This window comes from Lissotriton helveticus (genome assembly GCF_964261635.1).
Source record: "Lissotriton helveticus chromosome 1_1 unlocalized genomic scaffold, aLisHel1.1 SUPER_1_unloc_18, whole genome shotgun sequence".
In the NCBI taxonomy this organism is placed as follows: domain Eukaryota; kingdom Metazoa; phylum Chordata; class Amphibia; order Caudata; family Salamandridae; genus Lissotriton; species Lissotriton helveticus.
In genome coordinates this window covers 2,297,749-2,369,294 of record NW_027611657.1, presented here as the reverse complement: position 1 = coordinate 2,369,294, position 71,546 = coordinate 2,297,749, and the positions used below count along the sequence as shown (strand labels likewise).

Sequence of the window (71,546 nt, the reverse complement as noted above, 5' to 3'; positions counted from 1 at the left end):
GTACGCGAGAGATCTTGAATGCCCCAGTGTGTTAGCCAGTCTCTAAGGGCTTGCGCCGCTGAGGTCACTGCCACTGCACGCAGGGCCGAGTAGGAGCGGTCTAACTGTGTGTCCAGCACCATATTGTAATTGCTGCCTAGCAGCCAGGGTAGGCCCACATACTGCTGAAGGGTGTGGTTTAAAGACGCCAGGAAGGCAGGTTGCTCTGTATTGGGGGCGTAAATAGAACCCAACAATATCTCCTGCCCATTAAGCCTCCCCCTCGCGAAAGTGTACCGCCCCTCCGGGTCTACCTGAGTGTCAGTGCATGCGAAGGGAACACCTGCCCTCACCCATATCAGTGTGCCTCGCGCGTGCGCTGAGTAAGTCGTGCCATGAAGTTGTCCCCTCCAGCGCCTGAGGAGTCTCTCTAATTCCACTCGGGACATGTGCGTTTCTTGGAGGAGCGCGATCCCTGTTTAGTGGCGCTGCATATACGCGAAAACAGAGTACCGACGCGACGGGGTGTGCATGCCTCGGATGTTCCAGGTCATGATGTTAGTGCATGCCATGGGTGGTGCTGTGGTGTGGCCGCCCGGGGGATCAGGGGGCGTAGCTTGTGAGGCCTAGGGGTGGGCCCTCGGACGGGAATCACTAATTGCTGCATCTGAAATATGTGAACTAAAACTAACTGTGTAACTTTATGGGCATACTTCCAACGGGGAATGCGTCCAGACTGGGCAACCAAGCTACTGCTTAGTGTATCGTGATCGCAATGTTTGTGCGTTTGGGGAATGCGCAGTCAGTGGTGTTATCAGGGTACTCCCTCGACAAGGCCCTCAGCTCTGTTGAGGTGTGTTTGGCTTGCCGCTGACAGTAGAGCGTACCGGCTGGAGCGAGCCACCTACAAATGTCACCCCGCGTGTTAGTGCATGAACTCGTGCCCTAGTGGAAAGCGTGACTGTGCATCTGCGTTATTTTGGCAAGTCCTATTACTATGCCTGCGCGGTTGCGTGACTCCGTGCCTACCAGTGTGTTACATCAGTCATACAAAGGATACAATGGATCTTTGCACAAAACACAAGTCATGTAGTGGTCCATCGTAGGTTCGCCAACTGTCACACGATATAGTCCGCTGTCTGGGGTGTTACTACCAGCGGTATAATGTCGTCTGACATTACAGTGAATGGCAAGGAAGATCCGCTAGCCCCGGCTCCTTGCTGCTGTCTATGTTCCGGGCCTCCATGCCCTGCCACCACTCCCAGCGATGCGACCGCCTCCAGTGCCTCTTGCCGCTCCTGCCGTATCTTCTCCAGGCTGGGTGCCGTCTGCCCCAGGCCTGTCCCTCGTCTGGCCCCTCTCTTCCTCCTCCTCTTCCTGGAGCACTGATCTTGCCATCCGCCGCCCTCCGGACCCACCGGTCGCGTCCCCGTCCACTGCCCGGTCTCCACCAGCCAATCCCAGACTTCCGATGGGGTTTCGAAGAAGCGTGTGCCCTCTTTTGTGACCACGCTCAGCCGTGAGGGGAAGAGCAGCGAGTAGGGTAGTTCTAGGACCCTGAGCTGTTTCTTCACTGCTATGTAGGAGCCCCGCCTCTTTTGTGTTGCTGCTGTGTGGTCCGGGAAAAGCATTACACAACTGTTGCCCACCTGCAGGTCCTGATCTTCTGGGTTTCCCGGGGCACCGTGTCCCGGTCTCTGTAGTTGAGGAGCTTGAAGAGAAACGGGCGGGGTCTAGCTCCCGGCTTCTGGGCTTGCGCCGGCACCCTGTGCGCCCTTTCCACCATGAACTGCGGGGATAGCACTCCAGTCGGCAGGATTGTCCTCAGCCACGTCTCAGTTTACCGTTCAGGTGCTGTCCCTTCTTCTCCTTCTGGCAGGCCTACTACTCGGACGTTGTTGCGCCAAGAGCGTCCTTCTGCGTCCTCAGCATGGTCTTCTAGCTTGTGGACTTTATCAATCAGGTCTTGCAGGGCCGCAGCGTGACTGCGCACCACATGTTGTAGTTCCTGAACCGCCTGACGCTGTTCTGTGACGGTCTCCGCCAGTTTGCGGTGGTCTGCATGCAGCAATGTGAAGTCAGACGTTACTTTATCAATCCGTCCCTCTAATGACGACTTGGTTTGCTCTAAGGTCAATCCGATACGCTCCACCGCCGCCAGAACCATGTCCATTTTGGCCGCTAGAGCAGCTGTGGGGTCCATGGCTATCGGCCTCTGTTCCTGCAGCGTGTCGGGTCCGCTCGCCTCCTGCTTCCTCAACTGCGCTTTGTCCCTGAGCCTGCCCATAGCAATTTGCTGCGCAACGGGTTCGTTCCCCTGGGAATAGGGCCCTCACTCCTACCAGCCAATCTATCAGTAGGAGTCATCTCCCGTGCGTCCAAGGGCAGTCCACCCTGCAACCTTGCTCCCGGACTCCTGTATGTGCACACTCCTGTCAGGGTCCGTGTGTGCTGACAGCAAACCTTCCCCCAAGCGTTTCCCGAATAGCTCAGCCTCTGACTGCTGCTTCAAGTGGGGTTTTCATTCTTGCTCAATTAGGCAGGACAAGCAGGTGCTGACAGCAATCCACTTTCAGGTATTTCACGGCCAGACTAGTGCAGGCATGCGGTCTACATCCCAACAGGTAGGGCCATGTGCTGGCAACTGTGTGCGAGCCGCAGAAGGCCTCCGCTTGTGGGCAGCTGTGGTGGGGCAATCAGGGGCTGTGCACTGTCCGGCTCCAAGCTCTCGGCATTTGTCCCTGTATTCTGACCGATTGCGGCCGCAATCAGCAACGTCCCGCCAGAAGGGCCCTGAGTCAGCAGTTCAGGCGGGCCCCTCCGCTTTTGCAGTAATTGCGCAGTGTCTGTGGCTGGCGGCGCTTGGAGTCAGAGGGCCTAGCGCTGAGTTTTAGGGGGGTCTGGGGCTTCTCGCTGCACGAACGCTCAAAATGGCGCCTGAATGAAAATGTCACCTCGGTAGCTCAGTCTATTGCCAGCCTCACCCTCGTGCCGCCTGTCTCTGCCTTCCTCCACTCTGCCGTGCCCCTCTCTCGTTCCCGCAGCTCTAGGTGCCTCGCAGCTTCTGCAGGCCACTTCCTCTCGCCAGGGCTGGACCTCCTCTCGGTCTCCCTGCCTCCGGGGCTCCGCAGCTCACCCCAGGGGCTTCGGTGACCTCCGGCTGCCGTTCGCTTTGGACTGTCCCCGCTCCTCACAACCAGCAGAGGAGCGGGTTTCTCTCTTCCCGGCGTCTGTCTCCGGGACCCGCCAACGGCAGAGTCCTCACTCCCGCTTCTCGATTTGGCCTGCCGCAAAGTTTCCAAATGGCGGCTCACCTTCTGGTCCCTCGTACGGGCGCCTCAGGACTCCTCGTCCCAACCTGCCGGCGCCTTTACGGGCTATCCGGCCGCCCACTCTGGAGCCTCCACTGCACCTCCCTGGCACTCTCCGTACCCCGCAGTCACGATCAGGCTTCCTCCGCTACTTCTGCGTTGTCGGAGTCAGGGCCCCCCTCCTCTCTGAGACCCGGCCAGGCTTCACGCCTTTACCGCTTCCGCCAGGGACTCCCTCACAGCGGCTTATTCTCGGTGCCGCGGCCTTGCCTCACGACTCTGGATACACCGGCGAGGTCCCCAGGCGATCCCGCAACCACTCCGCCTGTGTTGGTAAGTTCACTTCACACTATCCGGGGAAATGCAGGATAAGTTAGAGCCTCACTGGCGGAGCTCTAGTGAGTTGCGTCCGCCATGTTGCCTGGCTGGCCACGCCCCTCTAGTGCCTGGCCTCTTTTATTGCATTGTTTGCATCAATCCCAGTGCCTGGCCTGTGTTATTGCATTATTTGTATCAATCCTAGTGCCTGGCCTGTGTTATTGTATTGTATGCATCAATCCTAGTGCCTGGCCTGTGTTATTGCATTGTTTGCATCAATCCAAGTGCCTGGCCTTTGTTATTGTATTGTTTGCATAAGATTCTCCTAGTGCCTTGCCTGTGTTATTGCATTGTTTGCGTCACATTTTCCTAGTGCCTGGCCTCTGTTATTGCATTGTTTGCATCAATCCTAGTGCCTGGCATGTGTTATTGCATTTTTTTGCATCAACCCTAGTGCCTGGTCTGTGTTTTTTCATTGTTTGCGTCACGTTTTCCTAGTGCCTGGCCTGTGTTATTGCATTGTTTGCATCACGTTTGCCTAGTGCCCGGCTATGTTATTGCATTGTTTCAACCCTAGTGCCTGGCCTGTGATATTGCATTGTTTGCATCAGATTCTCCTAGTGCCTGGCCTGTGTTATTGCATTGTTTGTGTCATATTTTCCTAGTGCCTGGCCTGTGTTATTGCATTGTTTGCATCAATCCTAGTGTCTGGCCTGTGTTATTGCATTGTTTCCACCAATCCTAGTGTCTGGCCTGTGTTATTGCATTGTTTGCGTCACGTTTTCCTAGTGCCTGGCCTGTGTTATTGCATTGTTTGCATCAACCCAAGTACCTGACCTGTGTTATTGCATTGTTTGCATCAATCCTACTGCCTGGCCTGTGTTATTTCAGTATATGCATCCACCCTAGTGCCTGACCTGTGTTATTGCATTGTTTGCATAAGATTCGACTAGTGCCTGGCCTGTGTTTTTGCTTTTTTTGCATCAGATTCTTCTAGTGGCTGGCCCGTGTTATTGCATTGTTTACATCAATCCTAGTGCTTGGCCTGTGTTATTGCATTGTTTGCATAAGATTCACCTAGTGCTTGGCCTGTGTTATTGCATTGTTTGCATCAACCCTAGTGCCTGACCTGTGTTATTGCATTGTTTGCATATGATTCTCCTTGTGCCCGACCTGTGTTATTGCATTGTTTGCATCACATTCTCCTAGTGCCAGGCCTGTGTTATTGCATTGTTTGCATCAGATTCTCCTAGTGCCTGCTGTGTCATTGAATTGTTTGCATTAGAGTCCTTAGTGCCTGGCCTGTGTTATTGCATTGTTTGCATCAGATTCTCCTCGTGCCTGGCCTTTGTTATTGTATTGTTTGCATAAGATTCTCATAGTGCCTGGCCTGTGTTGTTGCATTGTTTGCATCAACCCAAGTACCTGACCTGTGTTATTGCATTGTATGCATCAACCCTGGTGCCTGGCCTGTGTTATTGCATTGTTTGCATAAGATTCTCCTAGTGCCTGACCTGTGTTATTGCATTGTTTGCATCAGATTCTCCTAGTGCCTGGCCTGTGTTATTGCATTGTTTGCATCAACCCAAGTACCTGACCTGTGTTATTGCATTGTTTGCATCAATCCTACTGCCTGGACTGTGTTATTTCATTGTATGCTTCAACCCTAGTGCCTGACCTGTGTTATTGCATTGTTTGCATAAGATTCTCCTTGTGCCCGACCTGTGTTATCGCTTCATTTCCATTAGATTCTCCTAGTGCCTGGCCTGTATTATTGCATTGTTTGCATCAGATTCTCCTACTGCCTGGCCTGTGTTATTGCATTGTTTGCATCAGATTCTCCTAGTGCCTGGCCTGTGTTATTCCAATGTTTGCATCAGATTCTCCTAGTGCCTGCCTTGTCATTGAATTGTTTGTATCAGATTCCTTAGTGCCTTGCCTGTGTTATTGCATTGTTTGCATACGATTCACCTAGTGCCTGCCCTGTGTTTTTGCTTTTTTTGCATCAGATTCTTCTAGTGCCTGGCCCGTGTTATTGCATTGTTTACATCAATCCTAGTGCTTGGCCTGTGTTATTGCATTGTTTGCATAAGATTCACCTAGTGCCTGGCCTGTGTTATTGCATTGTTTGCATCAAGCCTAGTGCCTGACCTGTGTTACTGCATTGTTTGCATAAGATTCTCCTTGTGCCCGACCTGTGTTATTGCATTATTTGCATCAGATTCTCCTAGTGCCTGCTGTGTCATTGAATTGTTTGCATCAGATTCCTTAGTTCCTGGCCTGTGTTATTGCATTGTTTGCAACAGATTCTCCTAGTGCCTGGCCTTTATTATTGCATTGTTTGCATCAGATTCTCCTAGTGCCTGCTGTGTCATTGAATTGTTTGCATCTGATTCCTTAGTGCCTGTCCTGTGTTATTGCATTGTTTGCATCAGATTCTCCTTGTGCCTGGCCTGTGTTATTGCATAGTTTGCAACAGATTCTCCTAGTGCCTGGCCTTTGTTATTGCATTGTTTGTGTTAGAAAGGCGGTCCCTGGGGAGGCAGAAGATGTCTGACTGACCACCCGAGACCTACCTCTCCGTATGGAGTTGGCCGAGCGCCGTCGAGAGGCCTCCTGGGTGAGGCTCCTCTCCTAGAATCGTAACAGCAGAGCAATCACACCACTACAAAGGGACACCACACAAGAGGATGACTTCTTAGAATCTTTATCAGTAATAACGATTGGTTCTCTCGGCAATATGTACAAACGGATCGAGGGATCCTTAAAATCTCGGTAACTGAGGGTAAGGGGTAGCGGGACAGTCTTAGGACCAGCCAGGTCGGGCCGCTGCAGAGCCAGCAGGCTTCGAAGATGGTTTCAGCGAGATTGGGCCGCGGCAGCGCCATCAGGCTCCGAAGATGGTTTCAGCGAGGTTGGGCCGCGGCAGCGCCAGCAGGCTCCGAAGATGGTTTCAGCGAGGTTGGGCCGCGGCAGCGCCAGCAGGCTTCAAAGATGGTTTCAGCGAGGTTGGGCCGCGGCAGCGCCAGCAGGCTTCGAAGATGGTTTCAGCGAGGTTGGGCCGCGGCAGCGCCAGCAGGCTCCGAAGATGGTTTCAGCGAGGTTGGGCCGCGGCAGCGCCAGCAGGCTCCGAAGATGTTTTCAGCGAGGTTGGGCCGCGGCAGCGCCAGCTGGCTCCAAAGATGGTTTCAGGGTTCAAGGTAGTGAGTTCTTCTCGGGGTCAGCCGCGACAGCGTCAGCAGGGCTCTCGACTCCAGGATACAACTGCCGACCCATTCCAGAGCTCCCCCAGATATCGGTCTGGAGTCCTTTGATGTCCGGGCACTCGCGCCTTGGGGTCAGAGGGGCCGGGACGAGAGTGTCCAGACACCCAGCAGGGGGGTGGAGCCAGCGCCCAGGGAGGCCAGAGGACGATCCAAACCAGGCGTCTGGGGACGGCTGGAGGGCCATCGAAACTCCCCTTCTCCTTGATCCGTCAAGTGGCCGTTTTACCACCTGGTCGGATCTTGGTGCCTCGATGTCGGGGCTTCGCTGGGGTTGCAGCCGAGGACGGGCCGAGGCCACGTGGTCAGGACGCGGAGGGTCCAAGATGGAGTCGGGGCCTGAGATGGTGGCCCAGGTAGGGCCTGGACCAGTAGAGTTGGACGAACAGGGGTCGCCGTGTTTCTGAGGGGGAGAGCCGAGGGTCGTCAGGAGTGGCGGCTCTTGTTGAGGGTTGGAGAGGTAGCTTCGTCGGGGAGGACAGGGGTCATTGCTGTCCCGGGCCCGCCATGCGGGGAGGAGCGGGACCACGCCACGAGGCCGGGTCTAACACACGTCCCCCCCAGCTGAAGGCGGGGAGAGTCACCCATCTTCTTGGGGGTTCTCCTCGTCGAGGCAGAAGAAGCGGGACAGGCCGTCGGCGTTGGCGTGGTCGTTGCCGGGGCGATGTTCCACAGTGAAGTCCATCCCTTGGAGGGAGATGGACCATCGCAGCAACTTGGGGTTCTCTCCTCGCATCTGCATTAGCCACCGCAAGGGCCGGTGGTCAGTTTGCACCCGGAAGTGGGTGCCGAAGAGATAGGGACGGAGTTTCTTGAGGGCCCACACCACGGCGAAGGCCTCCCGCTCAATGGTGCTCCAGCGTTGCTCTCGGGCCAGCAGACGTCGACTAATGAAGGCCACAGGTTGATCAACTCCTTTGGCGTTGAGTTGGGAAAGGACCGCCCCGTTACCATGCTCCTAGGCATCTGTTTGTACTATGAATTCCCGGCTGTAGTCGGGGGCTTGGAGCACGGGGCGGTACACATTGCTGTCTTCAGAGGCTCAAAGGCGGCCTGACACTCGGGTGTCCAATGTACCTTTTGTGGCTGTCTTTTGGAGGTGAGTTCGGTCAGGGGGCCCACAATGCTCCCATAGTTCTTCACGAAGTGCCGGTAATACCCAGTGAGCCCCAGGAATGCTCGGACGGCTGTCTGGGTGACCGGGGGCTCCCAGGCCATGATGGTGTCGATCTTGGGTTGGAGGGGAGCCACCTGGCCGCTCACCACATGGTGTCCCAGATAGGTCACGGAACCTTGGCCTATCTGGCACTTGCTGGCTTTTATTGTCAGTCCGGCCCGTCGGAGGGCCGACAGGGACCTCCCAGAGGTGCTTGAGGTGCTCGGCCCAGTGGAGGCTGTACACCGCAATATCGTCCAGGTAGGCGGCACTGAACTGTTCTAGGCCTGCCAGCACCTTATTCACCAGCCTCTGGAAGGTTGCGGGGGCGTTCTTCATCCCGAAGGGCATCACCCTGAAGTGGTAGTGGCAATCGGGGGTTGAGAAGGCGGAGCGCTCCTGGGCGCCCGGTGTGAGTCCGATTTGCCAGTAGCCGGGGGTTAGGTTGAAGGTGCTCAGGTAGCGGGCCGCCCCCAGGCGGTCGATCAGTTCATCGGCCCGGGGAATGGGATGAGCATCGGTCCGGGTGACGGCGTTTAAACCCCGGGAGTCAACACAAAACCTCAGTTCAGGAGTGGCACCAGGGGCGGCTGCCTTGGGGACCAGGACGACAGGACTGGCCCACGGACTGTCAGAGGGTTCGACTACCCCCAGGGCCAGCATCTTGGAGACCTCTGATTGGATGCAGGTCCGAACTCGGTCGGGAACTCGGTAGGCCCGGTGTCGCACAGGCGAGCTGTCCCCGGTGTCGACATCGTGGACGCACCACTGGGTGACTCCTGGGGTGAGGGAAAACAGTCTGTGAACTGACCCAGCAGTTTTTGGCAGTCCTGGTGCTGTGCGGGGGTCAGGGCGGAGGAGAGGGTGACCCCCTCGACGGAGCCGTCCTTCTCGGAGGTGCTCAGGAGGTCCGGTAGGGGCTCGGAGTCGTCTTCGGCCCCGCCATCAGTAGCCATCAGCAGGCTAAGCTCCGTGCGGACAAAGTGAGGCTTGAGCCGGTTGGAGTGGAGGACCCGGAGGGGGTTCCTGGGGGATTCCATGTCCACCAGGTAAGTGACAGGGCTCTTGCGCTCCACCACCTTGAAGGGCCCCGTCCACTTGTCCTGGAGGGCACATGGTTCGACCGGGGACATGACCCAGACCTGTTGGCCCGGCTCGAACTCAATGGAAGAGGCGTTCTGGTCATAGCAGCGTTTCATCTCCTCCTGGCTGGCCTCGAGGTTGGCTTTGGCACGTTCCCGGAACTTCCGAGTCTGATTTCGTAGGGTCAGGATGTACCGGTAGACGTCGGGGGGAGCATCTTGGACTGCAATCTCCCAGCCCTCCTTGACCAGGCTGAGGGGACCCCGGACGGGGTGTCCGTACAATAGTTCGAAGGGGCTGAACCCCAGGGACTTCTGAGGGACTTCCCGATAGGCAAAGAGGAGTCAGGGCAGCAGCACGTCCCACTGGCGTCGCAAGGGCTCCTCCAGGCTCATGATCATCCCTTTGAGAGTTCTATTGAAGCGTTCCACCAATCCATTCCCTTGGGGGTGGTAGGGGGTCGTAAACTTATACGTGACCCCGCACTGTTGCCACAGGCACTTCATGTATCGGGAAATAAAGTTCGTACCCCGGTCACTGACGACCTCTCAAGGGAAGCCCACCCTGGAGAAGATCCCCATCAGCGCCCGACCCACCACGGGGGCCGTCACAGTCCGGAGAGGGATTGCTTCGGGATAGCGGGTGGCATGGTCCACCAGGACGAGAATAAACCGGTGTCCTTGGGAGGTGCGAGGCTCCAGCGGCCCCACAATGTCTATTCCCACCCGCTCGAAGGGGGTGTTGACGACTGCGAAGGGTTGGAGGGGGGCTTGTGCTTCCCTCCACTCTTCCCGCTGGCTTGGCAGGTGGGGCAAGTCCGGCAGTGATTGTTCACATCGTTTCTCATCTTTGGCCAGTAGAAATGGGTCACCAGGCGGCTGTATGTTTTGTCCTGCCCCAGGTGCCCAGCGAGGGGCACATCGTGTGCCAGGTTCAGGAGGAAGTCTCTGAATCAGAGAGGGACCACCAGCACCCGGCCGGCCCCTAGTTTGGCAATCTTTTGTTCGCTATAGAGGAGATCGTGGTCCCAATAGACCCAGTGGGACCCCAATGGGTCTCCGGCGGCTTGCGTGGCGGCTTGTTGTCGGATTCCCTCGAGGGAGGGACAGGTTTTCTGCTCCTGCCAGAACTGTTCTCGTGTGGGGCCACCTTCTTGGCTCCATTGGGCTAGTTCCGGGAGGTGGCCGAGCTTAGCAATTTCTCCACCGTGGGGCCCCAGGGGCTCTGGCTCTGGCTCGGTGTCTTCGGATACGGCGGGCGGTGGAGGTGCGGGCCACTCCGGTTCCTCAGTCGGGGCGTCTTCCGTCGGGGCGGTGGTTCGGGCGGCCATGGAGCGGGTGGTCGCACAGACCCACTCGGGAAGGCCTAGCATCCCCAGATGCACTCTCCGCTCGACGCCGGCCCAGGGGGAGCTTTCTAGGTCGTTCCCGAGGAGGCAGTCCACGGGGGCATCGTCCCGAACGGTCACTTTTAGCATGCCCGACACCCCTCCCCACTCGAAGGGGATACGGGCCATTTGGCACAGGCTCTCGGAATTGTCCACCGACTGTACTGGGCACAACACATTGGGCAGGATTTGGTCGGGGGTCACCAAGTGGCCACGAACGGCCGTTACGCTGGCTCCGGTGTCATGGAGGGCTTCCGCACTGTGTCCATTAATGGTGACCCATTGGCGGTACTTTTGAGTGTTGCCCGGGATCGGGCCCGGGGGATCATGTCTCTTTCTCCTAGGCATACTAGGGACATAGCTGCGGGCTCCCACTCGGTCTGGTCGTGGTCGTAGTTCTCTTCTTTGCCCCTCTCTTCTCCCAGGGCGGCGGCAGCGATCTGGCGGTTTGGAGGACCGGTGGTGCCGGGTCGTTGGTTCATTGGGCAGAGGGGGTCATTAGCATAGTGACCGGGCCGCTGGCATCTGTGGCAGGTAACGTTCGGGCAGGGCCCCGGCCGTGCTGGGGGGTCCCTCTTCTGGCCAGGGACGGTGAAGTGGGGGTCGGGGACAGCCCCGCGGGGAGTCCCTGGTCCTGTTCTGGCCTCCTCTGCCGCCTCACGGGCGGTGGTTCCCCGGGGGACCTCGGCCGTAGTCTCCCATCGGGCTCCGGGGGACCCGGGTGCTCACCCATCGATCGGCCTCGACGGCGAGTTTCCGTGGCTCGGTCAGTTTGCTGTCGAGGAGATGCTGCCTGAGTTCGATAAAACAGTTGTTGGAGAGGTGCTCCCATACAATGAGGTTGAACAGCTGCTCGTATGTGGTGACCTGGCTGCCCTTGATCCACCCCTCTAGGGCTCTACTATAGAAGTTCACGTACTCCACCCATGTGGTACCGGGGAGTATCTTACAGTCCCGGAATCGCTGCCGGTACATCTCAGGGGTGAGTCCATATCGAGTAAGGAGGGCAGCTCTCATGTGTTCATAAGAGGTCATCTCGGCGTCGGGGAGCTCTAACAGGGCGTCTCTCCCTTCGTTGACGAACTTCCCCCACAAGCCGGCACCCCAGTCTTTGGCGGGTACTCGATGGGAGGTCATGGCTACTTCGTAAGCCTTAAACCATTGCTGGATGTCGTTGTTTTTGTAATATTCTTTGACGACATCTTTGGGGATGTGGACCTTCATGTCCGCAGGAGGAGGCGGGCTCCGGTTCTCGGAGGCGCTAGCCTCACCATTTTTGGCCTTGATCTCAAGTTCTTTTAAGCCCCGCTCGTGCTCGAACGTGAGCTTCTTCTCCTCTAAGTCTCTCTGCCTTCGTTTCTCCTCGAGGTCTCCTTGCAGTCGTAGTTGCTCAAGGCCTATCTTCTTCTCGGCTAGCTGTAGTTCTCCGTCCAGACGGAGTCGGGCGAGCTCCAATTCGTGGAGCCGGCTCCTTTCTCGCTCTCGGGCGTTTTCGTGGGAGAGGCCCTTGTCTCCGTTGGTATTTCTTTCCTCCGCTGTGGCTGCGAGGTTTTCTCGGTATACATCTGGGACCATGTTTTCTTCGCCCTGGGGTGGCGTTGCTTCTGCCTCCACCCATGTTTGTAGGGCCAGCTTGAAATCGTCCTTGGTGCTTAGTCCAGTGGTAGCGATGCCCAGGTCCTTGCAGAATTGTTTCAATTCTTTATGATTATAATCTTCTAATCGTTCCTTCTGGAACTCCTTGGTCGGTCTGGTTTCTTTGGTAGTCATAGTTGCGGCGTGTTTCTGTCAGTAGTGGGCGAGTCACTCTCTGTACGATTTGCGTCGGCTCGGATCGCACCGCCTGCCACCAATGTTACAAAGGCGGTCCGTGGGGAGGCAGAAGATGTCTGACTGACCACCCCGAGACCCACCTCTCCGTATGGAGTTGGCCGAGCGCCGTTGAGAGGCCTCCTGGGTGAGGCTCCTCTCCTAGAATCGTAACAGCAGAGCAATCACACCACTACAAAAGGGACACCACACAAGAGGATGACTTCTTAGAATCTTTATCAGTAATAATGATTGGTTCTCTCGGCAATATGTACAAACGGATCGAGGGATCCTTAAAGTCTCGGTAACTGAGGGTAAGGGGTAGCAGGACAGTCTTAGGACCAGCAAGGTCGGGCCGCGGCAGAGCCAGCAGGCTTCGAAGATGGTTTCAGCGAGATTGGGCCGCGGCAGCGCCAGCAGGCTCCGAAGATGGTTTCAGCGAGGTTGGGCCGCGGCAGCGCCAGCAGGCTTCAAAGATGGTTTCAGCGAGGTTGGGCCGCGGCAGCGGCAGCAGGCTTCAAAGATGGTTTCAGCGAGGTTGGGCCGCGGCAGCGCCAGCAGGCTTCGAAGATGGTTTCAGCGAGGTTGGGCCGCGGCAGCGCCAGCAGGCTCCGAAGATGGTTTCAGCGAGGTTGGGCCGCGGCAGCGCCAGCAGGCTCCGAAGATGGTTTCAGCGAGGTTGGGCCGCGGCAGCGCCAGCAGGCTCCGAAGATGGTTTCAGGGTTCAAGGTAGTGAGTTCTTCTCTGGGTCAGCCGCGACAACGTCAGCAGGGCTCTCGACTCCAGGATACAACTGCTGACCCATTCCAGAGCTGCCTCAGATATCGGTCTGGAGTCCTTTGATGTCCGGGCCCTCGCGCCTGGGGGTCAGAGGGGCCGGGATGAGAGTGTCCAGACACCCAGCAGGGCGGTGGAGCCAGCGCCCAGGGAGGCCAGAGGGCGATCGAAACCAGGCATCCGGGGACGGCTGGAGGGCCATCGAAACTCCCCTTCTCCTTGATCCGTCAAGTGGCCGTTTTACCACCTGGTCGGATCTTGGTGCCTCGATGTCGGGGCTTCGCTGGGGTTACGGCCGAGGACGGGCCGAGGCCACGTGGTCAGGACGCGGAGGGTCCAAGATGGAGTCGGGGTCTGAGATGGTGGCCCGGGTAATGCCTGGACCAGTAGAGTGGGGCGAACAGGGGTCGCCGTGTTCCTGAGGGGGAGAGCCGAGGGTCGTCAGGAGTGGCGACTCTCGTTGACGGTTGAAGAGGTAGCTTCGTTGGGGAGGACAGGGGTCACTGCTGTCCCGGGCCCGCCATGCGGGGAGGAGCGGGACCACGCCACGAGGCCGGGTCCAACAGTTTGCATCAATCCCAGTGCCTGGCCTGTGTTATTGCATTATTTGTATCAATCCTAGTGCCTGGCCTGTGTTATTGCATTGTTTGCATCAATCCTAGTGTCTGGCCTGTGTTATTGCATTGTTTGCATCAATCCTACTGCCTGGCCTGTGTTATTTCAGTATATGCATCAACCCTAGTGCCTGACCTGTGTTATTGCATTGTTTGCATAAGATTCGACTAGTGCCTGGCCTGTGTTTTTGCTTTTTTTGCATCAGATTCTTCTAGTGGCTGGCCCGTGTTATTGCATTGTTTACATCAATCCTAGTGCTTGGCCTGTGTTATTTCATTGTTTGCATAAGATTCACCTAGTTCTTGGCCTGTGTTATTGCATTGTTTGCATCAACCCTAGTGCCTGACCTGTGTTATTGCATTGTTTGCATATGATTCTCCTTGTGCCCGACCTGTGTTATTGCATTGTTTGCATCACATTCTCCTAGTGCCAGGCCTGTGTTATTGCATTGTTTGCATCAGATTCTCCTAGTGCCTGCTTGTAGGAAGGTGGCTACCTGACTATGGTTACCCCAGATTTTTGCCTGTGTTTAGCTGGTTTTTTGACTTAGTTGACCTGGTTCCCTGCTAATCAGGGCCCCAGGCCATCTGCTCTCTCTGTAAAATGGATTCCATGTACCCTAGGTACATACCACAATTGGAAATGGACTCCTTGTCAGCCCCTGTATAATGCACTATAGGTACCCAGGGCATAGGGGCCACCAAGGCCTACCAGGGGCTGCAGCATATCTTTTGCCACCCCTGGCTGGTTCTTAAATTGACACAACTGGCTGATCACTCAGCTGGGGTAAGGTGGTGTAATCACCCCTTACTTAGATATAGTATACCTATATCTAAACCTATATCTGGACACATATAAACCTGTGAGCCACTCCTATGGAAGGCCTCATCAATCCTGGAGGCAGAGTGCGTGGTTTAATGTGAGATGGAGCTCTAGCATGAGCTGAGCCTGTCTGCAGCTGTCGGGAACAACTCCCTAAGCTGTTTCAGGATAATGCCATACCATATACTCTTAAGTGCCTTATAATCCTCGCCGTTATATAGTAACTCTGGTTTGGCTTTATCAAAACATGTCGTGTAAGGTGTCATACGATTTGGAATACTATCCCCTCGCCAGTTCTGGCGACGGGGATAGCATTCCACCCCTCTAGAGGGTTAAGACATGTTCCTTTACTTTAATGCGGTTAATTTCTCAAAGGGCCTTAGATCCACAAAATGGATGCCTCTGCCACAGACAAGAGTCTGGACCCCTGCAGCTGACCGAAACTCAGCAAATGGGGCCTGGACAAAGGGTTTCCTGCCACAGGAGGGTGTCACCACCCTCCAGACAGGAGATAGTGGATTGTAGCAGGGAGGTCTGAAAGAAACCAGACACTGCCTGGGGCGCACAAGGCTGCCCCTTGCATAATCCGGCCAAACCGGTTCTGGGGCACTCCAGCCCTCGTGCCAGGGCGGCCTGGATCAAAGGAAAGGGGTGTAACCACCCCCTTCCTGGGTCCCACCCATAGGGGGGGACCTAGCAGGTAATCACGCCCCCCAGATTCGAATAAGAGTGGGAGCAGTGCCAATGCACATCAGATTTTCCTGGAAGAAACATTAGAAACGAAACTCTGGACCCTTGGACCTCCATCTCAACGTGGAAGCCCGAAGAATCTCCCTTGTGGTCAAGGAGTGACCACCCTGCAGCAGCAGGCACCATCCAGCCCTCGACGTCTACTTAGTTGCAGTTCCCGCCGGAACTCGAGCGACTGAGATCGACGAGATCAAGCTTGCCTGCCTTCCAACAGCCCAATCCACAGTCCCTGCAGAGCTGAGACCCGTGGAGGCGACCGGAAGCGTGGGGCACGCCATCTTGAATTGACCACGAGACGCTGACCGTGCAGCCCACGAGTGACCCTCGAAGCTGTGCACCGGGGTTTGTGAAGCCCCCACCCTGAGCTACTCTTGAGCCGAAGTCCAGCCCTCCACACTCGACGAGTGCTGCGTGGGGCCCTTCTGCTCCATTTGGCTACTGATTGCGCCCGACATTGCCTGGTTCCGTCCTGGTTCCACCCTGGTCACTGCTGAGTGACCCAGACTCTGTCCCCTCTGCTTTCAGGTACCCTTTGACTTGAGTCCACCCTTGGACTCCACCGGACACTTCATCTTCAACCTGCCTGCAGCCCTTTCAGCTTCAAGCACCAAGAGCCTGCGTGTCAAAACCCGACGCCACTTCGACCCTGTGCACCCACTTCCTGTGGGTGAGGTAACTTTGCTCCGCCGGTGTTCCCACACTGGTGCACATCCCTAGGGTCTGTGTGTTAAGTTTTGTTCCTCTAGGTTCAGCGGAAGTGTCCTTAAACTCTAACTTTACACTTTTTACGCACCATTGGTTAACATTGGTGCATGCGTGCGCTTTCCGCACATCTCCCGAATCCCGAGGGCCATTCCCGACTTCAGCATTGCTTGTCCTGACTGCTCCCAGCGATTCCCTAGGCCCTAGGCCTAACCACTGCTCGATTGGTATCTCTTATACCACTTGTTTAGTATATGGTTTGAGTGGCCACCCGCCCTCATCCATAATTGTGCAACTTGTATGTTTAAACAGTGCTTTTGATTTAACGCTTGTGCCCCTTTATTCATAAAGAATACTGGGGATTGTTTTTAGTAATAAACACATATATTTTTATAATATATACTTGTGTGGTGTCCTTTCATTTGATATTACAGGATTGTATGTGGTAAAACAGCTAGCTTAACACGACCTCTTAAGTTAAGCCTTTAGGCTGCTTAGTCCATGCTACCCCTAGGATAGCTTGTCTAATAAGGTTGACTTACAACCAGACACCATAAGGGATTGTTTGGTCTGATAATAGGTGGTTCCAGAATTGGAAACATCACCTATCAGGCCAACTTCTCACATTGGTGAGCAGCGGTGCGGATTTGAGCTTGCTGTTGTTTTACCATTGCAATCTTTTATCAAATTGAAAGATCACATCAAGTACCTCTAGGTACATATAAATCAAAAGCTTAGCATATTAAGTTCTACTGAATTTAGTAGTTGTAGATTAAAGGGATTAGCACACCCTGGCTACAACTCAATAGTAAGGTACAGTAGGAAAACACTTAGTGTAGGTAGGTGCATCACTTACACCACACTAGAGTCATGTCTGACACAGGAAAAGCCTCAGGGTCTACTCCTGTGACAGTTGACCTTACCCAGGCAACTTCCAGCTATGACAAACTAACCCGAAAGGACTTGATTGCCTTGTGCAAATCAAGAGGGTTAAAAAGGGGCAGAAGCCCCACCTGTCCAATCCTGATAGCCATTCTAGAACAGGATGACTTAGAAAGGGCGAAGGGAATTCCCCTAGGGTCAGGAAATGGAGAGAACCCACCTGTAACTGGTACCCCTCAGGAGGAAGAAGAAGGAGAAGAGGGGGATGAGGACTCAGAGGTTGAGGACACAGAAGACCAGGGTCAGGAGGGTAGCCAGGTTGGAGTTGCCAGGCTTAGCCAGACCAACTTAAGCCTACTAGGGAATGGAGAGGGCCAGCACCTCCCCAGATCCTATAGCATTCTCCCAGGCAACAGAAGAGTGAGATCTCCCTCAGGGGACTCTCATATTTCTAGTGCCTCCAGAGAATCACAGAGAGGCATGACTGCTTCTCAAAAACTAGAGCATAGGGCCAGAATGAGGGCTGTCAAACTCCAGATAGAGAGGGAGGAGGTAGCCTTGGCTCAAGCTAGACTTGCCTTGGCAAGAGAGCAGAAATTGAGTGGCTTAGATGCCACTGGTGGCAGCAATATTCCTAAAGAGAAACCCAGGTTCTATGATAGTAGAAACCTGACAAAGATTGTGCCCCCCTACAAGGAAGGGGATGACATCCACAAGTGGATAACTGCTCTTGAGAGAGCCTGCATGGTACAGCAGGTTCCTGAGGAACAGTGGGCAGCAATCTTATGGTACTCCTTTTCAGAGAAAGGGAGAGATAAGCTCCTCACTGTCAGACATGAGGATGCAAACAATTACAAAGTCCTGAAGAGTGTCCTAATAGATGGGTTTGGCTTAACCACTGAACAGTACAGGTTGAAGTTCAGAGACACCCAGAAGACACAGACACAGGACTGGACTGATTTTGTAGATTGTGCTACTAAGGCTCTGGAGGGTTGGCTACATGGCAGCAAAGTACATGACTTTACAGGATTGTATAATTTGATTATGAGGGAGCAGATCCTAAGTAATTGTCAGAACCAGCTCTTACACCAGCACCTGGTGGACTCTGATCTGACCTCTCCCCAAGAATTGGGAAAGAAGGCAGACAAGTGGGTCAGAACCAGGATTAGGCCTAAGAATCAGGACAGTAACCAGAAGAAGGAGTCTACCAAGCCTCAAGATAAGGGTGGGGATAAAAATAACGAAAAGACTTCCCCAGGGCCCCAAAACTCCAAGAATGGGGGTGGGTCCCAAGACACTTCTTCAACAGAGAAAAAGCCTTATTGTTATGCCTGTAAACAGGTTGGGCATCACAAAACAGACAACTGTTGTCCCAAGAATAACAAGAAAGAGAATATACCTCCAAAGCCAGCTCCAACACCTCCTGTTACTGTCAGCAGTAATCCCCCAGGAAGTGGGAGCACACCCAGGAATCTGGGTGGGTTTACTTTTGGAGCCCAGGAGGACCCTGGCCTATCCAGGTCCCCATCCCCAAATGATCTTGTTTATGAGACTGGCAGGGGGTTTGCCAACTTCTCTGATTGCCCAAATACTTTGAGCAAATATAGACAAGAACCCATCATCAATGGTTTGAAAGTTGAAGCTTTTAGAGACACAGGGGCTAGCATCACCATGGTGGCTGACTGTATAGTCCCCTCTAAGCAACTTTTACCTGGTGCCACATACCAGGTAACAAACATTGATGGCATCAAAACAAATCATCCCATGGCAGTAGTAAGTCTCAGCTGGGGAGGTGTCATTGGCCCAAAGAGAGTGGCAGTGTCATCAAACTTGCCTGTAGACTGCCTACTTGGTAATGATTTGGAAATCTCAGCCTGGGCTGAGGTTGAACAGGAAATCCATTCTAGAATGGTAAATTCCAATGGAAAGGTTAGTGGGGCTGTAATGGCTACAGCCCCAATTCAAGATGTCCTTCCTGAAAAGGTTGGTAGGGCTGAGAAACTCTCTGCCCCATCTTTAGCAAAAGCTCTTCCTGAACAGAATAGCAAAGCTGTTATGATAACAGCAGAAACCCAAACTGAGTCTCCTCCTGAAAAGGTGGGTGGGGCTGTGATGGCCACAGCCCAAACTCAAACTGATATGTGTGTTGTGAAGCCTGAAATGATGGATAACTCCACACAAACTGAGAGCATGGAGGAGGAAGAGAAATCTCCCCCTCACCAGACTTTAGGACAGGATCAGCCTCCTCAGGGAACTGATCTTACCCCTGATGAAGGAACTGCCCCAGAGGTTGTTAGGCCTGGCCTGACAGAGCCTCTGATGGTGGTGGACCCTTCTCAGGTGGGACCCAGTCTGGAGCAGGTAACCTGCCCCTCTCTCCCTTGCCTTAGCCAGCCCAGGGCTGCAGAGGACAAGAAGGACAGTGAGACCCAGAGGGCCCCCTGTCAAATAAAGCACCCCCATCAACAGATTAGGGGCACCAAAACTAGTAGCCCTAGTGAGGTGAAAACTTTAAAAACTCCTGAGGGAGCCCCCTTAAAAACAGTTAGGGACCTCCCACAGATGGATTCTGTTGGGCACAGCCAAACCTGGGACCCAAAGGGCCCAAACCTGAACTGTCCCTCCAGCAAGCCAAACAGAGGGACCCAGCCTCCAGCTTTAGGTAGCCAGAGGTTGACCCTGAGAGCACAGTGCAACTCAGTTAAAGAAAGAAAGGCACACATGGTGGAAGATAATTGGAGGAAGCCAAGCCCTAACTTAGTAGAGCCTCACTTCAATACTCCATATCCAAACCAGCCTTTAACTTTGCATAAACACACCCAAGGTAGTGATTCCCTATGGTGGAGACCCTCTAATACCCAAAGGGTGAGGGACTGCTTAGTGGACCATGAGACAGGGGGTACCCATGCTAGTGCAGGTACTTCCTTATATGGCCACTCAGGCAATATAGGCTTACCTGGCCAAGGATAGCCTTCTCTCCTTTCGTTTGGGGGGGGGTTATGTAGGAAGGTGGCTACCTGACTATGGTTACCCCAGATTTTTTGCCTGTGTTTAGCTGGTTTTTTGACTTAGTTGACCTGGTTCCCTGCTAATCAGGGCCCCAGGCCATCTGCCCTCTCTGTAAAATGGATTCCATGTACCCTAGGTACATACCACAATTGGAAATGGACTCCTTGTCAGCCCCTGTATAATGCACTATAGGTGCCCAGGGCATAGGGGCCACCAAGGCCTACCAGGGGCTGCAGCATATCTTTTGCCACCCCTGGCTGGTTCTTAAATTGACACAACTGGCTGATCACTCAGCTGGGGTAAGGTGGTGTAATCACCCCTTACTTAGATATAGTATACCTATATCTAAACCTATATCTGGACACATATAAACCTGTGAGCCACTCCTATGGAAGGCCTCATCAATCCTGGAGGCAGAGTGCGTGGTTTAATGTGAGATGGAGCTCTAGCATGAGCTGAGCCTGTCTGCAGCTGTCAGGAACAACTCCCTAAGCTGTTTCAGGATAATGCCATACCATATACTATTAAGTGCCTTATAATCCTCGCGGTTATATAGCAACTCTGGTTTGGCTTTATCAAAACATGTCGTGTAAGGTGTCATACGATTTGGAATACTATCCCCTCGCCAGTTCTGGCGACGGGGATAGCATTCCACCCCTCTAGAGGGGTAAGACATGTTCCTTTACTTTAATGCGATTAATTTCTCAAAGGGCCTTAGATCCACAAAATGGATGCCTCTGCCACAGACAAGAGTCTGGACCCCTGCAGCTGACCGAAACTCAGCAAATGGGGCCTGGACAAAGGGTTTCCTGCCACAGGAGGGTGTCACCACCCTCCAGACAGGAGATAGTGGATTGTAGCAGGGAGGTCTGAAAGAAACCAGACACTGCCTGGGGTGCACAAGGCTGCCCCTTGCATAATCCGGCCAAACCGGTTCTGGGGCACTCCAGCCCTCGTGCCAGGGCGGCCTGGATCAAAGGAAAGGGGTGTAACCACCCCCTTCCTGGGTCCCACCCATAGGGGGGACCTAGCAGGTAATCACGCCTCCCAGATTCGAATAAGAGTGGGAGCAGTGCCAATGCACATCAGATTTTCCTGGAAGAAACATTAGAAACGAAACTCTGGACCCTTGGACCTCCATCTCAACGTGGAAGCCCGAAGAATCTCCCTTGTGGTCAAGGAGTGACCACCCTGCAGCAGCAGGCACCATCCAGCCCTCGACGTCTACTTAGTTGCAGTTCCCGCCGGAACTCGAGCGACTGAGATCGACGAGATTAAGCTTGCCTGCCTTCCAACAGCCCGATCCACAGTCCCTGCAGAGCTGAGACCCGTGGAGGCGACCGGAAGCGTGGGGCACGCCATCTTGAATTGACCACGAGACGCTGACCGTGCAGCCCACGAGTGACCCTCGAAGCTGTGCACCGGGGTTTGAGAAGCCCCCACCCTGAGCTACTCTTGAGCCGAAGTCCAACCCTCCACACTCGACGAGTGCTGCGTGGGGCCCTTCTGCTCCATTTGGCTCAGCGCGTTGGCCCGGTCACTTGCCAGCCGGCTAGTGGTCCCTGTGCCGACGAAACTACAAAGAAGACTCGTGAATCTGGTTGCTCTAGATCCACACCAGCTCCCCTGAAAAGGAGCCCCCACTCTGACCTTCCTGGTTCGAGTGAGAAGCAATCTCCCGGTTCCGCGTGGATTGCTCTTGCCAAGTGTTGTTTGCTCCAAACTTGAAGCTGACAGCGCCGTCGGTGAGAACCTGCGTGGGACAGATCGTGACCTGCTCCTGGACGTCGCAGATGCCCCAGAGCCCACGTGACAGCGGAGAGAAGCTCCTCGACGACCACCTGATTGCGCCCGACATTGCCTGGTTCCGTCCTGGTTCCACCCTGGTCACTGCTGAGTGACCCAGACTCTGTCCCCTCTGCTTTCAGGTACCCTTCGACTTGAGTCCACCCTTGGACTCCACCGGACACTTCATCTTCAACCTGCCTGCAGCCCTTTCAGCTTCAAGCACCAAGAGCCTGCGTGTCAAAACCCGACGCCACTTCGACCCTGTGCACCCACTTCCTGTGGGTGAGGTAACTTTGCTCCGCCGGTGTTCCCACACTGGTGCACATCCCTAGGGTCTGTGTGTTAAGTTTTGTTCCTCTAGGTTCAGCGGAAGTGTCCTTAAACTCTAACTTTACACTTTTTACACACCATTGGTTAACATTGGTGCATGCGTGCGCTTTCCGCACATCTCCCGAATCCCGAGGGCCATTCCCGACTTCAGCATTGCTTGTCCTGACTGCTCCCAGCGATTCCCTAGGCCCTAGGCCTAACCACTGCTCGATTGGTATCTCTTATACCACTTGTTTAGTATATGGTTTGAGTGGCCACCCGCCCTCATCCATAATTGTGCAACTTGTATGTTTAAACAGTGCTTTTGATTTAACGCTTGTGCCCCTTTATTCATAAAGAATACTGGGGATTGTTTTTAGTAATAAACACATATATTTTTATAATATATACTTGTGTGGTGTCCTTTCATTTGATATTACAGGATTGTATGTGGTAAAACAGCTCGCTTAACACGACCTCTTAAGTTAAGCCTTTAGGCTGCTTAGTCCATGCTACGCCTAGGATAGCTTGTCTAATAAGGTTGACTTACAACCAGACACCATAAGGGATTGTTTGGTCTGATAATAGGTGGTTCCAGAATTGGAAACATCACCTATCAGGCCAACTTCTCACACTGCTGTATTATTGAATTGTTTGCATCACAGTCCTTAGTGCCTGGCCTGTGTTATTGCATTGTTTGCATCAGATTCTCCTCGTGCCTGGCCTTTGTTATTGTATTGTTTGCATAAGATTCTCATAGTGCCTGGCCTGTGTTATTGCATTGTTTGCATCAACCCAAGTACCTGACCTGTGTTATTGCATTGTATGCATCAACCCTAGTGCCTAGCCTGTGTTATTGCATTGTTTGCATAAGATTCTCCTAGTGCCTGGCCTGTGTTATTGCATTGTTTGCATCAGATTCTTCTAGTGCCTGGCCCATGTTATTGCATTGTTTACATCAATCCTAGTGCTTGGCCTGTGTTATTTCATTGTTTGCATAAAATTCACCTAGTGCCTGACCTGTGTTATTGCATTGTTTGCATCAGATTCTCCTCGTGCCTGGCCTTTGCTATTGCATTTTTGCATCAGATTCTACTAGTGCCTGCTGTGTCATTGAATTATTTGCATCAGATTCCTTAGTGCCTGGCCTGTGTTATTGCATTGTTTGCATCAGATTCTCCTCTTGCCTGGCCTTTGTTATTGTATTGTTTGCATAAGATTCTCCTAGTGCCTGGCCTGTGTTATTGCATTGTTTGCGCCAATCCTTGTGCCTGGCGTGTGTTATTGCATTGTTTGCATCAGTTTATTCTAGTGCTTGGCCCGTTTTATTGCATTGTTTGCGTCAGATTCTCCGAGTGCCTGGCCAATGTTATTGTATTTTTGTTTTTAACAGAGTTTTATATAGCGCAAACTTGACACAAAGGTATCAGGTATCAGAGTGCTTTACACGAGCACCAATTGCTTTACATGAGGACACATTCATTTTTGTTAGGCACTGGGAGATGACGTTATTTGCCCAGAACCACAGGATGTTGCGCGTCCTCGCCGAGACTCGAACCTGGTTCCTCAGAGTTGATGTCGACCGCACTAGCCATTACGCCAACTCCTCTCTCTATTGTATTGCATTGCTGCATTGCATTGTTTGCATAAGATCCTTCTAGTGCCTGGCCTGTGTTATTGCATTGTTTGCATCAGATTCTCCTCCTGCCTGGCCTGTGTTATTGCATTGTTTGCCCCAGATTCTCCTCATGCCTGGCCTGTGTTATTGCATTGTTTACATCAGATTCTCCTAGTGCCTCCGTTATTGCATTGTTTGCATCAGATTCTCCTAGTGCCTGGCTTGTGTTAATGCATTGTTTACATCAGATTCTCCTCGTGCCTGGCCTGTGTTATTGCAGTGTTTGCATCAGATTCTCCTTTTGCATGGCTTGTGTTATTGCATTGTTCTCGTCAGATTCTCGTGCCTGGCCTGTGTTATTGCATTGTTTACATCAGATTCTCCTAGTGCCTGTGTTATTGCATTGTTTGCATCAGATTCTCCTAGTGCCTGGCCTGTGTTATTGCATTGTTTACATCAAATTCTCCTCGTGCCTGGCCTGTGTTATTGCATTGTTTACATCAGATTCTCCTAGTGTTTGGCCTGTGTTATTGCATTGTTTGCATCAGATTCTCCTTTTGCATGGCTTGTGTTATTGCATTGTTTGCGTCAGATTCTCCTTGTACCTGGCCTGTGTTATTGCATTGTTTGCATCACGTTTTTCTAGTACCTGGCCTGTATTATTGCATTGTTTGCGTCACATTTTCCTAGTACCTTGCCTCTGTTATTGCATTGTTTGCATCAATCCTAGTGCCTGGCATTTGTTATTGCATTGTTTGCATCAACCCTAGTGCCTGGCCTGTGTTATTTCATTGTTTGCGTCACGTTTTCCTAGTACCTGGCCTGTGTTATTGCATTGTTTGCATCACGTTTGCCTAGTGCCCGGTCTGTGTTATTGCATTGTTTGCATCAACCCTAGTGCCTGGCCTGTGATATTGCATTGTTTGCATCAGATTCTCCTAGTGCCTGGCCTGTGTTATTGCATTATTTGTGTCAGATTTTCCTAGTGCTCGGCTGTGTTTTTGCATTGTTTGCATCAATCCTAGTGTCTGGCCTGTGTTATTGCATTGTTTCCGCCAACCCTGGTGCCTGGCCTGTGTTATTGCATTGTTTGCATCATATTCTCCTAGTGCCTGCTGTGTCATTGAATTGTTTGCATCAGATTCCTTAGTGCCTGACCTGTTATTGCATTGTTTGCATCAGATTCTCCTTGTGCCTGGCCTTTGTTATTGTATTGTTTGCATAAGATTCTCCTAGTGCCTGGCCTGTGTTATTGCATTGTTTGCGCCAATCCTTGTGCCTGGCGTGCGTTTTTGCATTGTTTTCATCAGTTTATTCTAGTGCTTGGCCCATTTTATTGCATTGTTTGCGTCAGAATCTCCAAGTGCCTGGCTTATATTATTGTATTGTTGTTTTTAACTGAGTTTTAAATAGCGCAAACTTGACCCGAAGGTATCGGGTATCAGAGTGCTTTACACGAGCACCAGTTGCTTTACATGAGGACACATTCATTTTTGTTAGGCACTGGGAGATGAAGTTATTTGCCCAGAATCACAGGATGTTGCGCGTCCTTGCCGAGACTCGAAACTGTTTACCCAGATTTGAGGTCGACCACGTTTTCCTAGTACCTGGCCTGTGTTATTGCATTGTTTGCATCACGTTTGCCTAGTGCCCGGTCTGTGTTATTGCATTGTTTGCATCAACCCTAGTGCCTGGCCTGTGATATTGCATTGTTTGCATCAGATTCTCCTAGTGCCTGGCCTGTGTTATTGCATTATTTGTGTCAGATTTTCCTAGTGCTCGGCTGTGTTTTTGCATTGTTTGCATCAATCCTAGTGTCTGGCCTGTGTTATTGCATTGTTTCCGCCAACCCTGGTGCCTGGCCTGTGTTATTGCATTGTTTGCATCATATTCTCCTAGTGCCTGCTGTGTCATTGAATTGTTTGCATCAGATTCCTTAGTGCCTGACCTGTTATTGCATTGTTTGCATCAGATTCTCCTTGTGCCTGGCCTTTGTTATTGTATTGTTTGCATAAGATTCTCCTAGTGCCTGGCCTGTGTTATTGCATTGTTTGCGCCAATCCTTGTGCCTGGCGTGCGTTTTTGCATTGTTTTCATCAGTTTATTCTAGTGCTTGGCCCATTTTATTGCATTGTTTGCGTCAGAATCTCCAAGTGCCTGGCTTATATTATTGTATTTTTGTTTTTAACTGAGTTTTAAATAGCGCAAACTTGACCCGAAGGTATCGGGTATCAGAGTGCTTTACACGAGCACCAGTTGCTTTACATGAGGACACATTCATTTTTGTTAGGCACTGGGAGATGAAGTTATTTGCCCAGAATCACAGGATGTTGCGCGTCCTTGCCGAGACTCGAACCTGTTTACCCAGATTTGAGGTCGACCACGCTAGCCATTATGCCAACTCCTCTCTCTAATGAATTGCATTGTTGCATTGCATTGTTTGCATAAGATCCTTCTAGTGCCTGGCCTGTGTTATTGCATTGTTTGCATCAGATTCTTCTCGTGCCTGGCTTGTGTTATTGCATTGTTTGCGCCAGATTCTCATTGTGCTTGGCCTGTGTAATTGCATTGTTTGCGCCATATTGTCCTTGTACCTGGCCTGTGTCATTGCATTGTTTGCGTCAGATTCTCCTAGTGCCTGGCCTGTGTTATTGCATTGTTTGCATCAGATTCTCCTAGTGCCTGTGTTATTGCATTGTATACATCAACCCAAGTGCCTGGCCTGTGTTATTGCATTGTTTGCATAAGATTCTCCTAGTGCCTGGCCTGTGTTATTGCATTGTTTGCATCAGATTCTCCTAGTGCCTGGCCTGTGTTATTGCATTGTATGCTTCAACCCTAGTGCCTGACCTGTGTTATTGCATTGTTTGCATAAGATTCTCATTGTGCCCGACCTGTGTTATTGCTTCGTTTCCATTAGATTCTCCTAGTGCCTGGCCTGTGTTATTGCATTGTTTGCATCAGATTCTCCTACTGCCTGGCCTGTGTTATTGCATTGTTTGCATCAGATTCCCCTAGTGCCTGCTGTGTCATTGAATTGTTTGCATCAGATTCTCCTCGTGCCTGCCCTGTGTTTTTGCTTTTTTTGCATCAGATTCCTCCAGTGCCTGGCCCGTGTTATTGCATTGTTTACATCAATCCTAGTGCCTGGCCTGTGTTATTGCATTGTTTGCATTTATTTATTTATTTATTTTTGGCAATTTTTAAAGCGCTGCAATTACCCGTGGGTGTCTCGGCGCTAGCAGCTAAAAGATAACTAACCAGATAATAAACAGTGAAACAGTGAATAAAGTGATCCAAAAAGATGTCATTGAGAAAACAGCCATGTCTTTAGCTGCTTTCTGAAGACAATCAAAGATGGACTGGTCTTTATGTTAAGAGGAAGAGAGTTCCACAATTTCGCCGCTGCTATAGTGAAACGTCTGTCTCCCCAGGTCACTTTCCTTGTTCTGGGAATCTGAAGCATGTGAGCCGTGTTGGAGCGCAACGTTCTAGGGGTTGGCAGAGGTTTAAAGGAACTTCTCAGAAATCTAGGTCCCGTGTTATTTATTGCCTTGTAGACAATACAAAGGGTCTTGAACTTCGTACGACTTCTGACTGGAAGCCAGTGCAGTTGGTCGAGATGTCTAGAGACAGAGCTGTATTTGGGAATACCTAGTAGGATTCTAGCAGAGGCGTTTTGTATTAGTTGCAATTTGGAGATAACCTTTTTTTGAGCATTGAGGAAAAGGGAATTGCAGTAATCGATGCGAGAAAACACCAGTGTGGAAATGAGTGTTTTTCCCATAGCAGTGGGAAGATACGGTAGTAGTTTCTTTATCTTCCTTAGGATGTTAAAGGAAGATGACACTACCGAATTCGCATGATGATGGAAAAGGAGCTTGTTGTCGAATATCACTCCCAGATTTCTAACTTTACTGACAGGTTGTGGTGGGGTTCCTAATTCCTCTGGCCACCACGAAGGGGACCACTCAGGTTGAATGTTTCCAAAGAGCATAACTTCTGTCTTAGCTGAGTTAAGTTTTAAGCAGTTGGAAGCCATCCAACTGCTAATGGCCCTCATACCATTCTTGAAGTTTGCAGCGACCGTAGGTCCATCTTTGTGAATAGACAGCACCAGCTGAGTATCATCAGCGTAAGTTGTTAAGTTGATGTTATACTCCTTCATAACCCTCGCTAAGTCCGAAACATAGATATTAAAAAGGGTCGGACTTAGCGAGGAACCCTGAGGGACTCCGCAGGGAAGGCTGAATGTGGGTGATGTGAAAGTGCCCAACTTGACCGCTTGGCTACGATCCGCCAAGAATGATGCAATGAGGTCCCTAGCTTTATGTTTAATGCCGATGGCCTCGACACGGCCGACCAAAGTTACGTGATCGACCGTGTCGAAAGCCGCCGACAGGTCCAACAGTATCAGGACAGCTTGTCCACCCTTATCCATTGTGGCCCTGATTTCGTCTGCCGCCTTGATCAGGGCGGTCTCTGTTCCATGACCTTGCCGGAAACCAAACTGGGTTTCATCTAGCAAGTCATTGGTATGAATGTAGTCAGAGAGTTGTTTGTTCATGACCGATTCAAAAATCTTGGCAGGAAACGGCAGAGATGCAATGGGACGATAACTGGAGGGTAGTGTAGGATCTAGGGAAGGTTTTTTAAGAAGCGGCCTAATAATGGTGTTTTTCCAAATGGTAGGGTAAGAACCAGTGGCAAACATACTGTTACAGATACGTGCCAATGGCATAGAAATAATGTCTGGGATATTATTGAGTATGGATGGGTGACAGGGATCCAAAGGGGAACCAGATTTGATTGACTGAATTAATTTATAAATGTCATGTGGGTTCGTGCTGGTGAATTCAGTAAAATCAATGGAAGCTGTCAGGGTCTCATGTAGCTCAGAGTCAGAGGTATCAGGGGTTAACACTTTAGGGCTGAAATCCTTAAATATAGATGTGACCTTTTCAAAGAAAAAGTCAGCCAATGTGTTACAAAGATTTTGGGACGTTTCCGTCCGGGGGTTAGAAGGTTCAGCAAGATGGTTGACAACTTCAAACAGTTTCTTCATGTTACATTGGGCTTGGTTTATTTGGGCAGTATAATAGATGTTTTTCTCAGATGTTATACTCTGCTTATAGCTGAGAAGTGCAGCTTTATAGGCGGTCTTGTCTGCTGGGTTGTAGTTTTTCCGCCAATGTCGTTCCTTGTTACGACAGTATTGTATAAGATTCACCTAGTGCCTGGCCTGTGTTATTGCATTGTTTGCATCAACCCTAGTGTCTGACCTGTGTTACTGCATTGTTTGCATAAGATTCTCCTTGTGCCCGACCTGTGTTATTGAATTGTTTGCATCAGATTCCTTAGTGCCTGGCCTGTGTTATTGCATTGTTTGCATCAGATTCTCCTTGTGCCTGGCCTTTGTTATTGCATTGTTTGCATCAGATTCTCCTAGTGCCTGCTGTGTCATTGAATTGTTTGCATCTGATTCCTTAGTGCCTGTCCTGTGTTATTGCATTGTTTGCATCAGATTCTCCTCGTGCCTGGCCTTTGTTATCGTATTGTTTGCATAAGATTCTCCTAGTGCCTGGCCTGTGTTATTGCATTGTTTGCATAAGATTCTCCTAGTGCCTGGCTTGTGTTATTGCATTGTTTGCATCAGATTCTTCTAGTGCCTGGCCCGTGTTATTGCATTGTTTACATCAATCCTAGTGCTTGGCCTGTGTTATTTCATTGTTTGCATAAGATTCACCTAGTGCCTGGCCTGTGTTATTGCATTGTTTGCATCAACCCTAGTGTCTGACCTGTGTTATTGCATTGTTTGCATCAGATTCTCCTCGTGCCTGGCCTTTGTTATTGCATTGTTTGCATCAGATTCTCCTAGTGCCTGCTGTGTCATTGAATTGTTTGCATCAGATTCCTCAGTGCCTGGCCTGTGTTATTGCATTGTTTGCATCAGATTCTCCTCGTGCCTGGCCTTTGTTATTGTATTGTTTGCATAAGATTCTCCTAGTGCCTGGCCTGTGTTATTGCATTGTTTGCGCCAATCCTTGTGCCTGGCGTGTGTTATTGCATTGTTTGCATCAGTTTATTCTAGTGCTTGGCCCGTTTTATTGCATTGTTTGCGTCAGATTCTCCGAGTGCCTGGCCAATGTTATTGTATTTTTGTTTTTAACAGAGTTTTATATAGCGCAAACTTGACGCAAAGGTATCAGGTATCAGAGTGCTTTACACGAGCACCAATTGCTTTACATGAGGACACATTCATTTTTGTTAGGCACTGGGAGATGACGTTATTTGCCCAGAACCACAGGATGTTGCGCGTCCTTGCCGAGACTCGAACCTGGTTCCCCAGAGTTGAGGTCGACCGCGCTAGCCATTACGCCAACTCCTCTCTCTATTGTATTGCATTGTTGCATTGCATTGTTTGCATAAGATCCTTCTAGTGCCTGGCCTGTGTTATTGCATTGTTTGCATCAGATTCTCCTCATGCCTGGCCTGTGTTATTGCATTGTTTGCATCAGATTCTCCTAGTGCCTGACCTGTGTTATTGCATTGTTTGCATCAGATTCTCCTAGTGCCTGGCTTGTGTTAATGCATTGTTTACATCAGATTCTCCTAGTGCCTGGCTTGTGTTAATGCATTGTTTACATCAGATTCTCCTCGTGCCTGGCCTGTGTTATTGCATTGTTTACATCAGATTCTCCTAGTGCCTCTGTTATTGCATTGTTTGCATCAGATTCTCCTAGTGCCTGGCTTGTGTTAATGCATTGTTTACATCAGATTCTCCTCGTGCCTGGTCTGTGTTATTGCATTGTTTGCGTCAGATTCTCCTAGTGCCTGGCTTGTGTTAATGCATTGTTTACATCAGATTCTCCTCGTGCCTGGCCTGTGTTATTGCAGTGTTTGCATCAGATTCTCCTTTTGCATGGCTTGTGTTATTGCATTGTTTGCGTCAGATTCTCCTTGTGCCTGGCCTGTGTTATTGCATTGTTTACATCAGATTCTCCTAGTGCCTGGCTTGTGTTATTGCATTGTTTACATCAGATTTTCCTTGTGCCTGGCCTGTGTTATTGCATTGTTTACATCAGATTCTCCTAGTGCCTGTGTTATTGCATTGTTTGCATCAGATTCTCCTTGTGCCTGGCCTGTGTTATTGCATTGTTTACATCAGATTCTCCTAGTGCCTGTGTTATTGCATTGTTTGCATCAGATTCTCCTTGTGCCTGGCCTGTGTTATTGCATTGTTTACATCAGATTCTCCTAGTGCCTGTGTTATTGCATTGTTTGCATCAGATTCTCCTAGTGCCTGGCCTGTGTTATTGCATTGTTTACATCAGATTCTCCTCATGCCTGGCCTGTGTTATTGCATTGTTTGCGTCAGATTCTCCTTGTACCTGGCCTGTGTTATTGCATTGTTTCCATCACGTTTTTCTAGAACCTCACCTGTAATGCTGCATTGTTTGCATCACGTTTTTCTAGTAACTGGCCTGTATTATTGCATTGTTTGCATCAGATTCTCCTAGTGCCTGGCCTGTGTTATTGCATTGTTTGCGTCACATTTTCCTAGTGCCTTGCCTCTGTTATTGCATTGTTTGCATCAATCCTAGTGCCTGGCATTTGTTATTGCATTGTTTGCATCAACCCTAGTGCCTGGCCTGTGTTATTTCATTGTTTGTGTCACGTTTTCCTAGTGCCTGGCCTGTGTTATTGCATTGTTTGCATCACGTTTGCCTAGTGCCCGGCCTCTGTTATTGCATTGTTTGCATCAACCCTAGTGCCTGGCCTGTGATATTGCATTGTTTGTGTCACATTATCCTAGTGCCTGGCTGTGTTATTGTATTGTTTGCATCAATCCTAGTGCTTGGCCTGTGTTATTGCATTGTTTGCATCAATCCTACTGCCTGGCCTGTGTTATTGCATTGTTTGCATCAGGTTCTTCTAGTGCCTGGCCCTTGTTATTGCATTGTTTACATCAATACTAATGCCAGGCCCATGTTATTGCATTGTTTACATCAATACTAATGCCAGGCCCATGTTATTGCATTGTTTGCATCAATCCTAGTGCCTGGCCTGTGTTATTGCATTGTTTGCATAAGATTCTCCTAGTGCCTGGCCTGTATTATTGCATTGTTTGCGTCAATCCTAGTGCCTGGCGTGTGTTATTGCATTGTTTGCATCAGTTTATTCTAGTGCTTGTCACATTTTATTGCATTGTTTGCGTCAGATTCTCCTCGTGCTTGGCCTGTGTTATTGCATTGTTTGCGCCAGATTCTCCTTGTGCCTGGACTCTGACTGCAAGAAACTGCACTCTTACTGCAGTTGGAATCTACTTCCTATTTATGTAGCAACAGACAGCACAACATGTCTGCCAGAAATGTTGTCCATGTGGATACATCAGCAGTAGGACAATGGTACATGGAATGATAATGGTAGATTTATTTACACTTCTGTGCAGTGCGTGTCACTTATTGTTCTTTTCTTCCACTCTCATGAGATGGTTTTACAAGGCAACTCAGAGCTCACTGAGTGTGGAGCTTCCACGAATCTCAGAGACAGGCCGTTCCAAAGACGGTAACAGAGAAGGTTGAAAGATCTGAGTCTTCATCCTGGCAGATGGACTGGTAATCCCTGAGAGGGTGTAGTTGGTCTGTGTGTTGCCACGGCTGTCCAACGTCTGTAAGAAAATGTCAGCAATTTGTGGAGGGCCCTCTTTTGGGGGAGAACCACCCAGCTTCATGCAATACGGACTTGAGTTACATTCTGATAGCAAAATGGAGGACCTTGTCCAAAGGGGATTGATGTTACCAAGGATTAACATCTTCAGTTACGACAGACAGAGAAAGTCAAGGTACCTCGATATTCTTGAAAAGCTTTCTGCACTCTGCTGGTGCAGGCTGGATGTTATTTCTCTAGTTGGTATTTACCAGGGGATGTTCAGATACAGTGGTTGAATAAAACCTTGGAGCAGCACTTGTAGCGTTGACAGAAGCCCATCCTGGAAGGAAGATCTGCACAAGGCACCGCTGACAGAAGCCGCAGTCTGAAAGGAAGATCTGCACAAACTTCAGGTGACAGACGTCCTGCCTGGAAGTAAGATCTGCACAAGGCACAGCTAACAGACGTCCTGCCTGGAAGGATGAAATGTAAGGTGAAATGAAATTAAATGAAAGTTAGATTTGTAGAGCGCTCTGCTACCCAAAGGTGTCTAGGTGCTGGATACTCAGATTAAGAAGAAGGAAACAAGCCAAAGGATAGAATGAACTGGAAGCTTCAGTCAAGAAGAGCTTCTGGTTGGAAAGGCAGGTTTTTAATGATTTACGGAACAAGAGCAGGTCTGACATTTTTGTTGGGATCAGGTGGCATAGAATTCCGCAGCCTAGCTGTGCAGGCTACTAAGCTTCTGTCTCCCCAAGGAGCCCTTCTGACCTTAGGTATAATGAGATTCGATGTATAAGATATGGGCAGTGATCTTTTAGTGACGTACCACTGGAAGCGTTGATTAAGGTATTCTGGACTGGAGTTACGCAGTGCCTTGAATGCAATGCATGAAGATTTGAACTCAATCCTTTTTTTATAGGAAGCCAATGAAGGAAGCCAATGAACTAAAGGAAGAACATAAGTAACTGATTGGCGTTTGGGTATTGCCATAAGCAGCAGAGTGGCTGCATTTTGGACGACCTGAACTTTATTTTAGATTTTTTTTCTGAATGTTGGTGAATAAATCCGCTATAATAATCTATTTTAGCAAGAATAAGTGCAGCGATCAGAGATTTCCATAAGTCAGAAGGGATAAAGGTAAAGATTTTACTGAGGATTTGGAGTATGAAAAAACGGGAGGAAGTGACAAAACTTACGTGTCCATCAAAAGAGTTTGTTGTCAAAGTATACACCAAGATTTTTGACTCTGGTAATCGGGGTAGGGCGCACCCCAACTCCTGTGGCCACAGGTGGGGGACCAGAACAATGTGTTCCTGCCTAAAAAGCAGAACCTTGATTTTACCCGAGCTCAGTCTTTTGACATCCACCTACCGACTTGTAGCATACACTCATGGAAGCGAGCTGCAGTGTCTTCAGGGTTGCTGGCCACAAACCCCACAATGTGGGTGTCATCAGCAGAGGATACCATTGCAAAGCCAAATGATTTTATAAGGTTAGCCAAAGAGGTTATGTTTAAGGTAAAAAGGGTCGGACTAAGGGCAGAGCCCTGCGGAATTGCACTCGGTCGACAGAAAGAGGGCGACTTGACGCCATTGAACTCAGCAAATTGCTCTCTATCTGAAAGGAAATATTTAACGAACTTAAGGGCCTTGCCCCTGATCCCTATAGTGAAGAGACAGTCAATAAGAAGGCTTTGGTTAACTGTTGAAAGCTGCAGAGAGTTCGACAAGGTCAGGGCAGCATTTCCACCTGTGTCAAGGGTTTGCCGTATCTCTTCTGAGGCTGTATTCAGAGATAGCCCATCTGTTGGCTTCTAAAGTCAAATTGGGTGGCATCCAGAAGTGAATTATAATTAATAAAATGTGAAAGCTCAGAGTTCGCAGCCTTCTCCACAACCTTTGCAGGGAAGGGAACACGCAAGATAGGCCTCTAATTATTTCTATTGCTACTGACTACGTTGGGCTTTTATGGGAGAGGCAGAACGGAGGCCGTCCTCTATTTCTCAGGAAAATAAATAGACGTGAACATCCTGTTGAGGATGTCCCCGAGGTGCCTGGAGACGGCATCAGGTGGCAAGTGAAGAATTCTGGGAGGGCCGGGATCCAAGGGAGAGCCACATTTAATTTGGCTAAATAATGATTGAACTTGATCTTCCGATAGAAGATTAAAAGGTAGCAGAAACGTATCTCCGACTAAGGGGCAGGCTCCCCGTGTCATAGAGTGAGGGACAGCCATATTTTCTGTTGTACTGATCGAGTCGGGGAGGTGGTATCTGCCAGTACCCGACACTACCTGATCCCAACTCCTTTGCTGGCCTGTTTCCTGTTGTTCTGATGAGGTCTGAAGGGGTGGTAGCCATCATTACCAGTTCAATGCCTGTGTCCTTCTTATTGGTTACACCACAGGGAGGATGCTTGTGTGAACACGTATTATAGGTAGCTTTGACCTTATCTTGAAAAAAAGTTGCTAACAAATTGCAGAAGAATTCGTCGGCAGTAATGTTTTTAGGTTCAGGAAGCTTGCTCGGTTTTACCACTGTCGCAAAGAGTTCTTTGGGGATGTTTAAAGAAGATTTAACTTTGACAGCACAATAACTGGATTTTGCTTTAAAAATTATATCATGGTAGGCCTGAATGGCGTGCTTGTATGGGATTTTATCACAGGGATCATAGTGGATGTGCTGTTTCCTTTCTATCCTTCTGCAGGCTTGTTTGTGAGCTCTAAGGTTCTCGTCAAACCAAGGTTTGGAGGGAAAAAATCTTTTATTTTTCTGATTTTTAAATGGAGCAAGCGAATGGAGACTGGAGTCAATCCACTGACGATATACATCCGCGGCTGCATCTAAATCTGCAGTAATCTCAGGCATAGATTGAGTGAGATGTACCATTGTTGGACTTGGCCCTTCTGGCAGATTCACCCCTGAACTTGTTGCCTTTTAATGTTACATCATTATAGTGATTTCTGGTCTTTGTGCACTTTAGCACTGTGGCGCAGTATAAAGTGTGTGCGCTCTCTTAGTGCGTGTGTGAGATTGGCCTGCCCTCCCATAGGAATGCATGGGGAATGTGTGTGTCCATGGTAATTCCTGATGCGTGGGGAGTGCAAGGTTGAGTTTGGTATGTGCGAACTCGCGAGAGTAAATGCTGTGCGATGATGCGTGCAGCGTTGATGTGTCTAGTGTGGAAGTGCCACTTCTAGAAGTTGGCCTCCCTGTGCAATAAAAGTGAAATGACTGTCTGGCTTGTGATTGGCTGGAGCTGGCTGGTGTGCCTGGCTCCAGGAGTCAGGATGGTATGCCCCGGTGGTGAATAGAGAGATTGACAGCCAGATGGGTGAGAGGAGTGCACCTGGGACCTGAATAGGGCTGGGTTTTCCCTCCACAATGCTGTCTCCGCTTCCTTTGGTGCGACTGATGACCCTAGCCTGTCCTGTGAATAGGGAGAGGGGCTGAGCAAAACAAAGTGCTCCAGAACCAGCTGCGTCTGGTTTTCCCCCACCCTGCACCCTAGAGACAAAGGGATTTGGTGTATAAAAAGAGGCTGTGACCTCATGTTAATTGTTCTTGTTTCCTGACTTGAATCTACCAGGGGTGTGCTGCTGCTGGGACCCAGGGGAAGGCTTGCCTCCCTGGGCCCTGCCCAGCCCCTGGATGCCTGGATACCTGGAGTTCCTGCTTGGGTCCTAATAGGAGGGGGCTGCTGCTAGTGGGGCCCAGGAGGGACCGCCATGGGGGCTGTCTCCTTGCTGGAGTGCCCTGTGTGCTGGCCCCTGGGCCCTGCGTTGCCCTCCCTGATGCCCAGGACATCTTGGAGCCCTTTTGCCCCAGTTGCTTTGTTGGGCTAGGGTTTCTGTGCCCCCAGCGCTTTGTGAGCGCTTTATTTGTATTTCTGGGCAGAGCGCTGGTGTTTTCCCACAGGGAAGCGCTCCTGTCCCTGTGTGCACACTGGGGGTACCCACCCCGCCTATTAGTGTCCTTAACGGATGCCCACCCCATTTCTACTTTTGTTTTATACCTCAAGGGTGCCTACCCCTCTCTGTGCCCCGAGAAGTCACCATCGCGGCCCTCGCGCCGCAAACAGGAAGTTACGGTGCCTGACGATGGGCGGGACTTCTGGTTTTCGAAGGTAATCCCGCCCGCCGCCGCGCTGTGATTGGCCAGCGCCCGGCCGGAAGAGGGGACTGCTGCCCCGGAGCTACGAAGGCTCCACATCAAGTCCTGGTCCCGAGATGGGGGACCAGGTGAAGAGTGAGCGAAGCGGGCTCATGGTGAAGGCGGGGCTCCCATGAGGAGAGAGAGCCCCGCCGAGCACTACCGCCGCCCGAGGAAGAGAAAGCCGGTAAGTTAAGATGGCTGGGGCGGGGGGAAGGCCATACGAGTACAAGGGCCCGCAGTGGTGGGCCGCCCCGACGGCGGCTTCTCTTTAGAGCCGCCTGGTTAATGCGAGGGGGGAGACAGTATTCGAGATGCCCGTTTGACAGCGGGCCGCTCCACCGTTTTGCTCATTATTTGTCTTAGAGCCGCGAAGGCTCCAACGATGGCCCATATTTGTTTAAAAGTCCCTGTGAGGGGCTTGGGGGGGCATATTTATTTGAAAGGCCCCAGAGGTGCCTGTGCTGAGGCCCTTGGCTCCTATCTTTTGGGGCACCAATGTTTTGAGAGCCAGATGGTTTCCAGGGGCCCCGGTATGCCAGAAACTAGAAGGGCTCCCCTAGATGCCCATTGGTGACTAGAGCCTAGAGGGCTCCCAAAAGGGCGCAATATGTATTTCTAAAGCCAGAGGGCTCCAGCAGGTATCACAGTTTTGCTCCTAAGGGCCAGTGAGGGCCCATGCCGCAGTTTGTCATTTCCAGCTGCCCAGCAAGTAGTGGGCAGCTGCTACGTTTAGGTTTCCTTTCTAGGGACATGTCTTTGGACTCAGGAGTGAATCGCACTCCTTCGCCCCTACTTTGGCCGTCCACAGCTGCGCAGCACTTAGTGCCAGCTGCAGCATTTAGGCCCTGTTCTTGTCCTCAGCTGTCCAGCAAGTAGTGGGCAGCTGCTACGTTTAGGTTTTGGCGCAGTGGCGCAACCTGGACCCTAATGTGATTTATGTGCTATGCTGATTTATGTGCTGATACTTTTGGGTGTTAGGAAATGTACTGTGTGTAGTATGTTTTGCGCACCCTGTCTTGATGCCTCTAGATTTGGTTTATGCCTAGGAGGTTGTTTTACCTAGTATAGTTATGCTAGTGAGTTTATAGTTCCCTGCGTGATATATGCCTAAGGTGGTTAGGATTGCGTAGGGTGTACTTACCTTTTACCAGTGGTTACTGGTTGTGTGCTACAGTTGCTATTTTGTGCTACAGTTATTCTATGTTCTAAGTGTTATTCCTACAAAGTACTATTTCTACCAAGTGCTAATTCTAAAAGTGCTTATTCCTGACAGTGGTCCATGTGGCCCTGTCCTGTGTATATAATCCCCTGTAAATTCTGCCCGTGCCAGTGGCACAGTGTAAATTGTGTGGTTATTATCTAATGTGTTTGGTATAATACAAAGGCTATTTTTATATATAACCTTGTGTGGAGTTTCCTTTGTGGTGGGCCTTGGGTGTTGTTGCTGGGTGCGCGCGCAAACGCTTTACACCTTGCCTCTAGGATAAGCCTAACTGCTCGTGCCAAGCTACCAAGGAGGTGAGCAGGGGTTATCTTGGCGGGTGACTTCCTTGCCCTGACTAGAGTGGTGGTTTCTGCCTGGCTTTGGCGCAAGCCTTAGCCAACCAGAAATCCCCATTTCTAACATCCATCAATAGTTCAGGGAGCGGCATAAGGACCCCAGCGGCTGAGGATGAACAGTGACAACTTCCGCTTCCAAATTCAGTTGAAGCATAACTGCACGATGGTCTGACCAGAGAAGTGGACGTGCAGTAGTGACTTGAAAAGGGAATGTCTGAGAAAATACCATCTAATGAGAGGCCAGCTGAGTGTGTCGGAGCTGTCACTAACGGGTGAGACCGAGACTTGCCCCAGGGTCTGAGAGATCGATCCTATCTTTATCCGCAGAATTTTCAAGATGGAAATTGAAGTCACCGAGTAGAGTGAAATCGAGGGAATTTGATTTAATGTCCTAGAGCTGATTGTTACTATTTAAGAAGGCTGTCCTAGCTTTTGGGGGGCAGTAAATAAGTACACCATTTAAGGAGTAACGATTAGAAAGAGGAATTTTATATGCACGTGCTTCATAATCAGAGGCGGCCGGTAATGTCTCAAAGGAGGCATTGAGGTTGTCCCTGTAAATGATTGTTAACCCACTGCCCCTTTCCCCAAATGATCAAGCCTGAAATTGGAAAAACCGTGGGTGTTGCAACAATTAGATATGGGTCAGATGAAGCATCTGCTCAGATCTCAGTGATGAAAGCAAAATCCAGTGCACAAGATTCTAGAAAGTCCGCAAAATAGGACTCTCTGTTAGAGACCATGCATTAATAAACATGCCTCTGATTTTCTCTGTTAGAGACCATGCATTAATAAACATGCCTCTGATTTCCATCTGAGGAGTGGGCAACCTAAAGACATGCGGTATAGGAGAGCTAAGTTTGACAATTCTGTAGGTTCTCAGAGTGAGCTTACAATCTAGGCAACTATTCTTGCTGATAGTATTAGACGGAATCAAAGTAGGGTCTAAACAAGTCTTACCTAAAGGTTTAAAAGCGAGCAGCTCATCCCATGAGTAGCGGATAGGAACAGCCGGATGGGGGTGAAACCAACAGAAGCTTGCCTTAGGCACAACTTCGGTGCACCCTAGATCTGTCTTTGTAGCACAACCTCCGGGGGTGCCGGAGAGGCATGTACGAAACTAAAGTACTACTCAGCACAATATTAGCAAATTTAAAAGATAATGTAAAGGCAAAATATAAACCTAATTAGGGTCCAGCAACCCATTATTATTATTATTATTTTAAACACTTTTAGAGCGCGAACGAAGGCCCGTGGGCATCTCGGCGCTAAGTATCTGCGGAATTCAACCAAGATGGAAGGTGGGATCATTGATTAAAAAGCCAGGTTTTGAGGTGCTTTCGAAAGGACCAAAGGAATGGACTGTTTTTTATGACTGGTGGCAAAGTATTCCAGAGCTTAGGTGGTGATACGAGGAATCTTCTATCGCCCCAAGAGACCAGTTTGGTGCGGGGAACCACCAACTCGTGCAGATTGGAGGATCGCAGGGACCGGGTGGGACGGTAGGGAATGAGTTGTTGAATGAGAAAGGCTGGTCCCTGGTTATGCAAAGCCTTATAGACAATGCAGAGAGCTTTACATTTTATTCTATTCCTGATAGAAAGCCAGTGGAGTTCTCTGATGGTTCCCGACACTGATTGAAACTTGTGAACATCACCCAGCAGTCTGGCAGCGGCGTTTTGGATGACTTGCATTTTATTAAGAACTCTTTCTTGGGTATTCAAGAAAAGAGCATTGCAGTAGTCCAAGGTGGACAGAACCAGGGACGTGATCAAAGTTTTGCCAGCTGAGGCCGGAAGGAAGGGAAGAATTTTCTTTATAAGTCGCAACTTATAGAATGCCGAGGAAGTGATCTGGTTAGCGTGAGGGAGGAAAGTAAGACGGTCATCAAACATGACTCCCAAGTTCCTCACCTTGCTAACGGGAGTGGGGGGAGGTCCCATGGACTGTGGCCACCAGCGGGAAGACCATTCCGGGGTTAGATTTCCGAAGATAACCACCTCGGACTTATCTGAGTTCAATTTGAGGCAATTAGCAGCCATCCAATTTCCTATGGCTTGCATGCCCAGATTGAAGTCATCGGCGATTTTTTGGCCGTCATCTCTGATGGCCAGGACCAGCTGGGTGTCATCAGCGAAGGATGTAAGGCTCATCCCGTGAGTTCGAATAGTGTTGGCAAGGTCCGACACATATATATTAAAAAGTGTCGGACTCAGGGATGAGCCTTGTGGTACTCCGCATGGCAGTGATAGGGTGGAGGACTGAAAGGGTCCTATAGTGACCACCTGGGTTCTTTCTGCCAAAAAGGAGGCCAGAAGAGTCTTGGCCCTTTGCTGAACACCCAAGCCTTCGACACGGTCGATCAAGATGGTATGATTGACCGTGTCGAAGGCTGCCGACAGGTCCAGTATTATCAAGACTGCTGTTCCCCCAGCATCCCGAATAGCTCTAATATCCTCCGTAGCCTTGATCAGGGCCGTCTCCGTCCCATGGTGTTGGTGAAAACCAAACTGGGAGTCATCCAGTAGGTGGTGTGCTTCTATGAAGGCTGACAGTTGGACATTCAAAGCCTTTTCGACGATCTTTGCCAAAACTGGGAGACTGGCGATGGGTCGGTAGCTCTTGAGTTCATCCCTATCAAGATTTGGTTTTTTCAACAAAGGTTTTAATAGAGTTTTTTTCAAGTCTGATGGGTAAATGCCTGTGTTGATCAGGGTGTTGCAAATGATAGTGATGGCTGGGAGCACTACCTCCATGACTGGGGATAATACTTTAAAGGGGCAGGGATCAAGGGCGGAACCTGTTTTAATGGAAGACATAATTTCCCTGATCTGGGTAGTAGAGACCTCCGTAAACTGAGAGAGCGAGGGGCTAGTCCTGGGGATACAAACCGGCTCAGGGGGAATTTTGGGAGAGTTTTTTACGCTGTTAGCGAAGGCTGCATAAATATCATTGACTTTGTTATAAAAGAAATTTGCCAGCGCATCACAAAGTGATTGGGAGGGGGGAGGTTGTAGACCGGGCGAGCAACCGGCTAACTGTTTGGTGGTCTCAAACAAGGCCTTGTTGGAGTTTTTAGAAAGTTCTATTTTCTCACAAAAGAACTTCTTTTTGGCCTCCAAATCATAAGTTTATATTTGGTTACCGTTTCTTTGTATGTGGTTTTGGCCTCTTCAGAGTAGTGTCTGTGCCAGTTCCTTTCGTTCCTCCGACACAACTGTTTTTGTGTCCTTAGAGTCGCAGAATACCAGGGGCTGACGAAGATGATCTATTACGCGAGTATTGTTTTGCCTGAACCAAGGTGGAAGTCGCGGTGGCCACCCATTCATTAAATTGAGTGATAGCAATGTTAGGGTCCTGTGAGAGGAGTGGACTAGAGGTGATCAGGAGGGATTGTAAGCTATCGCTATCGATGTCATTCCAGGCAAAAAACGTCCGGCGATGGTTGGCACTCGCCATGATTGCTCCAGTATCGTGGGTAGTCAGTGTGGCCGTTATGACATAGTGGTCTGACCAAATGAGAGGAAGAATGTCAGTGACCTGTAAGTCATTTAGATTGGTAAAAATGCCGTCAAGAGTATGGCCTCCTTGGTGAGTAGGGGCTTTGACTAACTGGGAAAGGCCAAAAGTTGTCAAATATGTCAGAAGATCGACTGTATCATTATCTTCTGCTTTATCAAAATGAAAATTAAAGTCGCCTAAAATGGTGAATGAACCGTCGAGGGCAGACACTTCCAAGATACAACTAATGTCGGAAATTAATCCCGACCTTTGCCCTGGTGGACGATAAAGGAGGATGCCTTTAAAATTCACCGAAGGTGTTAATTTAATGGAGAATTGAAGAGCCTCACAAGAGAGGAGCGGTATCACGTTGGTTCTGACCGCATATAAGTCCCGGGCAATTATTGCTATCCCACCCCCTTTCTTGCGTTGTCTGTCCAATCTATAGATCGAGAACCCGTGGGGAACAGCGATTACTAGATCCGGATCAGAGGCATTGTCCATCCAGGTCTCTGTTAGAAACAATAAGTCTAACTTTTTGTCCTCCATTAGTTTGACTATTTCTTGTCGGTGCTTGCCGAGAGATCGAACATTAATGAGGGCCATAGAATAATCACTCAATGTTTTATTGGCTTTACATCGAGGGTGTTCCTGGTGGTTTGATATGGGTGCGGAACAGTTCGGACAGCTATGAGAAGCATTTCCCGCAAGATGATTAGGATCAAATATGGTACATGAGTGGTCTTGGGGGGGTCGGCAGTCCTGAAGCTGGTTAGATGTATAAATCCCTCTTGGAGGTAGGGGATAAAAGCCAGGGGGGGTGGCCCTGGGCCCGGTCCAGGCGCGGACGGGCGCAGACTGGCTTGCCTTTGGCGCGCCTTCGGCGCGCCGCCGGCGCGCCCGCTGCGCGGACGGGTAGGTCGGTTGTTTAAATACATCTTAGTGTGTGGGAGGAGGGTGGGAGGGGCTGAGATCTGCAGCGCAAGCCTTCCCCGGCCCAAGATGGCGGCTCGAGTTGTTAGGGGAAGTGACCAGCGCCTAGCAACAGCGGCGCTGTGTCATACAGTGGGAACGACCCTGGCGATGTAAATCTCGCTTCAGGTGGGGGCTCCTAGTAAAAACTCCTAATTAAAATATTTACAGCATCTAAAAATAGTTATTATTAGTCAATAACAATTTCCTAGAAAAGTCAGCGTTTTCTACAGCAGCGCGCAAGGGAGCGCAGAGTACCCCCGGCTTCCGCCTCAAGGGTGAATAGAGCAAATCTTCTGAATGCGAGTGGGGAAGCCCTTAAGTATCCTGGGAGGGCGGGAGGGGCTGAGATCTGCAGCGCGAGCCTTCCCCGGCCCAAGATGGCGGCTCGAGTTGTTAGGGGAAGTGACCAGCGCCTAGCAACAGCGGCGCTGTGTCATACAGTGGGAACGACCCTGGCGATGTAAATCTCGCTTCAGGTGGGGGCTCCTAGTAAAAACTCCTAATTAAAATATTTACAGCATCTAAAAATAGTTATTATTAGTCAATAACAATTTCCTAGAAAAGTCAGCGTTTTCTACAGCAGCGCGCAAGGGAGCGCAGAGTACCCCCGGCTTCCGCCTCAAGGGTGAATAGAGCAAATCTCCCGAATGCGAGCTTCACACGCTCCCTGGTGAAGTATCAGCTACTGGTAACAGAGACAAAGAAAAGAAATGGTGTCAAACGCTAACAACACATAAAACAAAAGTCATAACAATCCACCATTTCCGTGTGGCGGCAGGGGAGCCAGATACATCCCAAAACTACATGCTTGTGTAATACAGGGAAATCAAAAAATTGCACAAGGTGCTGCTGACAGAAGTCCTGCCTGGAAGGAAGATCTGTACAAGGCATGACTGACAGAAGTCCTGTCTGGAAGGAAGATCTGTACAAGGCATGACTGACAGAAGTCCTGCCTGGAAGGAAGATCTGTACAAGGCATGACTGACAGAAGTCCTGCCTGGAATGAAGATCTGCACAAGGCGCAGCTAACAGAAGTTTTGCCTGGAAGGCAGATCTGCACAAGACGCAGCTGACAGAAGCCCTGCCTGGAAGGAAGATCTGCACGAGGCACCACTGACAGAAGCCTCTGTCTGGAAGGAAGATCTGCACAGAGCACAGTTGACAGAAGCCCCTGCATCAAAGGAAGATCTGCACAAGGTACAGCCGACAGAAGTCCTGCCCTGAAGGAAAATCTGCACAAGGCGCTGCTGACAGAAGTCCTGCCTGAAAGAAAGATCTGCACAAGGCGCAGCTGACAGAAGCCCCTGCCTGGAAGGAAGATCTACACAACGCGCAGCTGACAGAAGCCCCTGCCTGAAAGAAAGATCTGCACAAGGCGCAGCTGACAGAAGCCCCTGCCTGGAAGGAAGATCTACACAACGCGCAGCTGACGGAAGTCCTGCCTGGAAGGAAGATCGGCCACACGCGCAGCTGACAGAAGCCCCTGCCTGAAAGAAAGATCTGCACAAGGCGCAGCTGACAGAAGCCCCTGCCTGGAAGGAAGATCTACACAACGCGCAGCTGACGGAAGTCCTGCCTGGAAGGAAGATCTGTACAAGGCACAACTGAAATAAGCCCCCCTCCCCCCGGAAGGAATATCTGCACGAGGCACGACTGACAGAATTCAGAATTCCTGCCTGGAAGAAAGATCTGCACAAGGCGCAGCTGACAGAAGTCCTGCCTGAAAGAAAGATCTGCACAAGGCGCAGCTGACAGAAGCCCCTGCCTGGAAGGAAGATCTGCACAAGGCGCAGCTGATGGAAGCCCCTGCCTGAAAGAAAGATCTGCACAAGGCGCAGCTGACAGAAGCCCCTGCCTGGAAGGAAGATCTACACAACGCGCAGCTGACGGAAGTCCTGCCTGGAAGGAAGATCTGCACAAGGCAAAGCTGAGAAAAGTCCTGCCTGGAAGGAAGATCTGCACAAGGCACAACTGAAATAAGCCCCCCTCCCCCCGGAAGGAATATCTGCACGAGGCACGACTGACAGAATTCAGAAGTCCTGCCTGAAAGAAAGATCTGCACAAGGCGCAGCTGACAGAAGCCCCTGCCTGGAAGGAAGATCTGCACAACGCACAGCTGATGGAAGTCCTGCCTGAAAGAAAGATCTGCACAAGGCGCAGCTGACAGAAGCCCCTGCCTGGAAGGAAGATCTACACAAAGCGCAGCTGACGGAAGTCCTGCCTGGAAGGAAGATCTGCACAAGGCAAAGCTGAGAAAAGTCCTGCCTGGAAGGAAGATCTGCACAAGGCAAAGCTGAGAGAAGTCCTGCCTGGAAGGAAGATCTGCACAAGGCACAACTGAAATAAGCCCCCCTCCCCCCGGAAGGAATATCTGCACGAGGCACGACTGACAGAATTCAGAATTCCTGCCTGGAATGAAGATCTGCACAAGATGCAGCTGAAAGAAGTACAGCCTGGGAGTAAGATCTGCACAATACACAGCTGACAGAAGTCCTGCCTGGAAGAAAGATCTGCACAGGGCACAGCTGACAGAAGTCCTGCCTGGAAGGAAGCTATGCACAAGGAGCAGCTGACAGAAGTCCTGCCTGGAAGGACGATCTGCACAATGCACAGCTGACAGAAGTCCTGCCTGGAAGGAAGATCTGCACAAGGCGCAGCTGATAGAAGCTGCAGCCTGAAAAGAAGATCTGCACAAGGCGCAGCTGACATTGGTCCTGGCTGGAAGGAAGATCCGCACAAGGCGCAGCTGGAAGAAGTCATTGCCTGGAAGGAAGATCCGCACAAGGCACAGCTGACAGAAGTCCTGCCTAGAAAGGAAGACCTGCAAAAGGCGCGGCTGACTGAAGTTCTGCCTGGCGGTGACCTCACAGCAGTGAGAGACCGACAAACAACAAGATCCTTCTAGCCCAGCTAGCCACACTGGACATAATGTACACCAAAGGCCTGATTTAGATTTCAGCGGATGGTTTACTCCATCACAAATGTGACAGGTATCCTGCCCGCCCAATAAAAATGTATTACATCTTATGGCAATTATAATAAGGCAGACAGGATATCTATCACATTTTGATTAGGCCTTGGTGTAGTTCGCAGAGTTTTAGTCCGCTGAACTCCACGAAGTGCCAGGGAAACCCCGCCGCACTCTGAAAACTTGCGCTAGTGGGCGAGTTTCTAAGTTGCACTACTCTCGCTGATTTTTTGTGCCAGGAGTTTTTCCCGCACTGTAAAATCAGCGCGAACAGCACTATGGGTCGCACCAGAGGGCGCTGCTGCTTTCTGCTGCTCTAATTGACATTCTAATCAAGTGGCAGCTTTATCAACAAAAATGAGAGATTTCTACACTCGAGTGGTCGCGACCTGCCGCGACTTTCCGCAGTGAGAAATCTCACCAGGAGGAGGTCTAGCGCGTTATATTTTCTCACAAGCACTCGTCACCTTACCATTGGCGAGCCGCTTGAGAAGAAAAACTCCGTTCTGCATCACTTTGAGGAGTGTTTGGGGAACGGTGTGGGCAAATCTTTGCGAGGTCTGCCGGCAGAGCAGAATTCTTCAGCCACCCCTAGTTTTGAGGCAATACTCTGTTGGACAAATTCCTAACTAGGCCCTATGTCTGCAATAATTGTTGTACAAGAAGTGAGATCCATGGCCTTCAATCAGTCAATCAATCAGTCATTTGTAAAGCGCACTGCATACCTGCGAGGGTCTCAAGGCGCTGGGTTGGCTGCTACTGATCGAACATCCAGGTCTTGTTTATCCTCCTGAAGGTGAGCAGGTCTTGAGTCTGTCGTAGGCTCAGTGGGAGGGTGTTCCATGTCTTGACGGTGAGGGGGGAGAAGGATCTCCCGCCGGTGGTTGTTCTTTGGATGCGCGGGACAGTGGCGAGTGAGAGGTCGGCGGAGCATAGCTGGCAGTTGGGGATGTAGAAGGAAAGTCGTTGAGGTAGGCTGGGCCGGTCTTGTGGAGTGCCTTGTGTGCGTGGATGAGGAGCTTGAAGGATATCCTTCTTTTGACGGGGAGCCAGTGCAGGTCTCTCAGGTGGGGGGTGATGTGGTCATGGCTTCGAGGATCAGTCGTGCTGAGACAGTTTGGATGCGTTGTAGTCGTTTGATGAGCTTGGTTGGGGCTCCCGCGTAGAGGGCGTTTCCGTAGTCGAGTCTGCTGCTGACAAGGGCCTGGGTGACTGTCTTTCTTGTATCTGTCGGGATCCATCTGTAGATCTTGCGGAGCATGCGGAGGGTGTTAAAGCAAGAGGAGGAGATGGAGTTGAATTGCTTGGTCATTGAGAGCGTTGAGTCGAGGATGATTCCCAGGTTGGATTTGTGGTCGGTGATTGTCAGGACTGCCCCCAGTGCCGTCGGCCACCAAGAGTCGTCCCAGGCTGAAGGGTTGGCGCCGAGGATGAGGACCTCCGTCTTTTCTGAGTTCAGCTTCAGACAGCTGATCTTAATCCAGTCGGCGACGGCCTTCATTCCTTCGTGGAGGTTTGCTATGGCGAGATGGGGTCCTTGGTGAGGGAGTGGATCAGTTGAGTGTTGTCGGTGTAGGAGAATATGTTGAGGTCATGCTGTCGGGCTACGTGTGCGAGCGGGGCCATGTAAATGTTGAACAGTGTCGGGCTGAGGGAGGATCCCTGTGGTACGCCGCAGATGATCTCGGAGGCTACAGATCAGAATGGGGGGAGGCGGACGCTCAGGGTTCTGCCGGAGAGGAAGGAGGTGGTCTATTCCTGAGCCTTGTCTCGAACCCCTGCAGCTTGGAGGCATGTGCGTAGTGTGCAGTGGCAGACGGTGTCGATGGCGGCGGAGAGATCTAGGAGGATGAGTGCTGCGGTCTCACCGTTGTCCAGCAGGGTCCTGATGTCGTCGGTGGCGGCGATGAGGGCGGTCTCAGTGCTGTGGTTGCTGTGTAACCCTGACTGGGAATGGTCCAGGATTCTGTTTTCTTCCAAGGTATCGAGTTAGCTGTCTGTTTATGATCTTCTCAATGACCTTGGGAACGGGAGCAGAGAGATGGGCCGGAAGATCTTGTGGTCTCTTGGGTCTGCCTTAGGTTTTTTGAGTAGGGCATTGATCTCAGCATGTTTCCAGCTCTCTGGGAAGGTCGCGGTCTTGAGGGAGAAATTGATGACGTTGCGCAGGTGGTGTGCGATGGAGCTGCTTGCTTTGTTGAAGACGTGGTGCGGGAATGGGTCTGACGGAGAGCCGGAGTGGATTGTGCTCATTGTCTTGATGGTGTCATCGATGCTCACGCTGGCCCAGGCTAGCAGGGGATCGTGGTCGATTGTGTGCAGAGAGTCTGTTGTGTTGCTGTTTGTTTGGGGCTGTATGGGTGTTGAAGCTGTAGTGGATATGTGCTATCTTGCGGTGGAAGAAAGTGGCGAGGGAGTCGCACAGGGCTTGCGACGGCGGGATGTCCTTGGTGTTGGAGTTGGGGTTCTGAGAGTTCCTTCACTATGTTGAAAAACCTCCTTGCTGTTGTGTGCGTTGTAGTTGAAGCGGTCTTTGAAGGAGGTCCTCTTGGCAGCCCTGATGAGGTGGTGATGGTTGCGGATGGTGTCCTTTTGTGCTGCGTGGCAGTCCGGAGTCTGTTCACTGTTCCATTTCTTCTCTAGTTTCCGGCAAGCTTGCTTGGAGGCTAGGAGTTCTGGGGGGAACCAGCTGGCCCTCTTGCTGGTGTCTCAGTGAGGGTGTTTATTCGGCAGGCCGAGGGTGTTGGCGCAGTCGTCGATCCAGAATCTGAGGCTGTGGGCAGCGTTGTCGGTGTTGGAGGGTTTGGTGGGTGGGCTGAGAGCGAGGTTTGCACGTAGTTGGTCTTTGGTGATTTTGCTCCAGCAGCAGCGGGGGATCTGTTGGGTGCGGTGGTGTGGTATGGGTTTCTGGAAGGTGAAGTGGATGCAGCGGTGGTCGGTCCAGAGGAGTTCGGTGGTGTGGTTGAAGGAGACGTGCAGGCTTGAGGAGAAGAAAGGGTCGAGCGTGTGGCCGGCGGAGTGGGTGGGCGTTGTGACGAGTTGAGTCAGTCTGAGGTTGTCAATCAGGGTTGTGGAGTTTCTGTAGTTGTTGTTCTCAAGGTGAAAGTTCAGGTCTGCGAGGAGGATGTAGTCTCTGGAGGTCAGGGTGTGCGTGCTGATGAAGTCGGCGATGGAGTCGCTAAACTAGGGGTGGGGTCCGGGGGGTCAGTAGATGAGGGTGCCTCTGAGGGTGGAGTTGGGGTCTGTGTGGATCTGGAAATGCATTGGTTTGGTGGTGCTGAGAGTATTGTCGGTGCTAGTCGAGACCCTGATGCTGTTCTTGTGGACGATGGCGATTCCTCCTCCGACTCCATTGGTGCGGTCTCTGCGGGTGATCTTGTAGCCGTCTGGGATGGCTATGGCGATGTCGGGTGCGGAGGAGTCGTTCATCCAAGTCTCTGTCAGGAAGGCGACGTCCGGGGATGTTGTGTCGAGCAGGCCCCAGAGCTCGACGGCGTGTTTGTGGGTGTTCAGCAGTATGCATCGGAGGTGGTTGAGGTCTTTCTTGGCAGGTGGTTCGTCGGCTCTGAGACTGGTGTTGCTGCAGTTCCGGCAGGTGAAGGGACCGTGTGTGCGTTTTGGGGCAGCCTTGAAGCAGGTGTGAGTCTGTCCAGAGTTGAGAGTGTGCAGAATGCTGGCATCATAGTGGTGGCGTTCCTCGTGGCGGGTGCGGGGACCAGTGGTTCTGGTGCTGGGTGCGGTCCAGGGCGGACCGGCGCAGATGGGCTTGCCTTAGGCGCGCCATTGGCGCGCAAGTGTCATATATGGGGAGTTGGGAGGTAGGAGCAGCTGGGAGGTGGGAGGCGGGGGCACCGTATGGAAAGTAAGGGGCCACAGGGGACACAGCGGCGGGAACGGTGCGGGATGACAAGGGAACAGAAGGCAAAAGGGCACAAAAATAGAGGGGCAATGAATGGAACAGAAGGCAAAAATGGGCACAGTGTTACAGGGACAACGAGGGAACAGAAAGCAAAAACGGTCACAGGGTTACAGGGGCAGCTAAGGAACAAAAGGCAAAAACGGGCAGAGAGACACAGGAGCAGCGAGGGGGACAGAAGGAAAACCGGGCAGAGAGACAGAGGGACAGCGAGGGGAACAGAGGGAAGAAACAAGTACAGAAGAAGTACAGGCAGCCAGGACGGACAGAGAGCAGCACAGAGAACAGCAGTCAGCGGCACAACAATGACAATAAGGCAATACAGGCAATTCAGAAAATACAACATATAGCGGAAGAGGAACGAACCTACGGCCTACCACTGGCCACCAAGGATGAGGCGCAGATGGTAGCCTGTGGGTGGAGGAGGGCCTTGAACTTCCTCAGCAGCGGCAGCTGGGGCAGGGACACACAGGCGGTGCCTTGCAGAGGGGGGGGAACCTACCTGGTAGGGTCAAGGGTCGCTCTCCTCGCCGCACTGCAGCTGGCATATGTGGGGAGGTGGGAGGGAGGAGCAGCTGGGAGGCAGGGGCAGCGAATGGGCAGTCAAGGGGCGGGGCCGCAGGTGACGCAGCGGCAGGAGCGGTGCGGGACAACAAAGGCAACAGGATGCAAAAGGGCACAAAAATAGAGGGGCAACGAGTGGAACAGAAGGCAAAAGGGAGCAGGAATAAAGGGGCAACGATGAAACAGAAGGCAAAAACGGGTAGAGTGTTACAGGGGCAACAAGGGAACAGAAAGCAAAAACGGGCACAGGTTTACAGGGGCAGCTAAGGAACAAAAGGCAAAAACGGGCAGAGAGACACGGGGCAGCAAGGGGGACAGAAGGAAAACCGGGCAGAGAGACACAGGGACAGCGAGGGGAACAGAGGGAAGAAACGGGCACAGAACAAGTACAGACAGCGGGAGAGCAGCACAGAGAACAGCACAGAGAACAGCAGTCACAGGCCTTGTGACTATCAGGCCGTTATCTGACTTCTGATGAACCCCACAGAGTGAGTGTGCAGCCACAGGGCAACAGAGTGGTCGAAGGACAGGAAATTAGGTAAACTTGAATATGAGAAATATGGAAAGGTAGAAATGCGCATCACCTGTGGATAAATGACACCTCCTCCCACTCTGCCAAATACCCATCCAGTCACAAAGTGGCTTCCTGGGCCCCAAACGGACAACGGCATGCCATATGCCATGTAATGGTGGAAAAGGGGGAAAAAAGAGTAATATGCACACATCTGCTGTGGGGATATGTCAGGTATATTATTGGTTGTGATGGATTCTCTATAAGTACTAAATGACTGATTTAGCTGAATATTATATTATATGAATCAACATTTGTTTGCCTTATCTGCGTGTATAATGTAAAGGAGGGGCCTTACAGTGAACCCCTCATTCTGCTTTACACAAAAGCTCCGGAAAGAGCTGCATCTTACAGAACATTTACATTTACATTACTCTAGGAAGAACTAAAGACTTACTTATTAAAGTTATCTTTTAGGTCCAGAACCAGGTGCTGTAAGCTTCACCAGTTTCAGGGAAATGGATAGATGTTATGTCGATAGGAAACCCCCCTCAACTCACAATAATGTTCCAATCTTCCAGGTTAGAAGAAACCAGAAATGCTTGAACCAAGGGAGCTGTTGAAAGTGTCAAAGGTGACTTATGAACAGCGAGTAAAGACAGGAGTTGGTATTTGAGATGATCTTAAGTGAATAGGAAAGGAATGAGAAGAAGTGTGTGAAAGGAGTTACTTTTGTTGTATACTTCGTAAAGAGTTACTGGAAATTTTGCAGCCCAGCCTGATCTATCTCTTGTTCTAAAATCTCTTGTTGTTTAAATTAAATCTTGACCATGTGCTTCTATCTTCAGCTTTACCACTAAGTACTTGGGAGCTCCGAGAGCACCCTTACTTTGCTCAGTTACTCTGTGAACACTGATAAATCATCTCCTTTTCAGACATTAATAAGGTGTCACCTGATCAACAGAACTTTTAGTTAAATATCTTTGTATGCCGAAATATTCCTTGCTAAGTTTCAAAGGCGGTAAAGAAGAAGGGGGAGATTTACTAACATTTTGTGCTGTGTTTTCGTCACAAAAGTGGCACAAGACAGTGCAAAATCCTTTTTTCCTAATTTACTTTCAGACAAATAACGTAAAATTAATGTTAAGCAGCACATAGCACTGCGTCGCATTACTTTGCGCCGGAGGGCATTGCAAGGGGGGTGCATGGGCGTTCCCGTGCAACCACCCAAGGCTTCTCACGCTAAACCCAATTTACCAAATTCAGCAGATTCGGTTTAGCGTGAGAAAACTGCACCCTTTTAACCTAGGCGCAAGGAAGGAGAAATACTTTAATTTGTCCTTCCTTTTCTAACTTTGCATGCGTGCTGCACTGTGCAACACGTATACAAAATGGGAAAAGCTTTCCCTCGTGTCTGGCATAGTATTTTGTACAGGAAGGGTGCCCTTCCTGTACAAAACCTATGCTAGACTCTGACACACACACACCCTAGCGTTCTGGTGCTAAGGTGTATGCATGGCGCAGGGCCGCTGTAATCAGTGCCAGCGCAAGGGAAAGGGAAGGTGAGAGCCATATCTTTGAAAATGTGGTGCTCTCCTGCTCCCGCCCTGTCACGCAGCGCAGCCTCGCAGGGGGAGGGCTGCGCTGCATTGCGTGGAGATTTGGTAAATCTCCCCCGAAATGTCTTTTACAACCAGTTAAATATTGTGAATTCTCATTCCATTATGTTTCAATTTAGTAATGTTAAATATCTTTACATCCAGCAGAAAACAAGCTTCGACTGTATGAAATGACCATCAATGATGAAGCGAATGCTGTAAATCTTCAATAATAGCAGAAATAATGAGCTACAGTATTCAGCACAGTGGGCGACATAGGAACCTGCACACAAACTGACATATCCTGGATGAAGCATCAAGGGCAGTTCAGGGATTATAAGAGGCCGAACTGTGCACCTCCACGCCACAAGATAAAGAAATGACCTTAGGAAAATTAAGGCAACAACAATAACAAACCACCTCCTGTATAAACAAGTGTCCAATACCAACTTTGATCATGGGATCGGTATGATGTGATTACTGCAGTGCTCTGTTTTGTAAAATGAAGACAAGCCATCATTCCGTGCTCTAGGAGAATTGTAAACTCTTTCTGGACAAACAGCAGTAACCAGAGAAGAGCACAACAGATCAGAGCCGGACAACTGACGGGTAAAGGAAAGAGGAGTTCTATCTACAATACAACAGACTGTCCCAATTTGCACCGGCCAGAAGGAAGATACATTTTTACCCGCAAGCGTGCATAGCCATAATCCAATCTAAAGGCACAATCACATACAAAGACACCTTCTACATATTAGGAGTGTGGCAAATATTTGGTGGATATTGCATTTTATTATTAAAACAGAAATCAAACGTGTAAAATACCGCACACATTTAAAGTGTGTGACAAAACCCCAAGTGCTTTATCAGCCATGTTAGCCCATCAGGAAATACAGTCATGTAATATAGACAAATATATACCCGACCCAAAGACACTAACCAAGAAAGAAGAATCATACACATGCAGCAAGAGCTTTAGTTTGTCATCACTACTCAAGCTTCATCAGCACACGTACACAGGACAAAAACCATTCAAGTGCAGTGAATGTGTCAAGAGCTTTAGTAGGTTATCAGAACTACAAAGACACCAGCGAACACACACAGGGGAAAAGCCATTCAAGTGCAGTGAATGTGTCAAGAGCTTTAGTCACTTATCAAACCTCCAAATTCATCAGCGAACACACACTGGGGAAAAACCATTCAAGTGCAATGAATGTGCAAAGTACTTTAGTGAGTTATCAAGTCTTCGAAGACATCAGCGAACACACACAGGGGAAAAACCATTCAAGTGCACTGAATGTGCAAAGTGCTTTAGGCACTCATCAAGCCTTCAAAGTCATCAGCAAACTCACACAGGAGAAAAGCGATTCAAGTGCAGTGAATGTGTAAAGAGCTTTAGTCGCTTATCAAATCTCCAAATTCATCAGCGAACACACACAGGGGAAAAACCATTCAAGTGCAATGAATGTGCAAAGTACTTTAGTGAGTTATCGAGCCTTCAAAGACATCAACGAACACACACAGGGGAAAAACCCTTCAAGTGCAGTGAATGTGTAAAGAGCTTTAGTCAGTTATCAAACCTCCAAAATCATCAGCGAACACACACAGGGGAAAAACCATTCAAGTGCAATGAATGTGCAAAGTACTTTAGTGAGTTATCAAGTCTTCGAAGACATCAGCGAACACACACAGGGGAAAAACCATTCAAGTGCAATGAATGTGCAAAGTACTTTAGTGAGTTATCAAGTCTTCGAAGACATCAGCGAACACACACAGGGGAAAAACTATTCAAGTGCACTGAATGTGCAAAGTGCTTTAGGCACTCATCAAGCCTTCAAAGTCATCAGCAAACTCACACAGGAGAAAAGCGATTCAAGTGCAGTGAATGTGTAAAGAGCTTTAGTCGCTTATCAAATCTCCAAATTCATCAGCGAACACACACAGGGGAAAAACCACTCAAGTGCAATGAATGTGCAAAGTACTTTAGTGAGTTATCGAGCCTTCAAAGACATCAACGAACACACACAGGGGAAAAACCCTTCAAGTGCAGTGAATGTGTAAAGAGCTTTAGTCACTTATCAAACCTTCAAATTCATCAGCGAACCCACACAGGGGAAAAACCATTCAAGTGCACTGAATGTGCAAAGTACTTTAGTGAGTTATCAAGTCTTCGAAGACATCAGCAAACACACACAGGGGAAAAACCATTCAAGTGCACTGAATGTGCAAAGTGCTTTAGGCACTCATCAAGCCTTCAAAATCATCAGCAAACTCACACAGGAGAAAAGCGATTCAAGTGCAGTGAATGTGTAAAGAGCTTTAGTCACTTATCAAACCTCCAAATTCATCAGCGAACCCACACAGGGGAAAAACCATTCAAGTGCACTGAATGTGCAAAGTACTTTAGTGAGTTATCAAGTCTTCGAAGACATCAGCGAACACACACAGGGGAAAAACCATTCAAGTGCACTGAATGTGCAAAGTGCTTTAGGCACTCATCAAGCCTTCAAAGTCATCAGCAAACTCACACAGGAGAAAAGCGATTCAAGTGCAGTGAATGTGTAAAGCGCTATAGTTACTTATCAGACCTACAAAGTCATCAGCGAACACACACAGGGGAAAAGCCATTCAAGTGCAGTGAATGTTTGAAGAGCTTTAGTCAGTTATCAAGCCTTCGAAGACATCAGCGAACACACACAGGAGAAAAACCATTCAAGTGCAGTGAATGTGCAAAATGCTTTAGTCAGTCATCACACCTTCAATTTCATCAGCAAACACACACGAGGGAAAAACAATTTAAATGCAGTGAATGTGTGACGAGCTATAGTCGATTATCAGACCTACAAAGTCATCAGCGAACACACACGAGGTAAAAATCCCTATCATTGTAGTGAATGTGATAGGAGGTTTTGTGACTCTTCAGCATTAAGGAATCATCAGCAGACTCACACAGGAGAAAAACCATTCAAGTGGTGTGAATGTGGGAAGAGCATTTTTAATCGATTATCAGACCTATAAAGACATCAGCGAACACACACGGGAAAAGCCATGCCATTGCAATGAATGTGTGAAGAGCTTTAGTCAATTATAAAGCCGTCAAAGACACCAGCAAAGACACACAGGGGAAAAGCCATTCAAGTGCAGTGATTGTGCAAGGTGCTTTAGTCAGTTATCGGACCTAAAAAGTCATCAGCGAACACACACGGGGAAAAAAGCAATTCAAGTGCAGTGAATGTGCAAAGGGCTTCAGTACGTCATCACTCCTACAAAATCTTCAGCGAACAAACACAGGAGAAAAGCCATTCAAATGCAGTGAATGTGCAAAGTGCTTTAGTCGGTTATCACAACTTCGGAGTCATCAGCAAACACACACGGGGGAAAACCCTATCATTGTAGTGAAAGTGACAGTTGTTTTCGCTTCTCTTCAGCATTAAGGTCTCATAAGCTAACTCACACAGGAGAAAAACCATTCAAGTGCAATGAATGTGGGAAGACCTTTAGTCGATTATCAGAGCTACAAAGTCATCTGCGAACACACAGGGAAAAAAAACATAGAAGGGCGCTGAAAGTGTGAAGGACTTTTGATAGAAGACCCGACTAGCAGTAAAGAAGAAAAACAGATAACAGTATTTGCAGAGTTATAAAAGTGTTTGTTTCCAGAGATTGTTCACTTCCGTGCACAAAGCAAAGCAACATGATGCACCAGGATACACATTTGAAGGCGAGCACAATGTGGATTAAAAGAAAATAAACATTCTTGATTTTTATTTGATGAAGAGATACAAAGAAAAAAATTCAATCACACCTGATCACACTTCCTGTAAAAGCAACACTGAACAATACTGGGACTAACAACTGTATTTTCAGCTATCTTGTAGGATTAGTGATAGAACCTATAAACCCAACACACCCAAAGTAGGCATGTTGTCAGGGCTCAGGAGATGGAAGCTTCATTGGTAAAATGTATGTATTACTATTAACAAATGCCACTGCAGTATATGTAATGAACTAAAGCGAAGCACAGGTGTTCAAGAAATAACCTATTTTTAGATATAACAGAGCATATACCTTGTTTTTAAGTAACTTTTGCTGCATCTTTTACACACTGTTTTCGGTTGATGGATCAGCTTGTGTCTCAGGCCTTATAACTAAGTGTGACCCATGGCTCCTCTCCGACTTGGCTCTCCCTATTCATTTTCTGCCGTGCCAAACTCTTCTTTTTACCAGAATTGAGCCACTGTTAGCAGCAGACTCTGTTTGAAGAATGTGGTGAAATAGCGAAATTCCACATCAAAAGCATATATGTGCTAGGACAATCTGTTGCACTCCGAGCAACTCGTCTTCCACACTGATTGTCCTTTGTCCTGAAATGTTCCTCAGGATTTGTCATATGAATGCCAGAAGTGGCAGTGAGATTCATGAAGCTAAAGCTAACAGGAGTGTGTGGGAGATAGAGAGGGGGAGAGATACAGAGAGCGAGAGAGACAAAGAAAGGCGGTGAAAAAGAAAAAGAAATGGAAGGAGGGGGAACGGCAGGTGATTTGTATTCACCTAAAAATAGAAGAAGCAGACGAAAACTTGTCAATGTGTGACATCACCATAGAAACGGGCTGAATACCTGTGAATTTATATAATTATTTTTAATATCTATAGAACCATGTCATGGAATAAACAGGGCACAAATGAGGAAAATAGTGAAGGAGCCCATTATCATATGCAAATCACAATGATGTCGCAAGTAGTGACATCACAAGAAGTGATGTCAGGCCCTTATAATAATTTTCACATGAAAGATCGACGGCCTGTTTTAAAAACAAAAAACAAGAAACATAAAATATTGTAAAAAGAAGTTTTTGGTATCAGTTTTTATACATCATGTGTTTTTCCCACTATCAGTTTGTAACTAAACTCGAAAATGACTGAAAGTGTAAATATTTTTAAACAGATATGTGGAACTTGTAAATTACATTTTTAAACAGTTTTCAGCTAATAAATCAAAAGTGCTTTTAATTTGTGTTTGTTTCCTGACGTTCTTTATCCAGCCCCTAAGCCCCAAAGTGTTTCACATTTATAGTGTATTAAGCAATAGAGGGGCTGATTTCTCTGTTCCTCTCTTGTGCCACTCACACAAATAAATAAAGGGAACACAGCTACTGGGACAGACAGTTACAAACACTCTGAGGCCTGTGTCTGCTGATACAATAAACAAAGTAACAATTCCCAGTCGCAGCCTAAGGAGCTATGTGGAACTAACAGCCTGATTCATCAAAGACCCGTTTTGCGAGTCTACAATAGCGATTCATAAGGAATCGCTATTAAGGACTTGCAAAACGGTATTCATGTAGGAATTGCAAAAAAATTGCGATTCCTACATGTTCTTTATTTGCGATTAGCAAATTGCTAATCGCAAATAAGGAATAACTCCCCATTCATTCCTATGGGCCAAAAGGCCCATAGGAATGAATGGGGAGTATTCCTTATTTGCGATTAGCAATTAGCTAATCGCAAATAAGATAGCGACTTAAAGGGTGCCAGGGTTGTCCAAAGGACACCCTGTAGCACCCCTTAAATGCAAATTGAAACAGGTGTTGCGCACACACATGTCCAAAGGACATGTGTGTGTGCAACATGCAACTTAGAAAAATGCTTTTAAAAGCATTTTTCTAAGTTTTCGCTATTTACCACGAGGTTTGACCTCGCGGTAAATAGCGGGCCGAAATTGCGAATTCGCAATTTTTAAATGGATGATGAATTGCATTTAAGGAATCTCAAATAGAGATTCCTTAAATGTAATTCCTCGCAAAATAGCGAAATCGCTATTACCGATTTTTGCATTTGGGATGATGAATCCCAAATGCAAAAATAGCGCTCGCAAAGGGCCAGATTCTCAAAATCTGGCCCTTTGCCAGCCGATTTCGGCTTGATGAATCAGGCTGTAAGTCTCTTTTCTAGGTAATAGTGGGGGGACCGCATCAAACTGTGTCGAACCTCGACTTGTGCCGTGCTGATAAAGCAATAGTGAATTTTAGTAATTTACGATGAATTGAAATGCGGGGAAGAGATGAAGAGAGCGAGGTGCAGGATATATTAAAGAAAACGAAAAAATGAGACACAAGACTTTACCCTGTTCTGTGTACAAGCATTTTACGTAAACAATTTGTACTGTGCGATGTGAACAGGCTGTCACTCCCCTTTGTATGTAAATGATCTTCTGTGACCATACACCCCAGGCTCCCATCTCTTCTAGCACAGGTGATAATGTGAGCACTTTAAGGTAATCACAAACTAGGGCTATATTGAGAAACCATCGGCTTCATGGGTCACACAGCTGTGGTTTTGTAGTTCATTATTAGTTTTTTAAAATGTACTTTTATTTGCAGCAATTCTCCTGGTTACTTTTTTTCAGTATTGCGCTTCAGGTCGCTCTTAGCTCTTCATCAGTTAAACGTGAGGTTTGATGTAGGATTTGTTGTTAGTGTCCCTAGACCATGTACTAATCCCTTTGCCCTCAATTTGTCAGCATGGGTTTTGTCCACACACTGGTCTAGGATGGGCCTTCTCAAGGTAGAAGGCGCTGTAATGGGAATAATAAATCAGACATATATGAAATTGTATGAAAACAAATGTGTGCCTTTCAGTTATCAGGCATCACCAGACTCACATCTACACATGTAATTGAGCACCAGACTAAAGTGACTGCTCCCTGTATAAATATGTGCCATCAGTAATCGGGCTGATGGTTCCGCTGATGCGCACAGCAAATACAATTTCTGGGACTGTACGCATTGGCCTAAATTTTAATTGCTGAAGTTTCATGCAGTGTCGCTGATGCACACAGCTTATAAGGTTTGTGCATATTGCGCACTGTAAGCAGATCACTGAAGATCACCCTTAAGTAGTAACTAGGTCAAAACATAGTACAAACATTATGCAAAATGTCACTGCCCCTCCCTTCTTTTTGACATCTCCCGGAGTTCCTCCTCTCTCGTCTAAGAAGGTTTTCACACATTATGCTCATGTCTGTGGCACTTCCTTAAGTGCAGAGAGGGAAGCCTCATGGTTAATGTATTGTTTGGGCTCTGAGGGACAAGAATTCTTTGAACACCTTCCTGAACTCGCTGATAGTTACTCTGCCACTCTTAATGAATATGAGATCTGCCTCAAAAAGTTAGACTTGCACTACCTCCCCAAAGTGAGTACTGTCCTTGAACGATATCACTTCGGGAGAAGAACGCAAAAGCAGGATGAGTCAGTGGAACAATACATTGCGCAAATTGGCTTCCACGTGCAATGTTGGTGCAGCTTTAGAGGGGCGCTTAAGAGATCAGTTTATGTTGGGAAGCGCCCTAGACAAAACAAGACAGGCCCTGTGGCAAAAAGACATGCCATTGCTTCAAGAAGTGCTGACGAAAGCCAAAAGTCATGAGCATTCAAAAGCGTGTGTTGATATTATACGCAAAGACAGTTCAGGTGATAAAAAGGAGAACATTAATGTCAAAGTGCTAGTGAATAGATTTGTTAAACCCAAATCGAGCACCACTTTAAAGCCCTTTAACACAAAAAATTTCAGGGGAAGTGCTTCAGGTGTGGCAACTCTGGCCTTATGGCCAACTTTAACCCGTTGCGTGCATCGGACGGCCCCCGGCCATCTGACGTCACAGTGAGCATGTGCGGAGGATTGCCGGGGGCCGTCCGAACCACGCCCACTCATTAATATGCCCGCACCTCGGTGAAAGTCACGCCGCAGTCAACAGGTTAAAGACTACCCAGGCTGGAAGGCCATGTGCAAAACTAGTGAGCGAAAAGGTCAAGTCTCAAAAAGCTGCAGAACGGGCAATGAGCATAAAAAAGTGAGGGAAGTTGATCTTTATGTAGAAGAATTGGAAGGAATCAATATTCTCCCGGTCACAGGGAATGCTAGTGATGGCCCTCAGGAGGTAGTTTTGATCAATGATGCTCCAGTGAGCATGCTCTTCGACTATGGGGCCAAGATAACTCTAGTTCCAAAAACATTTTATGAGCGTAATCTGCAGAGGTCTTTGCTGGTGAACTGGGTTTGTCTCAAAAACTATGTACATTGGATAAAGGTCAAATCTGACGCTGTTCCAAAAACATTTAAGGTCAGGAATACACCTTTGTAAGTAAGGGAGAGCATGCTAGATGAATTAGACAATCTCTTAGGCAAGTGCATCGTTCAAGAAGTTGAAGCAATGGAGTGGGGAGCCAATGGGGAGGCCAGGCTCTGTGTCAGCTAGAGGGAGCTCAAGAAAGCAGTTATTGTTGATCATTACCCTTTACCTAACATAATTAAAATGCTGTGTTTTGTTGAGGGGGAAAGGCATTTTTCTTCCTTGGACTTGACCTCCGCCTATCACCAGGCCAGCCTTCACTCCTCTTTAGAACATTCAGAATATTCACTCCTCTTCCCAGGACCTCACCTCCTGTGTAACACCCTTTGGTACCTTTAGATTTCTAAGAATGCCCTTTGGACTGATTTCTGCAGCCTCATTTTTTCAGAGGGCGATGAAGGGCATTCTTGGAGGCCTTCAGGGTGTCAAGGTGTACCCAGAAGATGAGCTAATCTTTAGTGTGGATCTTGAGGAGCATGACGGGGGGCTGAGGTCAGTATTGAAGAAGTTACGCGATGCTGACCTCACCCTTAAGGCTGACCAGTGCAAATTTGATGTCAAAGAAATAGAGCACTTAGGGAAAATCCAAAGACTCATTGGTAAGCACCTTTTGTAATTTGCGCACCCCTTTGAACAAAGAAGAGTTTGTAAACGTTCTGAGCATAGCTGAATTTTATCACAAGTTTGTTCCTAACTTTGCAGGGAAAAGTTCTTGTTTGAGGTCTCTCTTCCTGAAGGGAAGCACATTTGTTTGGTCCAAGTGCTGTGAGGAAGAGTTTGAGTGCATTAAGAAACATCTGAATGAAACACCTTTTCTAGGAAGTTTTGACCTCACAAAGGTATCTTATCTCATGACTGATGTCAGCTCGAAGGGGTTAGGAGCAGTTCTTTTGCAGAAGGTTGATGGGGAGGTTAAAACAATTCTTTTCATCTCTAGGCTCTTGAGGGGTGCTGAATGCAACTGTTCTGTTGTAAAGAAAGAAGCTCTGGGTGTTTTCTGGGCGGTGCGCAAGCTGAGAAAGGTTTTGTGGGGGAAAAGTTTCAGAATTCTTACTGACCACAAACCTCTTAAGGAGGTCTTCTCCAAGAAAGGCATTGTTAGAATTGGGGGTCTCTAGTTGGCACAGGTAGGTACTTCTGACAAATAGGGACCATCTCCTCTAGTCAGGGTAAGGGGGTACAACTCCTAAAATAACCCCTGCTCACCCCCTTGGTAGCGTGGCATGAGCAGCAAGGCTTTATCTCAGAGGCGTTGTAAGTTAAGCATCTGTGACCACATACAGTAACCCAGTGACAACACTACAAATGGATACCACACAAGATTTCATACATCAAATAAGTATATTTTCTATAGAGTTACCACAAGACCAATAAACGACAAAAATAATCCACAGTACTATTAGATTTCAAGAGTTCTTGTTAAAAAGGCTTAAATCAAGGTTCTGTGTGTGTTGGTAGCCAGGTCCGGCTACAGCGTTGTCGAAAATAACACACAGTCTAGCAAATCCAGCAGACGGCGTCGGTACGGGCCCACTCAACAACAGACTCAGTCACAGTACCTTTTACTTGATGCGGCTGGCATGGACATGCGAGCCGGTCCCGGTGTTCATCGCGGTGCAGAAAAGAAAGCATTGCAAGACATGTTGTCCCTCGAAGCGTTGCAGGCAGCGGCCCGTTGACAGAGTTGGTGGATCCAAGGCCTGCATTGCAGGGTGAGATGATGCTTCGTTGCGGTGCTTCCAGCTTGCGGTGTGGCGACCGAGCCAGAGTTCGGGCGCTGGCATCGATCAGTCCGGACAGCGGTGTGAGTTTGGCGGTGCGTCATGAAGTGTGCGAGGCGGTTCCTAACTCTGGTGCGTTCACAGGACTCAAAGTCACCAGCAGTGACCGCGTCGGTCAGACCAGTACGAGTCGGTGTAGCGAGGCGTTGCACGTTGCGGTGTCCTTCCAGTTGTGGTGCAGGCAACGGTTCGGAGACGGTGTCTAGACAGAGTCGGTGAGCTCAGAGCTTGCGTTGTTCGAGGCGGACGTTGCTTGATGCGGTGCCTACAGGACACCAGCCGGTCATGAGAGTCAGTCACAGCTCCCTGCCTATGTAGCCACTGAAACAGCGTTTCCAGCAGCAAATAAAAAAAAATCAGGTGAAGTCCACTGGTCCTGAGACTCCGGTCAGGGGGCAAGCTCTCTTCCAGGCCCTTGGAGATCTTTTGACCAAGGTGAAAATAACGTCCACATAGTTGTTTCTCCTCTCTTTGGCAGTCAGGCAACCACTGTGGGCCAATCCCCCAAGCAGCACTTCAGCTTGAGAATAGTCTCTCCTCAGTTTCTTCAGGTTCCTCTCCTCAGCAGAGGTTTCGTCTTGTAAGTCCTGAAGTGATCTAATTTCATGGGATCAGGTTCCCAATATTTATACCCCAAAATCCTTTGTTCTCTGAGGAGAGAGGGGTCTGTGCCTAGTCCAAACTAGTTCTGAAGCACTCTGTTTACCAGCCTTCTCCCTTCCTTTCACAGTGCAGGGCAGAAACATCAGACACCCCACAGGAGGTGGAGCCAGCATTGTGGAAGGCAAGTACAGTCCTGGAGCACTTTGTTGACAGTCTTCCTTCTCTTCTTTCAGTGTGCAGGGCCGAGACATCAGACGCACCACAGGGGGTAGACACGGCATTGTAGAGGGAAGGCCCAACCCTATTCAGTTCCCAGGTACAACTCCTCCCTCCCATCTAGATGCAGATCTCTCTATTCACCACCGGGCTGCCCCAGCCTGTCTCTTGGAATCCCCCAGCCCTGTCACTCACAAACCCAGACAAAGGAATACACAACCTAGCAGAAGCAGGCTCAAATGGTTAGGGAAGCAAATACCTACTTTCTAAAAGTGGTATTTGCAAGCACAGAATATTAAAATAAACTTCACTAAAATATGTATTTTATTATTCAATTCCCGACATACTAAACTCGAATGTCTACCATGTTCTCTGAGCCTGCTAGGATTATAAACATGTAATAATTTAGCAGCCCATTCTGGCCTATGGAGAACAGGTAGCCTTGCAATAGTGAAAAATGAAAATTGCAGTAATTCACTATTAGGACATGCCAGACACACCAGGGCTTGTCCTACCTTATACTTACAATGCACCCTGCCCTTGGGCCTATCATAGGGGTGACTGATATGAAGAAAAGGTAAGGTTTAAGGACTGGCAAGTGGGTGCACTTGCCCAGTCAGCATGACAGTACCAGACTGCACACAGGCTCTGCAATGGCAAACCTTAGACACGTTTTACAAGGCCGCTTCTGTGGGTGGCACAACCAGTGCTGCAAGCCCACGAGCAGCATTTGGATTTACACGCCCTGGGCATACTCCGTGCACTGTACTAGGGTCTGACAAGTAAACCAAATATCCAATCATGGAACCACTAATCAATGCATCAATTTACAGTAGGGAGCACTCACATTGTGGCACTGGACAGCAGTGGCACAGTGCCCAAAGCATCTAACACCAGCAAAAACACATGAGGCAACAGTAAAAATGAAAGGGAGACCCACGCCAATGGTGCCAGGTTTAATAGGCATTGATTTGTCTCCCATAGGATACGGGTTGTGGCTCTACAGTTCTAGCAGACTGTCTGCCAAGACTCGGGGGTGAGGAGTGTGAAACGACAGATGATGTTGAGGGGTTTAGAGGTGAAGAACTGGAGGAAGGAATTAATGTGTGTGATTAGTGAAGGGTTGATTTTCGAGAGAGAGTGGGGGGAACATCACCGATTTAGACTTGCGGAAAGTCCTAACCATGGGCTCAGGAGGTTGGTGTGAGAAGAAGGACTGTGAAGAGGTCCTCAAAGGCTTTTGATGAGTTAGGGAAGATCTGACGGTGGAGGATGGACTCCTCATGCGTGGTGGTAAGTTGGTTGCAGCCCTTGCAGTAAGGGATAAGCTAGTAAAGACTGCTCACATCTCACACATGGGCATTGCCATGACAAAGTTAAGGATCAAGTAAGCATATTGGTGTCCTGCCATGGATGTACATGTAGAGAGGTTGGTGCGTGAATGTGCTGAATGTGCTGAATGTGAGTGATTGAGTTTCTAGAAGAGTTATTTGAACGTGAGGGTTTCCAGTTAACACTCTTGTCAGACAATGGTGTTCAGTTCACAACCTTAGTCATGGAAGAGTTTCCGAGTTCCAGGGGGATCAAGCATAAGAAGGCGCCCCTGTACCATCCACAAAGCAATGGTGTGGTGGAAAGGTTTGTCAAGGTTGTTAAAGAGACTCTGCAACAAGCTGTTGCCTGCGGTGAAAGTAGGGAGTTGGCCATGAGGAAGAAAGTTAGCGAGTATATGTTCACTTCTTGTTCGTCCACTGGTGAAACTCCCTTTTGTTTATTTAAAGGAAGGGTTTATATAAAGTAAGGGTCACTCCATTGTGGGTAACGGCCAAAAGAACCTTAGTAGATGAAAAGGTGGGTTTTAGAACTGGGGGTCTCTAGTTGACAATGGCTTGCACCTTTGTCCAAATAGGGACCCTTGCTTCTAGTCAGAGGAAGGGGGCTACCCTCCTAAAATAACCCCTGCTCAACCCTGTGGTAGCTTGGCATGAAATTAAATGATATGAAATACCAGTATTTGTAAAGCGCACAGCTACCTTCAAAGTGGTGTACCGGCGCTGGGCATCCTCTTGAAGATTAAGTGAGCTATTGCCCAGAGTCACATGGTGCTTGGCTAACCTGCCGCCAGCACCTGGGATTGAACTGTGAACCCCGTAAACCGGAGTTCGGCACCCTGGCCGCTGCACCACACCACTTCCACAGCAGGAAGGTTTATCTCAGAGGCAGTGTGTAAAGCATTTGTGAACACATACAGTAATACAGTGAAAACACTACAGATGGACACCACACAAGTTCAAGTTTAGTTTATTTGCATAGTTAATTAAAACCATTGCAATACAAAAAATATACGGACACCACACAAGTTTTAAAAAAATGAGTATTCTTTATATAGACTTAACACAAGACTCAAACGACAAAAATCCACAATACCGTAATCAGAAATAAGATAGTAGAAGTAGCTCAAAAATAGGTTATTCACTAAATCGCTGTTTTTAGCAACAGATAACCCCAACTGGAGGTATCACATCGTCGAGGTCAAAGAAATCCCAAAGTACGACATGCGAGATGCGCGGCTTTGGGTGCGGACTCAAAACAGACACGCAAAGAACAGTACCTTGGAAAAGCGAAAACAAAGACAGCTCGCGGCGTCGAGGAGATGAGCTGTCATTGGAAGATGTCTTCCAGTTTATGGAGAGCCTGAACTTTCGTAAAATCCCATAGCTTTCAATATAAATGGTCATCCATTCGTATGCCGAGGTAGTCATGTTTTAAGTCTCTTAGTTGGTTTACCATTAATCCTGAATGTCAACAATAACTTTGATTTAGGAATAATTATCATATATTTGTCTCTTTATTGATTATTAACTTCTGTACCTTACAGAATAGCTCGAAGCCTTCCAAAAGTTGATGCATTGATTTTTCAGTACGCGCTAATATTACTGTATCATCTGCAACCAGCGGGATCGGAATATTCTCCTTCTCCAATATCGGAACATGGAGACCAAGATTCCTGAGAGAATCAGTTCCATTGATGTGAATGTTGAATAAAGCTGGGGCAAGTTCGCAACCCTGCCCAGCGCCAATGTTTATTTCAAACTTCTCTGTGCATTCTTCTTTTACACCAAATCTTACTCTGGAATGATTGCCGCGGCAGATCCTTTTGGATACTCAAATAGTTGCTTGGGAACTTCCTTCCTCCAGAAGACTCAGAAGGACGGAGTGGCGACAGAATAGAATCATGTGTTTAGGTCTCCAAAGACCAAGAAGAGCGGGGAGTTTCCAGGGACACGTACTTCATACAGATCATGTACAACCTCAGAGCCTGGTCGATTCTACTTTGACCTTTTCAGGATCCGGCCTGAAGGTTAGAGAGAATATTGTTCTCCTCTGTCCAGGTCTCGAGTCATGACCGAAAGAGTTTCCCAAAGATTTTCCCAATTTTGTCTAATTGGGAAAATAGCCGATAGTTGGAGGGGTCATCTCCCCCCCCTTCTTGTGAATCACCACAGTTATGGAAGACTTCCATGATTCTGGAACCACAACAAGAGTCATTGCGGTGGAAAATAACGCTGTTAAAGACCCTGAAGCACTGAACGTCTGAACTGGCCCTACCTCCTCTCCTCTGAAACCATGCAATGACGCCTCGCGGAGGTGTGGAGGGAAGCCCATGTCACTGCACAGTAAATCTCAGCCGCAGGAACACCCCTGACAAGTGCTGATGCAGAGGACTCTGCTCTGGGGGACTGAGCACAGATTCCCTCAGTCAGTTCCTTTGTGATGCACAAGATGATGCAATGAGATAAGGTCCTCTTCTGGGCAGAGGTGCCCTTCTTGCAGCCTCTACAGTCCACACCTAGGATCAATATAAAAATAGACTTCCTTTTGGGGCTCTTACTGATATGATGATGACCTTACTTGCCCGTATTGCTGCTCTGCTGTTTGTGCTGCTGCCTGGGCCCTTGTTGGGATATTGTGGCACCACCACAGGACTCCGTATTATTAATTCTCTGCTCCCGAACACGGACCGCGGACTGCCTGGACTCCATCTCCCACAGGGTAGTGCGGTCTCGCGTGAGGAGCAGCGCCAGCCAGCCACCGGATCCATAAAACTCTCCGGGGGATCCCACAGCGCGGGACGCGTGTGGGCCAAGGGCGGGCCCGTCGAAGCCCGGAGGAGGCTGGGCTGGGCCTCCCCCTCTAACAAGTGGCCCTACATCATACCACCTATATAACGACCTTCAGGTACAGATTTTAATTATAACTTTCTGTTGTTTCGTGTGAAGCGGGATTGGTACTTAACATCGTGGTGGAGTGACTATCTGACGCATTTATAACGAGGGAAGAATCATTACTATGCCATGAGATAGAACTAACAGAGAGGCGGCTGTCTCTAGATCCCCTATCTCATTCACGGCGAACCTCATTAGGATTACATAATCCAGCAGGTATCTCCCAAAACTTGACCCAATCCTGCTCATCACCTTATAACTTGGGGACAGTACCAGTGGTCTCGGATGTGTTGGCCCTTGTACATGATGAGCCGCCAGCACTACAAATGGATATCTCAAAAGGGTCAAGCATAGCCTCTAGAACCCGGACTTCCAATTCTTCTATTGGGGCACAAAGGCTAAGCCGAAGGCAAAGGCATCCTTGAACCGTAAGAAGGGTAAGGGTCCATCAAAACAAAAACTTCAAAAGCAATCAGAGTGTGACTCCCAGACCAATACAGCGGTAAAGAGTTGCTCTGTAAGTACTCAGACCATGGATGTTTCATTGTCTACGCAATTCTGCCCAAGGAGGACGGCACAGCCATTAATGCCATTAATATGACAGTATTGGACACTGCCCTTGGTCGGATCAGGGAATCTATAGACAAAAATGTTGCTTCATTGGATGGCCGTTTAAAGCTTCTGGAAGGTACATTGACTGATTTGTCTGGGCGCCGGGAGTCTTGTTCCATTTCCGTGATCTCTTTGGTGCCCAGTGAGGGGCAGAGCTCTGGCAATGCCCCATACCATCAACTTTCACTATCGGCCTCGGTCACATCAGAGAAACTGCTGGCAATGACCCTGGCGATCGAGGAACTGTTGAGCAAAATACAGGGTAAAGCCACAAATAACATACCGCCCAGTTGCTTAGGGTGTCTAGGGAGCACATCAAATGGTGGAAATATAACCAACCCCCATATGGCGGACATCTCACAACCAGCCGTGCAATCTGGGAGGGGTGTTGGACATACGAGTCATCTTTAATTTAGATTATAATAAAGCGCCATCTGATATAGCACCCGTTATTAATCAAAGACTGCCCAACCCCGAGATCACATATAGGGTAAGGGACAGGGTAAATGAAGAAGGCCTGACCTTGAATCTACCTCCAGAAGCCACACCATATACAATAATATTGGCAAATGTACCACAATCCACGTCCAAATCCATTGAATCCTGGGAGACTTTACATAATAAGTCTCTTTGCAGGCTCGGGTTTAAAATTGGCTTAACTGATGCCCTATTTAGCGAATTTAAAATGGCAAGGAGAGTGGGATGGGTGGGGAAATGTGATAAAAGGCTCCCGGGTGATAGCATAGTCCTCACTTTTAGAACACCAAGTTTAACACAAGAAATTTTGAGCCTACAGGGTTCCCTCTATGTGACCAATCATGGAATAAATGTACTCCTGTTGGGTTACTTGTATCCCCCCACTAACTACCTCCGACACGCAGGACAGGAGATGCAACTCCCAGCCTATTTCATGAATAACATGCACCACACTCAATTTAGCATACCTTTGACTAATAGATTTGAGGCCCTTTCTTCCCTGGAAGATAACGATTGACTCAGTAACAGTAATAGCAATAGGGTACAATGTCAATCAATAGGAACAATCTCGCAATGTACAGCTTTACTTGTAAATACTGAACAGCCCGACATTAGGGCAAGAAATGCCGCTAATCATTGTAACAACTGTAATACTCAGAGTGAAATAACTCAGTCGAAGGCCAGCATTTCTTATAGTGAAACACCAAATAGCTCTGGTGGCCCCAACGTAGTCCCTGGCCCCACTGATTGTATATCACAGTCTGGGCCTAGACTGAAAGCAATAGAGATCCTGTTCTGGAATGTGGCAGGTCTTAAGGCTAAACTGTCTAATGCTGCCTGGCTGGAATTCATCCATAATTTTGACATTATAAGTATTTAAGAAACTTGGTCTGATAACATCTTACATATTAATGGTTTTAAGACATTTTCCAGTTCAGCGCTGCCATCAAGTAAGGGAAGGAATAAGGGCGGCCTTTGCATCTATGTGTCTTACAGGTTAAATGCTCACAAGATAGACCTCATGAAGTCTAAAACCTATTATCAGGTGTTAAAAATCAACTTAGATAAAAAGTATTATTTAGTCTTGTCAAATTGTTATAATAATATGCCCATTGCGGATACATGACAAATCTTGATGCATTTGCAGAGAGATTTGGACAAGACCCAAAGAAGTTCTGGTAAAGACTACTGTATAATCTGGGGCGGGGATTTTAATTGTGGACCGTGCCCATATATCGAGGGAGATGTTTGTGGTGTAGATCCAGATGATGCAAATGATGCGTCCCATTTCTTGCACACTGTTTCTGGAGATTCATTTAATTTGCTAAAATATTCTATGGATTTGGGATTTGCAAATAGTGTGTGTTCGTCCCTAATTCCTTTTAATAGTACCTTTAACGGAGGTGGCTTGTTTTCAGCCATAGACCATATACTGGTATCAAATAGATATGCGGACAGAATACACAATTTTAAAGTACATCCTGTTGCTTTTAGCGATCATTAACCGATTAGCGTCCTTTTCAAACTCCCTGCCAAAGCATTAACAAGTAAAACATTGGCAACACACCTGGCAGGAGATGTTGCTATTGATAGACAAAATGGTTAGACAGTCAAATGGGCGGCTGTCAATCAATCTGAACTTTGTACGCACCTCTTAACCATCTGCAAAGATGATTTTACAGCTTATCTCGACGAAAACACTAACAAAACAGATATTCCTAGTTCTTTTGGGAAAACAATTCAGACTATACAAAACAGACTACGGGCAAAAAGTAAGAAATGGGCTGACAAGAGAAGCGGTTGGTTTGATGCAAATGTTCCCAAACCCATGCAGCCTTGATAACCTCCTTACATAAACCCGTAAAAGATCGAGCAGATATAAAAAGGGCAAGATTAGCCTATAAGACATCTCTTAAGGAACGCAAGGCAAACATAAAGTCCGAATTATGGCAAGATCTAAAACTAGCATCAGCCTTGAAAGATACAGAAGGTTTCTGGAAGGCAGTGAATGCCCCTTTCCTTGCCTCGGGTAACCTGCCTAGTATTGAAATAGAGGAGGATAAATGGGTGCCCCATTTTTCTGGCTTTTATAATAATCAGGTGGATCCCCAAAACGAGGCGGCCATACGTTTAATCCCTCCAAACCATCTACCTATTGAAATCAACGAAAGTATGGAGGGCAAAGCCCCAGGCCCCAGTAGCATGCCAGTGAAACTTATTTAAATCAGATCCACTGCAATGGGGACCCCTGTTAGCCCTGGTCTTAAAAGCTTGCTTGGCCCTGGGATTTACAGCCACTTGGACGGAATCGATACTGGTCCCTATTTACAAGAAGGGCAATCGTGACAATCCGTCCTGCAATAGACCGATCTCATTACTAGATTCTTTTGCAAAGGTGGCTGGGCGTGTTGTTTTAAATTGCCTCCAGTTATGGGCAGAGGAAAACTGTATAATTTCTGAATTACAGTATGCTTTCCTGCCAAGGTGTGGGAACCATCGAACAATGCTTAAACCTGAACTTACTGGTTGGAAAGTATTTAAAGGCTAAAAGGGGGAATTTATTTTTATGCTTTGTTGATTTGAGTTCAGCCTTTGACTGTGTTAACCATCAGAAGCTATGGAGCATTTTAGACGCCATGGGGGTTGATCAACCCATTCTTAACTTTTTAAAACAGTCTTATTTAGATGCTAGGGCCCGGGTGCACTATGGAAGGGGTGGTGAACTCAGTAAGACCCTATCGGTAAAGAAGGGGGTGAGGCAGGGGTGCGTGTTGGCACCCCTTGTAGGAAGGTGGCTACCTGACTATGGTTACCCCGGATTTTTTTGCCTGTGTTTAGCTGGTTTTTTGACTTAGTTGACCTGGTTCCCTGCTAATCAGGGCCCCAGGCCATCTGCTCTCTCTGTAAAATGGATTCCATGTACCCTAGGTACATACCACAATTGGAAATGGACTCCTTGTCAGCCCCTGTAGAATGCACTATAGGTGCACAGGGCATAGGAGCCACTAAGGCCTACCAGGGGCTGCAGCATATCTTTTGCCACCCCTGGCTGGTTCTTAAATTGACACAACTGGCTGATCACTCAGCTGGGGTAAGGTGGTGTACACACCCCTTGCTTAGATATAGTATACCTATGTCTAAACCTATATCTGGACACATGTAAACCTGTGAGCCACTCCTATAGTCAGGCCTCATCAATCCTGGAGGCTGAGTGCGTGGTTTTATGTGAGATGGAGCTCTAGCATGAGCTGAGCCTGTCTGCAGCCATCGGGAACAAATCCCTAAGCTGTTTCAGGATAATGCCATACCATATACTATTAAGTGCCTTATAATCCTCGCGGTTATTTAGCAACTTTGGTTTGGCTTTATCAAAACATGTCGTGTAAGGTGTCATACGCTTTGGAATACCATCCCCTCGCCAGTTCTGGCGACGGGGATGGCATTCCACCCCTCTAGAGGGGTAAGACATGTTACTTTGCTTTAATGCGGTTGATTTCTCCAAAGACCTTAAGATCCACAAAAT

The 71,546-nt window shown here is 48.8% G+C and overlaps 1 protein-coding gene across 1 annotated transcript; it reads left to right on the top strand.

Annotated features, from left to right (window-relative positions):
• The first annotated feature begins 52,178 nt into the window (after positions 1–52,178).
• Positions 52,179–56,977, top strand: LOC144805686 (uncharacterized). The gene has a single exon (XM_078672194.1). It carries the CDS (start codon positions 52,852–52,854, stop codon positions 54,850–54,852), a length of 2,001 nt encoding a protein of 666 aa, XP_078528320.1. The 5' UTR covers positions 52,179–52,851; the 3' UTR covers positions 54,853–56,977.
• Positions 56,978–71,546: the final 14,569 nt, after the last annotated feature.

What these genes read in the sequence shown, in the direction of transcription:
- LOC144805686 (XM_078672194.1), top strand. Translation starts at nt 52,852, where the DNA reads ATGTTAGCCCATCAGGAAATACAGTCATGTAATATAGACAAATATATA.